Raw genomic sequence first — 72089 nt, forward strand, 5'->3', positions numbered from 1 at the left:
AAACATATTGAACAGGACCGCTGTAAGATTTATTATTCTTCTAACGACTGTCAAATGAATAATAAATCTCATGACTTCTATTTGCATGAACTCTTAATCCTGAGAGAATAATGGACTTAATCATGAAGTGTAGGTTGCTTTGATATATCAGGAGTGAGATCTGAAGTGGAATTGTTCGGCCTCCTATAAGGTTCTTAGGTTTGGGGGAAACTTATGAGGCTATCTCAGAAGAGGCTGAATCGGATCCTTACACTTATGATGAAGCAATGACAGATATAGATGCACATCATTGGGTCCAAGCTATGAAATCTGAATTGGATTCTATGGATTCCAATCATGTATGGGATCTTGTAAAGGCGCCTAACGGCATTAAACCTATTGGTTGCAAATGGGTTTACAAGAGAAAGAGAGGGATAGATGGAAAGGTTGAAACCTTTAAAGCAAGACTAGTGGCGAAAGGGTATACACAAAAAGAAGGTATTGATTATGATGAAACTTTTTCGCCAGTAGCCATGCTTAAATCTATCAGAATTCTCTTATCCATTGCTACTCATTATGATTATGAGATTTGGTAAATGGATGTCAAGACTGCATTTCTTAATGGCAATCTTGAAGAAGAAATATACATGTTGCAACCAGAAGGTTTCATAGCAAAGAACCAAGAGCATATTGTATGCAAGTTAAATAGGTCCATTTATGGACTTAAATAAGCATCTAGGTCATGGAACATCAGATTTGATCAAGTAATCAAGTCATTTGGTTTTGAACAAAATCTTGATGAACCATGTGTGTACAAAAGACATCGAGACAAAGTAGTAATGTTTCTAGTGCTTTATGTTGATGATATCCTACTCATTGGGAATGATGTAGAGGTAAAGTCATCGGTTAAAGTTTGGTTGTCAAGCCAATTTGATATGAAGGACTTGGGCGAGGCTAAATTTATTCTAGGGATCAAGCTTTGGTGAGATCGCAAGAATAAGATGTTAGGCTTATCACAAGCTGGATCTATAGATAAGGTTCTAGAACGGTTTAGCATGCAAAAGTCCAAGAAAGGATTGCTTCCTTTTAGACATGGAGTTCCTCTGTCTGATGACCAAAGACCTAAGACTCAAGAGGAAGAAAATATGATGAGACAAGTTCCTTATGCTTCTGCAGTGGGAAGTCTCATGTATGCCATGCTTTGTACTAGACCAGATATTTGTTATTCAGTTGGTATGGTCAGCCGATATCAATCAAATCCAGGACCAAAACATTGGCAAGCTGTAAAGCATATTCTTAAGTATCTTAGGAGAACGAGAGATTATATGCTTGTTTACCATAGTGAGGATTTGATTCCCATTGGCTATACAGATTCAGACTTTCAATCAGATCTAGATTTCAGAAAATCCACTTCAGGATGTGTTTTCACCTTGGGAGGTGGAGCCATAAGTTGGAGGAGTGTTAAGCAATCTTGTATTGCGGACTCCACCATGGAAGCCGAGTACGTTACTGCTTGTGAAGCAGCAAAGGAGGCTGTTTGGCTCAAGAAATTCATTTCTGATCTTGGTGTTGTAAGAATGGAGCAAGTTCCCATCACATTGTTTTGTGACAATAGTGGAGCGGTTGCACAATCCAAAGATCCAAGGAATCACAATAAAGGAAAGCACATTGAGAGGAAGTACCACATCATTCGAGACATTGTCGCTCTTGGAGATGTTGTGGTAGCAAAGATTGAAAGTGCAAATAATCTAGCAGATCCCTTTACCAAAGTCTTGCCTCAAAGGACTTTCAAATCACATTTGGAAACAATGGGAGTTAGATTTGTGCACAATAGTCTTTAGGGCAAGTGGGAGATTGTTAGGATTTGTGCCCTTAAATCCTATTGTATGATACTATGTATGATATTATGTATGACATTATGTATGACATTATATTGTGATTGATAAAATTATTTTATTATTATCTAAAATAATGGTAACATGAATATGGGACATTATCATATAGTCCATGAGATGCATTGTATGTGATTTATGTGAAAAGTCACAGAAGATGTAAATCACAAGTTCTTTGTAAACTCAGAATTTATAGTTCGTTGTCGGTGATGAAATTGGGCATTTCATCTACGAAGACTATAACATGTCAACTAAGATGATTTGTCTTGATCATGGAAGTGGAAACTTCTAGTTGATATGTTGATATGTTTTAAGAGTTAAAACATATTGAACAGGACCGCTGTGAGATTTATTATTCTTCTAACGACTGTCAAATGAATAATAAATTTCATGACTTCTATTTGCATGAAGTCTTAATCCTGAGAGAATAATGGACCTAATCATGAAGTGTAGGTTGCTTTGATATATCGGGAGTGAGATCTGAAGTGGAATTGTTCGGCCTCCTATAAGGTTCTTAGGTTTGGGAGAAACTTATGAGGCTATCTCAAAAGAGGCTGAATCGGATCCTTACACTTATAACGAAGCAATGAGTGATATAGATGCACATCATTGGGTCCAAGCTATGAAATCTGAATTGGATTCTATGGATTCCAATCATGTATGGGATCTTGTAAAGGCGCCTAACGGCATTAAACCTATTGGTTGCAAATGGGTTTACAAGAGAAAGAGAGGGGTAGATGGAAAGGATGAAACCTTTAAAGCAAGACTAGTGGCGAAAGGGTATACACAAAAAGAAGGTATTGATTATGATGAAACTTTTTCGCCAGTAGCCATGCTTAAATCTATCAGAATTCTCTTATCCATTGCTGCTCATTATGATTATGAGATTTGGCAAATAGATGTCAAAACTGCATTTCTTAATGGCAATCTTGAAGAAGAAATATACATGTTGCAACCAGAAGGTTTCATAGCAAAGAACCAAGAGCATATTGTATGCAAGTTAAATAGGTCCATTTATGGACTTAAACAAGCATCTAGGTCATGGAACATCAGATTTGATCAAGCAATCAAGTCATTTGGTTTTGAACAAAATCTTGATGAACCATGTGTGTACAAAAGACATCGAGACAAAGTAGTAATGTTTCTAGTGCTTTATGTTGATGATATCCTACTCATTGGGAATGATGTAGGGGTAATGTCATCGGTTAAAGTTTGGTTGTCAAGCCAATTTGATATGAAGGACTTGGGCGAGGCTAACTTTATTCTAGGGATCAAGCTTTGGCGAGATCGCAAGAATAAGATGTTAGGCTTATCACAAGCTGGATATATAGATAAGGTTCTAGAACGGTTTAGCATGCAAAAGTCCAAGAAAGGATTGCTTCCTTTTAGACATGGAGTTCCTCTGTCTGATGACCAAAGACCTAAGACTCAAGAGGAAGAAAATATGATGAGACAAGTTCCTTATGCTTCTGTAGTGAGAAGTCTCATGTATGCCATGCTTTGTACTAGACCAGATATTTGTTATTCAGTTGGCATGGTCAGCCGATATCAATCAAATCCAGGACCAAAACATTGGCAAGCTGTAAAGCATATTCTTAAGTATCTTAGGAGAACGAGAGATTATATGCTTGTTTACCATAGTGAGGATTTGATTCCCATTGGCTATACAGATTTAGACTTTCAATCAGATCTAGATTTCAGAAAATCCACTTCAGGATGTGTTTTCACCTTGGGAGGTGGAGCCATAAGTTGGAGGAGTGTTAAGCAATCTTGTATTGTGGACTCCACCATGGAAGCCGAGTACGTTGCTGCTTGTGAAGCAGCAAAGGAGGCTGTTTGGCTCAAGAAATTCATTTCTGATCTTGGTGTTATGAGAATGGAGCAAGTTCCCATCACATTGTTTTGTGACAATAGTGGAGCGGTTGCACAATCCAAAGATCCAAGGAATCACAAGAAAGGAAAGCACATTGAGAGGAAGTACCACATCATTCGAGACATTGTCGCTCCTGGAGATGTTGTGGTAGCAAAGATTGAAAGTGCAAATAATCTAGCAGATCCCTTTACCAAAGCCTTGTCTCAAAGGACTTTCGAGTCACATTTGGAAGCAATGGGAGTTAGATTAGTGCACAATAGTCTTTAGGACAAGTGGGAGATTGTTAGGATTTGTGCCCTTAAATCCTATTGTATGATATTATGTATGACATTATGTATGACATGATGTATGACTTTATATTGTGATTGATAAAATTATTTTATTATTATCTAAAATAATGGTAACATGAATATGAGACATTATCATATAGTCCATGAGATGCATTGTATGTGATTTATGTGAAAAGTCACAGAAGATGTAAATCACAAGTTCTTTATAAACTCAGAATTTATAGTTCGTTGTCGGTGATGAAATTGGGCATTTCATCTACGAAGACTATAACATGTCAACTAAGATGATTTGTCTTGATCATGGAAGTGGAAACTTCTAGTTGATATGTTGATATGTTTTAAGAGTTAAAACATATTGAACAGGACCACTGTGAGATTTATTATTCTTCTAACGACTGTCAAATGAATAATAAATCTCATGACTTCTATTTGCATAAACTCTTAATCCTGAGAGAATAATGTACCTAATCATGAAGTGTAGGTTGCTTTGATATATCAGGAGTGAGATCTGAAGTGACGGTCAAAACCTCAGTATGTTGGGCAGCCACATTTAGTGTTGATGGAACATATATTCTCAAGATGGAATTCATAGTCTCTTGATAGAGATATAAAATATTCCCTTGAGATAAGTTTAATGGTTTCAGTTATTCAGAGAGTTAGGCCTAACCACTTTAGTAAGAAATTACTAAAGTATATATTTATGAAATTGGATTTCATAAATATATAATTAATAACTTTAAAGAATTAAACCGGGTACTCAAGGATAAGATGTAGTAATTTACAGAGTGGCAGCCTACATTTATGATTTTGTGTTACTACGAATATTTTTTGAAGGGATTACGTGTATAATAAAGTCTTGGGATATAATTTATTAATAAGGCCTAGAGTGCAATTATATTTATATAGTGGTATTAAATATAATTAATGGCAACTTTGGACTTGTCAAGAGTTGACGGAAAAGCCCAAGGCCCATTGGAGCTAGTGTCTCATTGGTCCCTTTTGGTCCCACTCCAAGCCACACACTAAAGCCCAATTTGAAAGGCCCAATAGGCCAGCCCAATTAGATAATCAGTTAGTTATAAAGGGAGAAACATACAGAATTTTTTTTAAGAGATTAGAAAAGAAAAAGAAACGGTGTGTGAGAGAGTGTGAGACACACTTTCATTCTCCCTTTGAAAAACTGATTGAGAGACCACACATCTTGGGCGTAAAGTGGAATTGGAATGAAGATTAAAAGTGTTCCCAAGTGCTTCTAATCTTTGTTTTGAATTTCTCCACACCAAAGTACGCTATCTTGTTCTTAAATTCTGAAATTTACATTGTGCACGTTATCAATCATGAATGAAATAGATCCTAATTCGTTGCTTCCGCTGTGGGTTTTGTATGAAATACAAAACCAGAATTTTTCCTTCATTATCTTTATGGTCGTAAGGGTAAAAAGACTTCTTCTAGGGGCTTGGAAAAGGATGCTTTAAGTAGGGCATTGCACCAAATTTCCAAGTCACCTTTCACATGTAGGATTGAGAAGGGGAAGCTTCCACGACGGTTTGCCCAACCAACATTCACCATTTACAATGGCCGAACGGACCCTATGGAGCATGTGAGTCATTATAATCAAAGAATGGTAGTACACTCTAAGAATGAAACTTTGATGTGCAAAGTCTTCCCGTCCATCTTGGGACCTGTGGCGATGAGGTGGTTCAATGGCTTGAGGGCAAGTTCCATTGATTCCTTCTTGGAACTCACTAGGGCGTTTGGTTCACATTTCATTACTTGTGGTAGAGTTCCTCGGCCTTTGGATTTGTTACTATCCATGGCTATAAGAGACCCCCAGACTCTAAAAACATACTCTGACAAATACTGGGAGATGTTCAATGAGATTGAGGGTGATTTCAACGATGTGGCAAAAAGGACCTTCGTGGTGGGTCTCCCTAATGAGCATGATCTAAGGAAATCTTTGACCAAAAAGCCTGTTAGAAGTGTGCGTCGACTTATGGACCGCATAGATGAGTACAAACGGATGAGGAAGATCAACAACAGGGTAAGGGCAAGGCGAAGGTTATCCCTCAAGAGAGGAGGGATTTCAAGTCGGGCAGATACAACAGTAACAGGCCCCGAAGGGATTTTGCTGGGCAATCCGGTTCTAACAATCCTTAGGTAGTTAATACTGTCTTCCGAGAACTGGTGCATTAGGTGTTAGAGAAGGTCCAGGATGAGCCCTATTTCAAGTGGCCTAATAAGATGGCTGGGGATCCCATGAAGCGTAATCAGAACCATTTGGACTGAGGTCATACTACTGAGAATTACAAGACTCTTTGGAACCATTTGGAGCAGTTGGTTAAGGAGGGGAAGTTAAGGCACCTTTTGTGTCAGCCCAATGGGTAGGGAGGCCGTTCAATTTCGGTCAACCAAGGCAACAGTACGTTAAGGCCTCCTTTGGGGACGATTAATGTTATTTTTGCTGCTCTCGGAAGGATTGGTTCTTATCCCACCAAGGTGATGTCTATGTCGCGAACTCTTGCCGAGGGGTCTAACTCTGAACCAAAGAGGATCAAGGGTTATGCTTCACTTATTTTAGGCTTCTCGGAAGAAGACAAGATTGGGACTATCCAACCACATGACGATGCATTGGTTGTTAAGGTGAGGATAGGGGGCTATGATGTGAGAAGGATGATGGTCGATCAGGGCAATGGTGCAGATATTATGTATCCTAACTTGTTCAAGGGGCTCAATTTGAGGCTTGAGGATCTTATGGCTTATGAGTCGCCGTTGATAAGCTTTGAGGGAAATGCTGTCATGCCAAAAGGGCAAATTTGGTTACCTTTGCAATCAGGTTTAGAGATAGTAAATGTAGATTTCATTGTAGTAGACACTTATTCTCCTTATACGGCCATATTGACAAGGCCTTGGCTGCATGCTCTAGGTGCCGTCTCCTCAACTTTACATGTCAAGGTGAAATTCCCATTTGGGGAACTGATTGAAGAAATTGTGGGTAACCAGTCTATAGCTAGATAGTGTATGTCAGCGGCAATCATGCATCATCCTAGGCTAGAATCCTCGGCCTCAGCTACCTGGGGCTCATAGCAATTAAGGTCTCTGGCAGCACCAAGTGTGGCGGCCGTAGAAGAAGCTACATGTGAGGAATTGGAGAAACTGCTTATAGATGATGACCTTAAGAAATTCTTTCAGGTGGGAGTTTAATTGCCACTTTAGGAGAAGATGGAGTTGATCACATTTTTGAAGAACAATATAGATGTGTTTGCGTGGGATGCTTATGAAGCCCCTAGAGTTGATCCAAGCTGTCACCATTTGAATGTCAATCTAGCCATCGCTCCATAGAGGCAGCCACCTCGGCGTTCTTCTAAGGAACATTCTGAGGCTGTTAAGGAAGAGGTGCTCAAGCTCAAAAAGGCTGGTGCAATCAAGGAGGTGTTTTATCTAGAATGGTTGGCCCATACAGTAGTTGTGAAGAAAAAGAACGGGAATGGAGAGTGTGTGTGGACTTCACGGATTTAAACAGGGCCTGTCCTAAGGATTCATTCCCAATGCCTCATATAGATCAATTAGTGGATGCTATAGTTGGGCATCCTCGGATGAGTTTTTTAGATGCTTTCCAAGGTTATCATCAAATACCTTTGGCTTTAGGTGATCATGAGAAGACAACCTTCATTACTCCTACGGGAAATTATCATTATAAGGTAATGCCTTTTGGTTTGAAAAATACAGGGGCTACCTATCAAAGGATGATGACCAGGATGTTCGAGGTGCAACTAGACAGGACAATTGAAGTGTATGTGGATGACATGGTGGTAAAGAGCAAGATGGTGAACATGCATGTATAAGATCTAAATGACACCTTTTAGACCCTGAGGAAATACAAATTATGCTTTAATGCCACTAAATGCTCCTTCGATGTGGGATCTGGTAAATTCCTTGGCTACATGGTGACTTGTAGAGGGATTGAAGTCAATCATGCGCAAGTTAGGGCGATCAACAGTCTACAACCACCTCGGAATCCCAAGGAGGTTCAAAAGCTGACTAGGATGACTGCTGCCCTCAATAGATTTATCTCTCGGTCCGCAAATAGGTGTAGGCCTTTCTTCCAATTACTGAATAAGTGGAATGGATTTGAGTGGACCGAAGAGTAGCCAAATGGGGAACTATTTTAGGGGCTTTTGATATCAAATATATGTCTCGTACTTCTGTAAAAGGTCAGGTCCTCGTCGATTTGGTGACAGAGTTTGCTAAGCCTTCGTTAGAAGAAAGTGCTATGGGGATGCGCATGGATGGAAAATCAGTTGGCATGATCTCGGGTAAGGAACTCCCGATGTGGTAGTTGTATGTTGACGGAGCAGTGAATCACAGAGGATCTGGAGTGGGGCTAGTGCTGGTATCTCCTGAAGGAATTACTTTTGAAAAATCCTTGAGGTTGGGGTTCATTGCCACCAATAATGGAGCGGAATATGAAGTTGTGCTAGTTGGGATGGATATGGTTCAGAAGATGGATGGAAAGGGAGTGCAAATGTTCTCGGATTCGCAACTAGTGGTAAGCCAAGTTGAAGGAAAGTTAGAGGCCAGAGATCCGAGGATGCAAGAATATTTATCTCAAGTCAGGTGTTTACAATCTAAATTTGATTCTTTTACCTTGATGCATATAGCTAGGAATGGAAATACACACGCTGATTCATTAGCCACCCTTGCAACGTCCTCGTTGCAAAATCTACCTTGAGTCATTCTCGTTGAAGATTTATTTAAACCTACTGTAACGGGTGGCAATTTCATTCAGACTCATCAGATTAGGGTGGTCCCTAGTTGGATAGATCCTATAGTATCCTTCCTCAAGAGTGACCTCCTACCTGAGGATAAGTCGGAGGCGGATAAGATTCGCAGGAAGGCACCTCGTTTCTGGCTATTTGAGGATCAAAAGCTGTACAGACACTCTTTTTCAAGACCATATTTGCTATGTGTATATCCCGAAGCAACTGAACTACTTTTGGAGGAGTCGCATGAAGGGATCTGTGGAAGCCATACAAGTGGAAGGTCCTTAGCTCATAGAGCTCTTACGCAAGGGTATTGGTGGCCGAATATGCAGAGAGAAGCGCTGGAATATGCAAAGAAGTGTGATTAATGTCAGAGGTTTGCACCCAATATTCATCAACCAGGAGGTGTTCTGGAACTTCTCTCTAGTCCTTGGCCTTTTGCTCAATAGGGTTTAGACATTGTAAGACCTTTCCCAAGGGCGCCAGGTAATAGAAGATGGCTACTCGTGGGGATTGATTACTTTACAAAATGGGTTGCAGTTGAGCCATTGTCAAACATTCGAGATGTAGATGTGAAAAAGTTCATCTAGAAGAACATAATCACCAAGTTTGGAATCCCCCATATGCTTATTTCGGATAACGGGTTGCAGTTTGACAGTAAGGCCTTCAAAAGGTATTGTGGTTGAAGGAAAAATTCTGGTTTTGCATCTCATGCAAAACCCACAGCGGAAGCAACGAACTAGGGTCTATTTCATTCATGATTGATAACGTGCACAATGTAAATTTTAGAATTTAAGAACAAGATAACGTACCTTGGTATGGAGAAATTCCAAACAAAGATTAGAAGCACTTGGGAACACTTTTAATCTTCACTCCAATTCCACTTTACGCCCAAGATGTGTGGTCTCTCAATCAGTTTTTCAAAAGGAAGAATGAAAGTGTGTCTCACACTTTCTCACACACCGTTTCTTTTTCTTTTCTAACCTCTTCTTATAAAAATTCTGTATGTTTCTCCCTTTATAACTAACTGATTATCTAATCAGGCTGGCCTATTGGGCCTTTCCAATTGGGCTTTGGTGTGTGGCTTGGAGTGGGACCAAAAGGGACCAATAAGACACTAGCTCCAATGGGCTTTGGGCTTTTCCGTCAACTCTTGACAAGTCCAAAGTTACCATTAATTATATTTAATACCACTATATAAATAAAATTGCACTCTAGGCCTTATTAATAAATTATATCCCAAGACTTTATTATACACGTAACCCCTTCATAAAATATTCATAGTAACACAAAGTCATAAATGTAAACTGCCACTTTGTAAATTACTACATCTTATCCTTGAGTACCCGGTTTAATTCTTTAAAGTTATTCATTATATATTTATGAAATCCAATTTCATAAATATATACTTTAGTAATTTCTTACTAAAGTGGTTAGGCCTAACTCTCTGAATAACTGAAACCATTAAACTTATCTCAAGAGAATATTTTATATCTCCATCAAGAGACTATGAATTTCATATTGAGAATATATGTTCCATCAACACTAAATGTGGCTACCCAACATACTGAGGTTTTGACCGTCACTTCAGGTCTCACTCCTGATATATCAAAGTAACCTACACTTCATGATCAGGTCCATTATTCTCTCAGGATTAAGAGTTCATGCAAATAGAAGTCGTGAGATTTATTATTCATTTGTCAGTCATTAGGAGAATAATAAATCTCACAGCGGTCCTGTTCAATATGTTTTAACTCTTAAAACATATCAACATATCAACTAGAAGTCTCTACTTCCATGATCAAGACAAATCATCTTAGTTGACACGTTATAGTCTTCGCAGATAAAATGCCCAATTTCATCACCGACTATGAACTATAAATTCTTAGTTTACAAAGAACTTGTGATTTACATCTTCTGTGACTTTTCACATAAATCACATACAATGCATCTCATGATTATGTATGATAATGTCTCATATTCATGTTACCATTATTTTAGAAAATAATAAAATAACTTTATCAATCACAATATTAAGTCATACATCATGTCATACATAATGTCATACATAATATCATACATAGCATCATACAATAGGATTTAAGGGCACAAATCCTAACAATCTCCCACTTGCCCTAAAGACTATTGTGCACTAATCTAACTCCCATTCCCTCCAAATGTGACTCGAAAGTCCTTTGAGGCAAGGCTTTAGTAAAGGGATCTGCTAGATTATTTGCACTTTTAATCTTTGCTACCACAACATCTCCACGAGCAACAATGTCTCGAATGATGTGGTACTTCCTCTCAATGTGCTTTCCTTTCTTGTGATTCCTTGGATCTTTGGATTGTGCATCCGCTCCACTATTGTCACAAAACAATGTGATGGGAACTTGCTCCATTCTCACAACACCAAGATCATAAAGGAATTTCTTGAGCCAAACAGTCTCCTTTGCTGCTTCACAAGCAGCATCGTACTCGGCTTCCATGGTGGAGTCCGCAATACAAGATTGCTTGACGCTCCTCCAACTTATGGCTCCACCTCCCAAGGTGAAAACACATCCTGAAGTGGATTTTCTGAAATCTAGATCTGACTGAAAGTCTGAATCTGTATAGCCAATGGAAATCAAATCCTCACTATGGTAAACAAGCATATAATCTCTCGTTCTCCTAAGATACTTGAGAATATGCTTTACAGCTTGCCAATGTTTTGGTCCTAGATTTGATTGATATCGGCTGACCATGCCAACTGAATAATAAATATCTGGTCTAGTACAAAGCATGGCATACATGAGACTTCCCACTGCAGAAGCATAGGGAACTTGTCTCATCATATTTTCTTCCTCTTGAGTCTTAGGCCTTTGGTCATCAGACAAAGGAACTCCATGTCTAAAAAGAAGCATTACTACTTTGTCTCGATGTCTTTTGTACACACATGGTTCATCAAGATTTTGTTCGTAACCAAATGACTTGATTGCTTGATCAAATCTGATGTTCCATGACCTAGATGCTTGTTTAAGTCCATAAATGGACCTATTCAACTTGCATACCATATGCTCTTGGCTCTTTGCTATGAAACCTTCTGGTTGCAATATGTATATTTCTTTTTCAAGATTGCCATTAAGAATTGCAGTCTTGACATCCATTTGCCAAATCTCATAATCATAATGAGCAGCAATGGATAAGAGAATTCTGATAGATTTAAGCATGGCTACTGGCGAAAAAGTTTCATCATAATCAATACCTTCTTTTTGTGTATACCCTTTCGCCACTGGTCTTGCTTTAAAGGTTTCAACCTTTCCATCCATCCCTCTCTTCCTCTTGTAAACCCATTTGCAACCAACAGGTTTAATGCCATTAGGCGCCTTTACAAGATCCCATACATGATTGGAATCCATAGAATCCAATTCAGATTTCATAGCTTGGACCCAATGATGTACATCTATATCACTCATTGCTTCATCATAAGTGTAAGGATCCGATTCAGCCTCTTCTGAGATAGCCTCATAAGTTTCTCCCAAACCTATGAATCTTATAGGAGGCCGAACAATTCTCCCACTACGACGAGGCACTTGTGTACTAGACATCTTATGAGTAGTATCTTGTGGTGTATCTAATACAGCCACATCATCCCTAGTTTCATCCATTGGTTGTTCAACTACAGGTTCATTCATTTCAGCCAAGACAACTCTACTTCTAGGAGTAAAATTATTCGCATAGTCATTTTCCAAGAATTTGGCATTTGTGCTAATAAACACTTTATTATCCTTATGACTGTAGAATAAACCTTCAACTGTTCCTTTTGGATACCCTACAAAAAATACCACTTATGTTTTAGACTGTAACTTGTCAGACTTTCCTTTCAACACATGTGCTGGACAACCCCAAATGTGGAGATGTCTCATACTAGGCTTATGCCCATTCCACAACTCTACAGGTGTTTTAGGAATAGACTTCGAAGGTACTAAATTCAGAAGATACATTGCAGTATTTAAGGCATATCCCCAAAAAGAAATTGGTAGAGTCGAATAACTCAACATGGACCTAACCATATCTAAAAGAGTCCTATTCCTTCTTTCTGCTACACCATTTTGTTGTGAAGTTCCAGGTGCAGTCAATTGGGATATAATCCCATTTTCAGTCAAGTAATCCTTAAAATCACCAAGAAGGTATTCGTCACCTCGATCAGATCGAATGACCTTTATGTGTTTACCCAATTGATTCTCAACTTCAGCCCTAAACTCTTTGAACTTTTCAAAGGCTTCGGACTTCCATTTCATTAGGTACACATAACCAAATCTAGAGTAATCATCAGTGAAAGTAATGAAATACTCATAGCCACCTCTTGCTTGGATTGACATAGGACCACATACATCTGAATGTACTAGTTCTAGCAAATCTTGGGCTCTTCTACTCTTTGCATTAAAAGGTCGTTTGGTCATCTTACCTTCTAAACAAGATTCGCAAACTGGAAAACCATCAAAGTCCATGAGCTATAAAAGTCCATCTTTGATTAATCTTTGATTAGTCTTTGAATCCTACTTGAATTAATATGACCTAAACGCAAGTGCCATAGATATGCATCACTAGTAGAAGGAAACTTTCTCTTTAATGATTTCACATGAGACTTACTATCTAATTCAGAATTGTATAATTCATGCTTATCAGGAGTTAAAATATAAAGACCATCCACAATATTGCCAGAACAGATAAACACTTTATCATTCTTTATTACAACATTGTTTTTCAGGATAACACAATATCCATGTTTACCTAAGTAAGTTGTAGAAATTAAATTCCTACGAACATTAGGTACATACAAACAGTCTTCCAATATTAAAACTCTAGACTTAAAACGCAAATTAAACACTCCAACAGCTTCAACCGGAATCTTGCTCCCATCAGCCAAAGTAAGAAATAGTTCTCCCTCATTCAACTTTCTGGTCTCCTGGAACCCCTGCAAAGAATTGCAGATATGATTAGTACAACCTGAATCCACACACCAGAAATCTGTTGGATTCTGTACCAAACATATTTCAAGAATAAATGAACTTTTCATACCCTTATTCTTGGCAGCCTTGAATGTTGGACAATTCCTCTTCCAATGTCCTTTCTCACCACAATGGAAACACTTTCCTTTAGTTTTCTTTCCTTTGTTGGCAACCCCTAAGGCAATTTGTTTACCATCTTTCTTAGTGAAGTCCTTCTTCTTCTTCTTCTTCTTACCCTTACCTTTCGACTTAGGTTGAGAAGTAGAAGCTTCACCCACATTAGCTTCAACACTAGAAGTACCAAGGATGCCTTCCGCCGCCACTAACTCATTCATTAATTCAGAAAAAGAATAAATCTTTTTGTTCATATTATAATTGAGTTTGAATTCCTTGAATGATTCTGGTAATGACTGGAGTATCATATCCACTTGGGATTCTCCATCAATGTCGGCACCTAAAACTTCTAATGTGTTCAGATTAGCAATCATCCTAAGACAATGCTCCCTCACTGAACTTCCTGCAGCCATTTTGGTATTATAAATTTGCCTCATGGTTTCTTGCCTTGCAGAACGGCCTTGCTCACCAAACATCTCCTTCAGACTATGCATTATGTCCGAAGCAAGTTCTACATCCTGCATTTAATGCTGTAGAACATTTGAGATAGATGCTAGGATGTAGCACTTAGTGATCTCATTAGATTTCTGCCAACGATCATATCGCTGTTTTTCCTCAAGATGAGCATTTAATGAAGGAAAGTTAGGACATGGTTGAGTAAGCACATACTTGTGCTCTTCAGCAGTAAGAATAATGTCCAAATTTCTTTTCCAGTCAACATAGTTGGATCCAGTCAGTTTGTTTTGGTTAAGAATAGAAACAAGTGGGCTAAATGATGCCATGACAAAATCTGAAAATAATAAACATGAATATAATAAGTAAATTGGACATTATCAATTTAGCATAAAAGCATATAATATGGAAGCTTAATAAAACCATAAAATAATATATGTAACGACAACCCAATCTCATATTCAATATCCCTCAGCATAGAGTGAACATAAAATACTATAATTGATTGAGAACTATTCTCATTATTAGTGCTATCATGATAACTCTTATCAAACACTAATAATATGCCGTTTTAAATTTAGCCTCTAAGTAATAATAGTAAGAACTCAGCATAGAGGATACTATAATACTTAGTCTAGTGTATACCATTGTCTAGAATCATGTGTAACCGCATTTCATCCCTTTAACAGGCTTATTTTGTAGTACCATGATAAAACACCCTCCGCATGGAATGCAAAGCTCGAAACTAAGACAAGGTGTTTATCAAACCACTATAAACCAGGAAATTCAATCTTGTAAGGCCATAAAATAAATACTCTCCGCATGGAATGCTAAGCTCGAGGCAAAGACAGTATCTATTTCACACTACTATGAACTAACAATAGAGGCCGTGAGATCCAACCCTTATATCTCTCTCCCACTAGATATTTTAAAATAAAAGTTTTTAAGATGAAGAACCATAATAATGCTAGACACTTAAAAAAAATAATCCTAATCTCATTAGGAATAAATTTTATAATCCTATGCAACCGTAAAAAAAAAATGTTACACTTTTATCAACAATTAATTATTATAAAAGTATGCTTGTTACTTTTTTCCACATGCACTCAACCGTGGGTAAAAGGTACCTTGAGATAAATTTCAACGGTTTGTAAATGTTGAAATAATTCTTTTCTTTAATAAAAAAAATTTTGAATGCACTTTTTCTTATTGATCAAAATTTAATAACCTGATTCAAAACATAAATGTAAATGCAAATGTTCAATTCCAAATTGAATTACATCAGCCAATCAACTACCCTTTTAACACAATGAAACAAATTGTACAAATCTACATAACTCAACTACTCTGTCTATTGTCCTTTACATTTTTAAATTTGAAACATGAATCACTACTTGCTACACAAAACCTGTTTTGAATAGTACACTTAAAAAATATTTACAATAGCCAATCCTTGTACACTAAAAGGTATTTGGAGAGTTCTTGTTTGCTGCATAATTTGCTACATACCTTCATCAAGATCATCACCAACTTCATAACTTCTCAAGGTTCTACTAGCATCAACAACATCCTCTTTGTATTTGATGGAATATTGTACCTAGCATTATTTTCTTTTCACTTCAAACGCCAGGGAAAAGGAAATATAAGGATTAGGTGAAGAACACATACATCTCTCTAAGGAAATATGAGGATCTAGGTGAGCTTCAAAGTCAAATCTGCAAAATGAAGGCATTTGACATATCATCAAAGATGAATTCAAATCATACAGATTGAAATATTAATGTGCATTAAGAATTTGGTAGTGCCAAGCAAAACTTGTGCACGTGCACAAACACAAAAGGGAAGGTTAAGCACATAAATATTCTCAGCTCAACTAAACCGTAAGTCCAATAAAACAGGGGTAGGTTCAATTGCAAATAAATACTACAAAGAAGAAATAAAATTCAAGAGGAAGACTTTGACATTGTAAGATTACTGGCAGAAACAGATTAGACAACAACCTTTCAAGATCATATCCTCCCACTCCCAAAACAAAGTCCATGTCAACAAATCCAAATTTAGCTAGCTTAATTTGTGCAATCCCATTGATATGCTGGCACAAAGAACCAAAAGTGAAAAAGTTGTAAGATAAAAGTAACTCTTAGATAGAAAGGTAATGCACAGAACTCAATGAAACAAAGCAAAAAAAGCTGCAACTAAAAGATGGTACAGAAAGAAATGACATATTACCAATCCATGTAGCACCAATTATTAATTGTAACTTCATGACATCAGACCATACTATGAAGTTTATCATGTCCCACATAAAGGGCGTGTTTTTATGTGTGTACTTTTCTAATCTATAATGACCTTGCACTCCTTTTCTTGATTGATGAGCATGTGATCTTCAAAAATGTATGCATGATACATCAGTACATCACATGACTCTAATTTCTCCACAGGGGAGCCAACCTACATTTTTGCTTCCAGTGCATCCTCTTCCGACAACCACCCTACATCTTTTGAATTGGGGCGAGAAGGACCAACCCATCCCAAACAACCTACCACCTGTATCTCTTCTCTCCTACTTATCAGGCCCTCACTACTTAACAAACTAAACAGAGCATTCATATACAACAGAAAAACTTACCTTGATTTTCTTAGTCGGTACCTCCAACTCAGCCTTACTGACTAAATCTATCTGCCAATATGGGAAAAAATCTAATTAATTTGGGCGGCCAAAATAGATTAATAGTAGACATACATCTCTTCGCAACAGAAAACTTAGAACCATAGCATTTCAAGGCAAGAAATCAAAATTCACCTTGTTGAAAATAATACAGTTGGCATAGGCAACTTGTTCTACCGCCGCATTCACCACAAATCTTGGTTTGACTTCATTCAAATGTTGCATGGCATGCTTCGAGTCAACCAAAGTAACAACTCCATCTAGTTTCAAATAACGTGAAACCAGTTCATCGCTACAAAATGTTTCTATAACAGGAGCTGTCTTAGCAAGGCCTACAAAAAAGATTCCAAGAATTAAAAAGTAGCTTTCAGTACCTGCACTTGATGGAGTTAGTAAACTCCGAGGTTTCACCTCTCTTTTTTTCCCCTAAAATAACATCCATAAAAGACAAACCCAAGGGATAGCATAATCGGCTAGAGACCACGCCTCATAAGTGGAGTCAACAGTTCAAATCACTCCTTCCCCCTCCTGTTGGAGCCAAAATTTACTTTTAAAAAAAAAAATCCATAAATGGCATAACATCATACTAAAGGAATGACAAGAGCTATTCAGCAAATCTTCAAGATCAAGAACAAGAAGCCGTTGAACATGAGGTTTATAAATTCAACAAAGAAAACTGGTGAAGATTTTTTTTATATACATATCCTTTCATCTTCTTTTTTATAATAAGTTCTAATTTTCATCTTTTTTCTTATTTTGATGAAAGATCCACTTGGAATTCATACCAAATGAGATTCAACTTATGCTTCAAGATTGATACCTCTATACTAATCAGTCATTTTAGAATTTGAGTAAATACATAAAATAAAACCTCCACCCCCACTGCTTACATAAAAAATGATAATTGGCATTGCAAAGGTATTAATGTAAAATACCTGTTGTTTCTATAACAATATGATCAAATTTGTCCCATTTTTCCTTAACTAACTTCAAAAGCATTTTAACAAGATCTCCTCGCACAGTACAGCATAGGCAACCATTATTAACCATGATAATGTCTTCAAATACAGAGGAATGACTAGCAACCAATGATCCATCAATATCCATTTCACCAAACTGCATTGATAGTAATCAAATCACTAAGAAAGTACAAGAAAAACCTCAGCACTCTCAGCAAATAATTCTCAGCCCTTTAATAATAAAAAATTAAAAAATAAACTCTCTAGTAAGGAAGTAAAAGAACACTAGATATTTGCATGCTCACTTCCTTAACATGAGTCTTCTAACCAAATTACGCTATCTGAGTCTTCAAACATAGGAACTATATGTGACAGACCAGAAGGTCTCCATAATTAATGCAGGGAGCATAACCAAGATTATTTTGGAATTTATTATTTCAGATTTTCTTTATCTCATGGGACTGAATTATTTTAAATTTTTCATTTTTATTTTTCAGCTTCTTAACAGCATACACCCTTTGAGCATTCTAGTTAATTACAAATTACTGGTGTAGTAAACTGCCCATATCACTTTAGCATTCTACCAAGTCCAAGTCAAATAAAACCTTCCTATCAAATTCAAAAGATACACTAATAATGGGTTTTCCGATTCTTGCATAAGCAATGAAGCTTCCAAGGATTAATAAAGTGCCTAAAAAGGATTTAGCTTTCAAGGGAAGTATCACACCCGTGTTTTCTAAACAAAAACTTATCATAAACCTCTCATAGTTTGAACCATCTTCCAACTCAAGATACAAGTTTACATTCTACAACCATCATTGCCATTGGTAACATGAATTCGTGATTCAGCCAACAAAAAACAAAGTATCTAATAATAAAAAAAGGCAAGTCAGTATAAAAAAAAATGCAAGTCAGTTTCATTCTCAATGCTCAGTACCATATATTGCACATATGCTGATAATTAAATGGTAAGAATATCCTTCTACATATTCAATCTCAAGAATTATTTCATAAAAATTAACAAAATTCATTATTAAAGCACATTTGATGGGAACCAAAAAAGCAATAAAGCACACCCCAATATCAACCAATCACTATAAAGTAACAAAAAAAAAAAAAAAAACTACTATGATCACTAATCCGGCAGAAAATAAGTGAACGCTATAGAATTCCAATTAATAATAATAAGAATAATTGAAACTAAGGATTAGTTATGGAACAAAGAAAAAAAATTAGAAGAAACTTACATTATTAGCTTGACCATCCTTTGTAGTAGACTCTGAAACAAAACACAAAGCCAAAGATACAAAAACCTATATATAGGCATATACACAGGAAGAGGGAGAGAGAGAGAGAGAGGGAACCTTGGTGGTTTGGGGAGAGAGGAAGTGAGGGAGAATTTAAATATTCACCCTAAAATTTTCCCAAGAACCAAACATTACAATTTATAATCAAAACATGAAAACGCACCGAATTTGCCTCTATTGAAGCATCGAGACGAATCAAGCAAAATGATCTTTGTGTCGCAGTGGCGATTGAGCTTGGAACCCCAGAAATTGGGGGAGATTAGATGAGGTAGGCGAAGAGTAGAGGAGTTGACTGAATACTTCGCCTTCGATCTTGTGAGTGACGATGAGACAGAGCTCGATCTTGTGAGTGACGATGAGACAGAGCCATCGCGTTGAGAGACCAATAGCTATGCAATTGCCATGACCTAGAGCTTCGAAATTTCCATGATTGAGAGCTATGAAATTAGCTTTGAAATTTCTAAGTTTTGTGTGAGAGAGATTTGAGCTACTAGAGAGAAAATGAGAAACTGTGAGAGCTATCTATAAAACTTTGATTTGTTCTGTAGCTTTATTTAAGTTTCGTGTTTCTAATTTTCAACACTGACAACCGTAGATAAAAGATGTAGTTTATCTTCTACATTCATCAAGCCCATGGATAAAACTTCTATTTTTTTTATATTTTTTTTTACACTTGTTTCAACAGTTGTGCCAATTTGGAAATAAGTAGGTTAATTTCCTTATTTTGATCAACAGTTGAGTACAACCATAGAAACTTAAGGGTTTTATTAACATTTTTTAGTAACCGTAGATAAAAAAAAAATGTTGAAAAGACTCAAGTTTGTTGTAGTAATACTAGCTTTTTCCATCCAAGAAACAATGAAAGAGATTAAATTGACATGACACTAAAAAAGTTAAGTACCAAATTGACACAATTGAAAAGTTAAAAATTAAATTGAGATATGGTGTAGAGGATAAGAACTAACTTTGTAATTTACCCTAAATTGTAATATATCTAATCTTTATATAGAGTTGGCTCAAAATAAAATTGCAGTAAAGCAAGCACATCACATGGGGTTTGATTTAAACGTTGGCAAAGCCAAATCTGTCCATTTTTATGTGTGTGTATGTTTTAATAAGTTGTTCATTTCATTTCGTTTCAATGTACAATTATTTTTACACTAATAAAATGATAAATAAGTTCATTTAAACACGTGGATTGCATTATATTTTCTAAATCTATGTTTTGTTGTATTTTATTTTATTAAGTTTTAGGGTAAATTATAATTTTAACTAAATTGGTATATTTTGGTAATCCGTATAATTGATAGAAATAGGGCTAAAGACATAAATGTTTTTACAATATTTTTACAAACAATTAATATGATTTTAGCATTCTCCAAATGATAATTGATAAGCAAAAGTGTGATGTTAGTAAAAATATCACACTTTTGCTTACCAATAATTATTTAGAAAATACTAAAACTACATCAGATGTTTGTAAAAATATTGTAAAAGAGTTTGTAGAGTTTTTGGTTGTAATATTACTCATAAAAACTTGATAAGGTGGAAAAAAAAATCAAGGCAAGTAGTCCAATTAATCACAAAATGTAACTGTCATATATATCACAATGACAAGTTAGACATCCTACACAAATATTTTTGTCAAAAGTTTGCACAAAATTAACAGAAAAAAAAAAAATCCATTAAATTTCAACTTCCATTAAATGTTGTATTTAAGTGTTCAACATTTTCTCATTATTTATGATTTTTTAAAATTAAAAATACAATTAATTATTTAAAAAATTCCATTTTTTTTTAAAAAGGCATTAAATCAATGAAGACACTGAGAAATTTTCTTAACAACCAAAAAAGAAAGAAAGAAAGGAACAGCCCAATCAATCCAAACGCATGGCCAAAATCCAGTCATTCGCAATCCATTCAAACTGTTAAATTTTTTTCTTTACTTTATCTTCTTAAAAAAAAAATCATCTTTTTGATATTTTCTCAACTCTCTTATGATCTTTCTTGCATTTTCTTGGTAACCAAATGGAAATTTCATCTGCTGAAATTCAACTATAGATCCAAGAATCACACATCTCACAGATCTCATAAATAATTCAGGTCATTGACCAAAATTGAAATAAATAAATAAATTGGCCCAAACGGATTCTTCATGAACATACAGCCCAGCAACAATATGTTGATGCAAGGTGAAATAAGTTCAAGAAAAACAAAATGGTCTTCCATGGATTCAGGTCCTACTTCTCAGTAGCAAAGACAAAGTGAATCAACATCGAAGTGAATCTACCTGTATGCTTGGAGGACCGTCATGCCGTTCGGGATTTTCACTACCTGCCTGTCCACAAACACTTCGATTGTGTAGTCCAGGTTTGGGAAATGGATTTAGGCCCCGGCCACTGGTTGTGCATTCAAATGAAAATTCAAAGTTGTAAAAATAGAATTCATTCAAACTGTTAAGTTTTTTTTTTTTTTTTTTCAAAGAAAATATCTTAGTGTTCTTCATTAATTTAATGCTTTTTAAAAAAAAAGAAATTATGGAAAAATATATTTTAATGATTAATAGGATTTTTTAATCAAAAAAATTAGAAAAAAAAGGGAGAAAATTACGGACAATTAACAGCAACCTTAGATGAAAGTTGACAAAAAAACCTTCATTGAATAAAGTTGAAACTTATAAAAATCAATTGAACCACAGTAAAAGTAGTTGCCTAAAATGAATCTTGATGAAACTTTTTCTTTAGAAGAAAAATATTGGTGAAACTTGGTGGGTGTTAATTGCATTTTTACCAAAAATAATAATAAAGAATAAAGAATTCTCTTGTATGGGACATAAGAAATGGTCCATACTAAATTGAACAAACAAGATCAAGTTTCGGATATATAATAAAGACATGAAATGGTAAATTTATAACATGCTAAAAGCTTTGATCATCACTTCTTTTTTTTTCTCCGCAACGTAACAAAGGAGAGTTCATGTATGGTTTTCTTTTAAAGTTCAAATAATTTTTTTTTAAAATTTAATTTTGGAGGGAATTTTTTTTTAAAAATTGACATACTTAAGGTTTTTGTCAGAGGATTATGACATGGTATAATCTCAATAATTTATTTTAAAATGAAATATTAAGATTTAAAAAAAAAAAACTATATGGTAGAGTAGAGGATCTTGATTCGAAATACAAAGATACTATTACAAAAAGCTTAGCATTTGCTTTCTAAATTAAAATTTGTAACTAATTTAAAACAACATTGTTTTGTTACAAAAAGGGGGAAAAAAATTAAAACGAGACTCATTGGCTTTCGAAAAATTATCTTATAAACTTTTATGTACAAAATTACAATCCAATATTAAGTATATATATTTATACAATTTGTTTATCTGTAATATAGCTAATGTGACATAATCTCAACCATATATTTTAAAAAGAAAAGTCAATTAAGATTAAAAGAAACATATATCGTAGAATAACCTAGGAAATCTAAAGGATCTTGATCCAAAATAGAGAGAATTTTGTTATGAAAAGCTTAATATTTGCATTCTAAACTAAAATTTGTAACTATATTGTTGGGTTATAATATATTGACCCGGTTAATTAATTTAATTACCCAAGTTGATTAATTAGGTTAAATTAGATGCAAATTGTAGAGGCACCAACAAATCACCAAATAAACTAAATGCAGTGGAAATTAAAATGACACAGTGATTTATTAACGAATAGAAAAAAACTTCTCGAAAGGAAAAAACCCCCACTGGGTGAATTTACGGTCCCTACTCCAAAAAATCTACTAATCAATAATCAAGCGGTTACAAGTATGAGGAATCTTACCACTACCTTGACCTATCCCAAAATACCAACTTACAATTGAACCTTTGCTCCAATACTCAATTGGACTTGATCTTGTAGCACACTTCTTTCTTTTGTTGCACAAATCTCCAATTTGTGACTAACTCCTTTACATGGATCCTAGTACTTGAGTAACTCTAGTAACTTAAATGATCATTGTTGGCTGTAAAGTTCTTCACTTCATAAACAATGAAAATCAAGAAGCACTTGGTTACAAAACCCTAAGATGCAAAAATGCAGTCGCTTCTCACAAAGTGTATGAGTTCTGGGTCTCTATTTCCTTGTCTGGTGACTTCTAAAATAAGCCTTATATATGACTAGGGTTGTAAGAAGAGAAACCTTAATAATTCAAGTCATCGTGGGCCGAATTTTAAATCTGAGATTTCTAAAATCATAATTCTTAATAGATTGAGCTTGTGTTGAGCTTGTGTCGAGCTTCTCTATTAATCCTTGATAGCAGCATCTGTCGAGCTTATGTCGAGACTTAATGAAACAATTTTTCTTTACTTGTTTCTTGGATCAACCTTCATGTCTTTAATGATACTACTTGATATGTTTAAATAACATACTCCTTGATACACTAAACTCAATTTAGATCTACCCAATTACAAGTATAGTTATGTCAAAGGATCAGCCAATTATATAGAAAACATGACCCTAACATAAATTAAGAAAATGACATTATTTTGCCATAGAAAGGGAAAATTTAAAATTACCTTCCAAAAATTATCTTATAAACTTATTTAGAAACTTACACAATCTTAATTTCAAGTCTTTATAAGTATATGTTTATACATATGTACATATAAATTATATATACTAGTGTGTAGCATCGTGCATATGCACAAATCTAATTAAAAATAATTATAATATACAGTTTAAATTATACATTGTATTAGCTTACAGTTTTTTTAAACCATACATTTCTAAAATATGTAATGGTTTCTCATTGATATATATATATATATATATATATATATATATATATATATATATATATATATGATTTAGTATATAATTGGTTTTATATTATTATATAGATATAGACTAATCGCTAACCCGTGTGATGCGTGAGAATAGCTACTGCATGAGTTTCAAGGAAAACAAAACCGTTATTTTTTAGTTGTAGTAAGCAAAAATGCATGAAATTAAAGAAAAAATGATATTGAAAGAAGAAGCACAAAGTTTGATTAGTTATGCAGAAGAAAGCAATGTTGTTTTATTTATTAGTTTTTTATGGGAAATAGCAAGAGATGGAATGTTGTGTCTCTAGTTTAGCTTGTATCGTATATATAAGATAAGTTGTAATATATATATATGTGTGTGTGTGTGTGTGCGCGCGCGCGCGCGTGTCAAAAGGTGTCTATTGAAAATCTTATAACCCTTCAAATTCGGTATACCAAAAAGTGTTTATTGAAAGGTCATAATCTTTCATATTGATATACCAAAAGGTGCCTATTGATTGAAAAAGTGTTTATTGAATGAAAATGTGTCTATTGACTGAAAATGTTTTTACTGAATGAAAATGTGCTTATTGACCAAAAATGTGTATCTGTCTATGAACAAAAATGTGCGTATTGAATGAAAAGATGTCTATTGACCAAAAATGTGTCTACTGAATGAATAAGTGTCTATTGACCAAAAAGATGTATACTGAAAAATGAAGAAAAAAATGCACAATTGTTCAGTGTTTTTAAATGTATATATGGCATTAATTCTCCTGTATTCTGTTTTTCTTTTTCTTTTTGGTCGACCTATAAAAAAAAAAAAGTCCTCTCTCTCTCTTTCTCAAGTGTAATTATTTATTGTTGTTATGCATCCAACCATTGAGAACCCTTTTATCAACCCCAATCTTATTGGCCAAAGACTGGTTATTGTATGTGGGATCCTCCATTTGATTTCAGGGTACTGACTCTGAATTTTGAATTCTGATTCAACCATTTATTTCCTCACGCCACTATTCCTTGGTACTGTCTCCCTCATTTGCTTTACTAAATCAGGTACAACTTAATATAGGCGTGCTTCACACTTCTCTATATATAATCTTCTTCTCCTGTATTTTTTTGGTGAATTTTATTGTTTTATAAGTTTTGTATCGTAGATGTTTCATAATCGAAGTTAAAAGTTTCCTTCTAGAAGGGCTATCTATGACTTTTTTTTTTTTTTTTTCTGGTGCATACAATTGAATTTTGATCAATACCATTTTTTTTAATGTTAGGGTTTCTTGAATGAAAAGGTGTCTGCTAACCAAAAATGTGTCTATAGAATGAAAAGGTACCTATTGAACAAAAATGTACTTATTGAATGAAAATGTGCCTATTGAATGAAATCGTGCATATTGACCAAAAATATGCTTATTGAAAAATGAAAAGGTATAACTGTTTGATGTTTTTAAATATATACATGAATTTAATTTTATATAGCCGCGTGGCGTAATGATAAATGGTCAACAAATGTTTTGCTTTTATATTATACTAGAAGGTTGCCCGCGCGTTGCACTGATAATGTTATAAACGTTTATGTAAAATGGTTTTTCAAATTTTTGTACATAAATTATAACATAAATGGTGGATATTTTCATTGCTAAAATCACCTACAATTATAGTAGAAACTTCAAAGTATGTAGGCATATTTTGTTGTCTACCATCAGTTGATCGTAAACCAATTAAGTGCAAGCATACATTATGCATATCAAACTCCTTGAACCTGCCCCCTGTCATACGAAATGTCTAACAAAGGCGTTGACCCTATGAAGCATCTTCAGTTGATCGTAAACCAATTAATTGCAAGCATACATTATGCATATCAAACTCCTTAAACCTGTCCCTTGTTATACGAAATGTCTAACTAAGGCGTTGACCCTATGAAGTATCTTCAGTTGATCGTAAACCAATTAATTGCAAGCATACATTATGCATATCAAACTCTTTGAACCTATCCCTTGTCATACGAAATGTCTAACTAAGGCGTTGATCCTATAAAGCATCTTCAATAATATTATAACTATAGCAGTGCTAAGGTTGCATAGTGATTCATGTTTAGGCAAAGCAACAAACATACTATGATATTGTCAAGGCTCTTGCGGACAGCCGTACATGATACTTGACCAATAAATAAATAAATAAAGCAAGTAGTTTCAATGATGGTTGAGGTAGACATTATTCAACATATTTAACAATTTTTTAACCACCGCACACCCTTGGTGCGATAGTCACTCCACAAGTATAAGTGCTTGTGGGGTGTGGGGGGTAAAAGCCGGGGTTCAAGTCTCCAAGAGGGACCTTCACACACATATATACTTAAATTATGCTAAAGTAGAAGTTCTATCTTCTACTAAAAAAAAAAAACAATTTTTTAACAAAGGTGTACCAATATAATATATTTAACAATATTTTAATACCATTTTGAGTTTATATAGATTCTAGGCTATCCTTCAAATAATGGAGACACCACATAATTTTTTTCTACCCACTTAGTTCTTAATTTGTACATTTAGGGTTCTATTGTTTCTTTCTTTGTTCTTATTTTTAACAATTGAGTTTCTATCATTTAGTAGGACATAGAATATGTGTAGATTGTGGTGATTATTTTCAAACTTTGCTACCAAATAATACTTAACCCCTCAATAGGTAAAAGAAAATTATTCACCTAAAAATAATTTCTTTCTTACCCGTAGCTAATTTAATTTGTTTCACTCATGTCAATTATATAGGTTGCTACATCATACAACCAAATAAAAATTATAAATTTTCTGTCAAGCATTTTATCAAATACTATGGATTCAAAATAAAATATATGATTATTCTTGGGCTCTTTGCACTTTGAATCCCACAAAAGTTTTGCCTCCATTGGCGCTTTGAATGTGACCCAATCCATAGAGATACATGTGTTTGTGCTCCGACTACATGTGGCTTGGAGGAGCTTGATTTATTGATTAAGCTTCTTCCTCATTGATCTTTCTACCTGCCTAACAAAACCAGATTATTTGCTCAACTTGTCTTTGCCTTAGTGTCTAAATATTACCCAATTCAACTAATTTTCTTAATCATACTCTCATGTAACATATTTAAATCACTCACCAAAAGCCAAATCACAAATTACAAAAATAGTGTGGCTTAGTAAAAATCTCAACCAGTAAACAGTTCAAATGAAAAGAAACAAACCACCATCTAGTTCGATTATCAAAAACCCATTACCAAACAATAGCAAAGAATGAACAAATTGAGTATTAGTATTTTGTACATCTTAGATACTGAAGAAGGGTTTGATAAATTAGGGGTCGGTGGCTTTTTCTCCTTGGGTTTAGTGACTTTAGTCCCCAGCCAAAACATGGTAAAGTTGAAGCTTCAATCTACCAAAGTCTGTCTTCCCTTAAACATTGCAAACTGCAAACTCAGTATCCCAAATAAAATTTTGAAAAAAAAATTGAAAGAAAGAAACAAAGAGAGAGAGTTGGCAATATTTATTTATTTACATACACTAAGAAATGAGCTTTTGTCCACGAACTCAAAGAGAAATCGTTGATCCATCAATATATAATTTTCAAAAAAAACAGGTACAATAGTGTGCGTTCAATTGAAAGGGGAAGTGAAAGAGTTTTTTGTTTGTGTTTTTGCTAGAAGAAGTGAAGAGTTAAGACTTAAGAGACGTAGAAAGAACTGAAGAGTTAAGAAAGAGAATGAATGAAATTTAAAAAATTTATGATGGGTTGATCTCAACGGAAATTACTTGGAAAGTGTAATATTATTATAAAGGTGTAATAGTGCAAAGTTTGGTCTCACTTTGGCAGGTGCTTATCCATAGTGTGCATTTAAATTTGAACAGGGCAGTGAATTTTTTTTTTTTTTTTGTCCGGAAGAAGTGAAGAGTCTTTTTTTTTTTTTTTTATTTATTTTTTTTTTTTATGGAAAGAAGTGAAGAGTTAGGAGAGAGGAAGAAGTGAATTGATTTTTGATGAAGCAATAAGTGCAAAACATAAAAGCTGCATTGTTTAAATTTTTGAGGTTGGAAAACATCATTTCATAATAAAGATGATAGCAAAGAATTCATATAGAGTGCCACATGGCAGAACCTCATGCACTCTTGCATGAAGTCTCTGCTTATATATATATATATATATATATATTGATATTGATTATATTATATTATATTATATATATATATATATATATATTAGAGGGAAAAAATTAGTGAAAATCTGTAAATAATAAGCAAAAATATATTACTATCAGATATTTCATTCAATTAGAAAAACAATCCTACTAAAAAAAAAATAGAAAAACAAAAAAGGACACCCAAACATAAGTGAAAATTTTGATCCTCATTATCATTTTTCTTTTTTGATTAGAAACCATTTTTCTTTTTCATTCTATAGATGTATGTATGCTTTACGCTTTTACTGGTTCGTTGTTTAATTATGTGAACTATTCAAAAAAGAAAAACAAAAAATTGTTTTTTGGTTTTTTTTAATAAATTAATAATTGACGGTATGAGAATTTTTAAACCCTAAAAGAAGCAAGAGATGATAGTTGTTGAGCTACATGCCTACATGGTTCTTAGCTACATAACTCTTTTAGAAAACAAAATATTGATTGTTCCATAAAAACTCATGAGGGACAGTGTTTTTGGAACATGATATTTAAGATAGTTTTCAAAGTCATTTGCACATAAATGATAGATATATTTGTGTTTGTGCTATTGTTGAATTATTGGGCCTTGGTAATGCAATTTGTGACTTTAGGAAAATTTTTATGGGAATAAAGAAAAAAAAACACTAATGTTTTGACAAATTTTTCTATTTCTCATAAAAGTTGTATTAAAATATTCCTAAAATGATTCATTAATAGTTGTCATAAAAGCATCACAAGTTAATGATTCATTAATAATTTTCATAAGAGCATCACATGTTAACATGATCCATTTTAACAAATTGATATTTCAAATCATGTAAAATAGGAGGCAATGAAGATGAAGTCAAAGGTGAAGCCACCATCTTCTTCAATATTTGCTTATGGTTACTATCTCTTGTATTTCTTCCTCGTATCATTTGACATTTCAAATGCTGAAACTGCTACTGTAATACCCCATAATTTTGATACCAATTTAATTATTATATGTAAATTAGAAAAGAAGCCTACAATTAAATGGATTTAATTGAATTGGGCCTAAGATATTAAAAATAAGATAAATACTATGAAATATGAAGCCCAAGTGAGGTGGCATAAGTAAATATATGGGCCTTGATAAGCTTTTAAAAACCCTAGCCTTTTACCTCTTAAGATACACGTATATATATAAAAGATTTTCTTTTGTTTTAGCCGCAACGCACAGTTGAACAATTTATTTTGTTCTGCTTTGCAGCTGAATGTGAGACTGCAGCAGGTATGGTTTCCTTTGATTAGCTCTAAATTTAGGAAGTTGAACATTCAATGGCTAGACTTGTCCCACATTTGCAGGAAGAGCCGTGCTTGAAATTACTTCAGTAGGTAATAGGATATTAGGCATCACTTTATAAAACCTAACCTATCAATATATTAAAAGAAAGCTAACCTACAGCTACTCACACTTTTGGATAGTCTAACCATGTTGTTTGGCTAGTCTAGTTTATTTAATGCCTTTATAACTTTTGGATATTTACAGTGCTTTTGTTTAATGCTTTCAAGTAAACTCAGTTTTTTTTTTCTTTAGTACTATTTTGTATCTTCGTTTTTATAGCTGTTTATTGATGCTTACTGTTTTCTATTGCTTATAGCCGTAGTTTCTTTAATGCATCATGTGTTTGTTGGATATGCAATTGATTTTAGCATTGCTCTTAATTGCATTGCGTGTCGTGTCCAAATGATCATTTACTTGATAAATGTTCATTGTGGTTATTTTCTAATGACAGTTCATGTTTGATCAAGTTATAATTTATATCTTACATTTAAATTGGCAACGTGATTGCATTTTACTTGTTCTTTATACATGCCTTGTATTCTACTTGTCTTGTACTTAATGAAGTTTATTTGTTATGTGCAAGTGTTTCAGGATACAGATGTATATGGTTCAAGTTCTTCACAGCCTTTAGATTTAGGTGCAAGTGAGTTTTGTCTATGTTTCTAAACACACGTTTAAGTCTAGAGTCCGTTTAGGGGTTTTGTCACAGAATAGCCAAAGGGGGAGATTGTAAAGTTGTGATTTCCAACTATTTTGTGTTGGCTTTAATTCTGTTCCAAATTTGATTGTAATTTCTTCAATCATTTTTCCCTGTATGTATATGGGTTTAATTGTAAGGGATGAGTGTGAGAGATCGGTGAAAATCGAGCTTCAAAAGTTGATCAAGTGGAGCGATTGGCTCCCAACTGTCTCGCGAGAAGCAACCCACAAAAGAGTCATGTGTAGAACACGTGATTGGAAGATGAAGAGTCATGTCAGGCTATCTTTTTCGCAACTGTCTTGCAAGTAAGGCCAACTCGTGAAGAACCCGCGAAAGTCTCTGTTTGGCAATGATAGGCCAAAAACGTATTGACCCCTTGCGATAGATTAATTGATTAATTAGTCAAGTTTAATTAATTAATCAAATTAACATGCAAAATAGTGGCAACACTAAATTACCAAATAACTAAATATGCAGCGGAAATTAAATTGATACGATGATTTGTTTACGAATGGGGAAAATCTACAAAGCAAAAACCCCACCGGGTGATTTTAAGGTCACCATTCTAAAGAATCCACTATTATAAAAACAAGCGGTTACAAGTAAAGGAATTCCAGTACCTTATACCAACCTATAGTTGAACATTTATCCCAATACCCAATTAGACTTGTTTTGTATTGACAATCTCTCATTGCATTGTGCGGCTCCCAATACGTGACTAACCATAAGATGCGTGGATCCTAGTACACAACTTGATCACCAACTTGAGAAGGATATTGGCTGCAAAGTTCTTCAGTTCATCAACCGATGAAGATCATGAAGTTGCTTGGTCACAAAACCCTACGGTGTACAAACACAACAGCTTCTTCAAAAACTAGGGCAAACTAGGTTTCTGGTCACACCTTTCTTCACACTTATGGAATTATGCTCTTGTACAATTGTGCAACCTTTGAAGACCCTTACAATAATCCTTATATATATTTAGAGTTGTGAGAAAAGAAAGCCTAAATACATGCTCACGGATTGGATAAAAAACAACTCTGAAAAACTGAGTTTCATAAATCTTGATAGATAGCCATCTATCGAGATAACTGTCAAGCCACGAACTTCAGCAACTTTTAAACCTCGATAGATACTAGCTGTCGAAATTTAAAATCTAGCATTTTCTTACTTGATTTTTGGACAGACTTGCATGGCTTTAACACTTAAACTTGAAACCTTGTTCCTTGAAATATTAAACACATCCTAAATCTACCCAATTACAAGTAAAATGCGTTTTGTCAAAAGATTAGCCAATTACATAAAATATTGACATATGTTCCTAAAATGAATCACATATGTCCTAACAATCTCCGCCTTTGGCAGTCCGTGACAAAACCACAACAAATAAATGAACATATGAAAGAAGTCATAAATCACTCAACTCATACTCATTTGTTAAGTACAATAAAATCTATCTTAACACAAACTATTGAAAAACTTTGCAAGAAGAGAGTTCATGGCAATTAGACTTTGACAACCTATATTTCTGAAACACTTTAAACAAAACTCATCAAGGTATCTTAGTGTGAGATAGAAATAAAAGATTGCATACAATAAATAAGAAATATGTGTATAAAAAGAGAAAAAAAAAACAACACATGAAGAGATAGATGAAAGAACTGTAATAACAACCTCAAATATATATATATATATATATATATATATATATATATTAACAAGTACAAGGTTTTCTATCATAATATGATCACAAGATCTAAGGTACATGAACAATGTATCTAAAATAGAGAGAAAAGAAATAGATACATAGAAATCCTCATTACATCCCTCAAAATATAAACACTCCCCCTATCTCCTAAACTAACCCTCCCCTTATAAGTATGACCACTCTCATCTCAAAACTACTCCCCCTTTTTGTCACGAGTGACAAAGGGGTAAATAGATCAAGTAGACATCTCATCATCACTAGGTAAGCCAACATCATCAACATCATCACTGCCGGAGCCATCGTCACTCTCATCCTCGGACACCAATGGAGATGGAGAAGAAGCAACCATGAAACCACCCATGACAGCTTGTCATCATGCAATACGACCAATATGGGTGTTCACCTGACACAACTCATCACTGAGTGTGTCAAGGCGAGCATCCATGTCCACAAGCTGTGCCATGATGGCCTCAAGTGTCATGCCACCCGTTGAAGACAAAGGAGCGGAGGTGGATGGAGCGGTAGAAGCTAGAGGAGCAACTGTCGCGGTCCGAGTCTGCCTCGAGCGAAGCTGTGCAAAACTCTGATTAATGGTAGTGGCCTCAATGGCACATATTAACGTGAAGTGGGGAGACTGAAGATAGGAGACAAAAAAATGGCAAACAAGCCGCGTGATAACCGAAAGAAAAATGAGCTTATCACGGGTCGTCGTCTCCTTATAGACATCTATAAGGGAGAGTATAAAGTGAGAAGGGAAGTCAATTGAAAGATCCTCAATGAGGGATAACAAAAAGCGAGCACGAGGCTATGTGATAGTGTTATAGTGAGACAATGGATGGAGAACAAAGGTTATCATCATGTTAATGAACCTCGGACATTTAGCAAAGGCCAAGCAACAGGTGTACTGACGGTCACCCCAAGAAGAAGGTGTCTCACAGAATAGAGACAAGAGTTCGTCTTTGGACAAGGTCCTCAGATACTCACAGCCAAGGTAGTCAGGATGTACTATCCTAGGAACGTGTAGTACCTCATATACAATACCTCGAGTAACTACCATGCATATACCCCGAACGCCAGTGACAAACTGGGGTATAGAATAATCAAATCTGTGCATATTGGAGTAGAACTCCTGTATGATCACGGAAGAGCACGTGACCGGGATGCCATATAGTGGCTCCCAACCCCTATTGTAGATGACAGTGGGTAGGTCAGTGTCAAAAAAATCTGACAAAATGACTTGGCATTCCGAATGAATGCCTCGTCATGAAAGAGAAGTCTGATTTGGCCTTCTCATCATGAAACCGTACGTGAAAAGAAGTGAGGTCAGAAGGAGAAGAAGAAGAAGAAGAAGAAGAAGATGCCCCGGAACGAAGAGGATTCCGAGACGGAGTGTATTTACGTTTAGGTGCCGTGATGCAACTAACGTAAGAGAGAAAGAGAGGGAGACAATCAGAAAAGTACCAAACAACAAGTATATCAAAATATATAGAATTAAAGGTACATATGCATGAGAATGCATAAACATGTGACATGCCAACATAAATTCATCATGGGCTCAGCCCAATCCAAACCTACCAGCACACAACATAGAAAAAAGGTAAACACACATCTAAAATGCATGAAACATTGTTATAATGCACATGTAATGCAATGCACGAAGTTTAAAAATCATTTTAACAAAAACCCATCCCAAAAATTGGGCAAAAACTTCATTGATTTTGAAAAATCTCAAAACTTTCCAAAAATCCCAAAAGTTAGGTCAAACATATGAAATGCATGATGGAGAGAGGGATTAAGAACCATACCAGCGAAGAAAAGCAAGATTAAGGTTGAAGAAAGCTTGGGAATGAAGTTTGAAGTGTGAGAGAGGTGTTTGGGAGGTGAAAAGACTCAAAGCAGTCGAGAGAGATCGAGGAGAAAGGATCTGAAATCGCAAGGCGTGTATATATAGAAACTTCATAAACCTTGATCGATCGAGAGCCATCTATCGAGGTTTAAAACGCGCTTTTTAGCTATCGAACCAGCTTTCGAGGATCTAACAAGAGGTTTCCAAAGCAAATATGCTTAATGGATTTAAGTAGCTATCGAGAAGTTATCGAGGAGACAGAAAGTTTCTCGATGGATCGAACTAGCTATCGAGAGCTATCGAGAATGCGATAAAAAGCAACTGAAGGGTCTCGAGTCGAGAGCTACCGAGATTGCTTAAAAACAGTTTTTCAAAGAAGAGAAAAACACAGATATGAATGCAATCAAGCATACTACTCAATCAAAGATTCAACTAACATTTTAATCTCCTAAAATCTTCTCTCGACCAAGAAAAATGTCATGCATTTAGATCTAAAACACACACACACACACACACGCACACACTAAACAAGTCTAACTAATTTCATATTTCAAAAACAAGTTAAGAAAATTTATTGAGCATAAATTAGCGCATGTAAAATTTGTGATGGCCAAATCACATTGTACCTACACATGTATCAAAAGTAGCAAAGAATATTGTGTGTTGTGTGAAAATATCGCAAGATTGCATAAGTGTCTTTATGTTATGGCGATTTGAGATATAAGTAAATCAATTTAACTCACACACGATCATAGCTGCTTGACGGAGACTATCACCTTCGAGGTACATCCTATAACTCCCACATCTCCTAGAATACACGCTTACAATCATATATAAAGCATTTTGATCTTTTTTATTTTATTTTTCTTTACATATTTTTCTTTTATTGAGCATACATTCATGGACATATAAGAAAGAGAAAAGAAATACCGAGTTATGTTAAGCTTTTTGACATTGCACTTTTACTATGCTGAAGCATACAAATGTCATTTCATAATTGACTGGCAACAGTGGTGAGATGGTTATTTATGCCTTTCTCTTAGGATTTTCTAGTCCTTTCCATCAAAAAGAGCGATACGAGTATTAAATACAAGAGATCACTTAACCTTACTCATCACAAACACGAGCCACAAAGCTCACTTACTTAGTTGTGCATAGAGATGCTCATTTAAGCTACAAAAGATACAAAGTTTAGAAAACTCTGTTTCATTGGCTATTTAAGGTACACAAGTACCAATGTACATAAACACACACTGTTTTTATATTTTTTTGATTTTTCAAAAAAAATTATTTTTATGAATGAAAAACAAAAATAAAAATAAAACTAAAAAACAACCAAACAAAAACATGTCAAATAAAGTAATGCATAAAAACTAGACTGTCTCAAAATAAGAAAGCAAAACACACAAGTAATGCAAACATAACAAAAAGAGGGAGAGAGAGAAAAAGTGACTAAATCACTTGGAGCCTTTTTCCTTCCACACCTTGGAAGAACTTTTCCTTTTGGCGAACCCTTGAACTGGTGAAGAAGGGGAAGAATTGCAACCGTTCAAGTTCGAAAGGAATATAAGGGCCTTGAGGAGATCTTCAAAGAGGAGCAAGAGAGGATGAAAGCTGATTCTAGTTTCTCGACGAAATCATGTTGTTGCTTTGTTGAATGACTAGCCACTTATCGCAATTAGGTCAAGTATGTCCAGCTGCACCATAGTGATGACAGAGATGCTACTTCTTCTCTTTAGACTTTTGAGCATCACTTTTCTTAGCCCTAGGATTTTTGGTTTCTTTCTTAATAAGCTTAGGGGATGCTCTTAAGATAGATTTACCCTTATCTATGTTCTCACTAGCTATCACAGTTTTAGCACCATTATTCTCAGAATCAATATTGTTAACTGGAGAAACAAAACAGTAGTATTAGAAGAAAAAATATCAGGAGAAGAAAAATCATACCCTAAACCAGATCGATTGGAGGCAGATTTTTGCATGTTGAGCATCTCATCAAGCTTTGCACTCGAGGTTTTCTCCAACTGAGCTCTCACTCGGAACAGTTCCGCCTCAAGCTTCTTGGTCTTTTCAGCAAATAAATTGTTTTCAAACCTTAGTACTATAATAGTCTGATTTGCTTCATCAAATTTTATGGAGAGTTGTTCTCGTTCGAGCTCCACATCACTGAGCTTCTTGGTGCCCAACCTATACAGTTTCTTATGTATTTCGAGACCTTGTATAGCTTTACATAGGCTGTGTGGATGTCATCTTACTCATCCATCTTCTCAAATTTCGATTCCACCAAGTTTTCTTCTTCATCCATATCTTCTACAATCCCTTCAGTAGGATTGACAATGGCGGTGAAGGCATTTAGGATTTCGTCATCCTCATTTTTAGAATCATCCTCAGGTTCGGTGTTACTCAAAGTTGCAGCAAGAGCCTTGCTTTTCCCAATGGACTTGAGATAGGTAGAGCACTTTTGTTTTATATGACCGAAGCCTTGACACCTGAAACACTTGGGTCCTGAGAGAACAGTGTACTGAGTGCTATCCCTAGCATCCTTCTTCCCTTTGTCTTGGCTCTTAGACTGAGAAGAACTTGATTGCCTACAGTCCTTGTCTAAAGACCTTTGCATTTGCATTTTTCATGAATTTCTTGAACTATCAATTGATGTAGGACTTCATTGTAGAATCTTCATCGTTGAAAGACTCATTCGTGTCACTGTTCTTGGCCTTCAATGTCATGCTCTTGCCCTTACCCGACTTGCCAATCCTTGTCAAACCTAACTTATAGGTCTGCAGATTACCAATGAGTTCTGTCAAAGGAATCTTGTCAATATCCTTTAATTTCTTAATGACGATGATCTTAGCATGAAATCTCTCGAGCAGAGATCTGAACATCTTTCTCACAATCTTGGGTTTAGGAATAGTTTCCCTAAGATTGAAAGCTAAGTTCACTATGTCCTTGAGCCTAACATAGAACTCATCAAATGACTCATCCTCCTTCATCTTGATTTCTTCGAAGCTAGTAGTGAGCCTCTGAAGTTTCGAATCCTTGACAGCCTTGGTTCCTTTATAGGTTATCTGGAGAATGGTCCATGCTTCCTTTGCAGTTTCAGTAGAGGAGATCTTCTTGAACTCCTTATTTGTGACTGCACTGAATAGAGCATTCAATGCCCTGCTGTTGAAGTTTTCCACCTTGATCTTTGCATCATCCTAGTTGGCCGGCGCTTCCTTCGGCTTGGTCCAGCTTATCTCCACAGCTTGCCACACTTTCTCATCTAATGACTACAATCAAGCTCTCATGCATATTTTCCAGTATGTATAGTTAGTTCCATCAAATAAAGAAGGTACAATGAGTGACTGTCCTCTATCCATGACAAATAGGGGTCAATGGATCACACAGCAAAGATTAAACCCTAATCAGAGTATGCCTGCTCGAATACCACTTGATAGGCCAAAAACGTATTTACCCCTTATGATGGATTAATTGATTAATTAACTATGTTTAATTAATTAATCAAATTAACATGCAAAATAGTGGCAGCACAAATAAATCACCAAATAACTAAATATGCATTAAAAATTAAATTGACACAGTGATTTGTTTACGAATGGGGAAAACCTACATGACAAAAACCCCACCGGGTGATTTTAAGGTCACTATTCCCGAGAATCCACTATTATCAAAATAAGCAATTACAAGTAAAGGAATTTCAGTACCTTATACCAACCTACAATTGAAACTTTACTCCAATACCTAATTGGACTTGTTCTGTAGTGACAATCTCTCCTTGTATTGCACGGCTCCCAGTACGTGACTAACCAAAAGATGCATGGATCCTAGTACGTAACTTAATCACCAACTTGAGAAGGATGTTGGCTGCAAAGTTCTTCAGTTTATCAACCGATGAAGATCATGAAGTTGCTTGTTCACAAAACCCTACGGTGTACAAACACAGTAGCTTCTTTAAGAACTAAGGCAAACTAGATTTTCGGTCACACCTTTCTTTACACTTACGGAATTGTGCTCTTGTGCAACTGTGCAACCTTTGATGGCCCTTAAAATAATCATTATATATGTTTAAGATTGTGAGAAAAGAAAGTTTAAACACATACTCACAGATTGGATGAAAAATAGCTCTAAAAAATAGAGTTTCATAAACCTCGATAGATAGTCATCTATTGAGATAGCTATCGAGCCACAGGCTTTAGCAACTTTTAAACCTCGATAAATACTAGCTGTCAAGCTAGCTATAGAGATTTAAAATCTAGCACTTCCTTATTTGATTCTTGGAAAAACTGACATGGTTTTAACACTTGAACTTGAAACCTTGTTCGTTGAAGTATTAAACACATCCTAGATCTACCCAATTACAAGTAAAGTACGTTTTGTCAAAAAATTAGCCAATTACATAAAGTGTTGACATATGTTCCTAACATCAATCACATATGTCCTAATAGGCAAAAAGTTGAGTTTTGCTTTACCAAGTCTTTACCCACACTATATATGTTAGGATTAATATACACACTATATATGTAATCGGTGATAAAATTTGGCATTTCATCTGCGAAAACTATAACATATCAACTAAGATGATTTTTCTTGATCATGGAAGTGGAGACTTCTAGTTAATATGTTGATATGTTTTAAAAGTTAAGATATATTAAACTGGACCACTGTGAAATTTATTATCCTCCTAACGACTATCAAATGAATAATAAATCTCATGACTTCTATTTGCATGAACTCTAAATCCTGAGAGAATAATGAACCTGATCATGAGATATAAGTTGCTTTGATATATCAGGAGTGAGATCTAAAGTCACGATCAAAACCTCAATATGTTGGGCAACCACATTTAGAGTTGATGGAACATAAATTCTCAAGATGGAATTCATAATCTCTTAACGAAGATATAAAATATTCTCTTGAGATAAGTTTAATGGGTTTAGTTATTCAGAGTGTTAGGCCTAACCAATTTAGTAAGGAGTTACTAAAATATATATTTATGAAATTGAATTTCATAAACATATGATGAATAACTTAAAGGATTAAACCGGGTACTCAAAGATTAAGATGTAGTAATCTTCAAAGTGACAGTCTACATTCATGACTTTGTATTACTATGAATATTTTATGAAGGGGTTGCATGTATAATAAAGTCTTGAGATATAATTTATTAATAAGGCCAAGAGTGCAATTATATTTATATAGTGGTATTAAATATAATTAATGGTAACTTTGGACTTGTCAAGAGTTGACTAGAAAAGCCCAAGACCCATTGGAGCTAAAGTTTTATTTGTTTACTTTTGGTCCCACTCCAAGCCACACACTAAAACTCAATTGAAAAGACCTAATAGGCTAGCCCAGTTAGATAATTAGTTAACTATAATGGAAGAAACATATAGAATTTTATATATGATACATCATTGTAAAATGGTGTGTATGTGTGAGTAATGCCACTCGATTATTCTCCCTTGGAAACTGATTGAGAGACCACACTTCTTGAGTGTAAAGTGGAATTGGAGTGAAGATTAAAAGTGTTCCTAAGTACTTATAATCTTTTGTTTTGAATTTCACCACACCAAGGTACACTCTTTTGTTCTTAAATTCTAAAATTTACATAGCGCATGTTATCAATCATGAATGAAGTAGATCTGTGTTTGTTGCTTCTGCTGTGTGTTTTGTATGAGATACAAAACAAGATTTTCCAACAATATATACCCTCATTACCCACAAAATGTAAGTAGTGCTTTGTATAGAGAAAACCCTAGAAAATACACTTGAGAGTTAGAGATTGTTATACCCCCAATCATTTACACATTTCCTTGTGGTTTTCCTCAAGTCTTACCTCTCCATCTCTAGATCTTTGAGAGGTTGCTAGCCCAAACACTTAACACACTCATATTGAGTGTAAAGTGAGATTTTGGTGCTACTAGAAAGCATTGGAAGGTGCCATTCATTGGTGGATGCAATTAGGCTGAATTGCAGGATCCAGAAAGCTAGAGAAGACAAGGCTCTAAGAAATCAGTTGGTAGCAGGAGCTTAGAGAGCTCAAGTACATGGGGTAGATTAGGTTTAGAGAGTCTTTTGTTATTTTTGTACAACAACTTTATTCTCTAGTGAATCGATTTTGACTTGGAGAGTCGTGAAGAGGTTTTTCGTCGAATTCTTCGGTTTCCTCTTCGATAAGACGTCTTGGTGTTGTCTTGTGTTTGCATCTCTCTTCCCTACTTTTTAAGCTTTCATTTTATTGTGGATAATGGATGAATATGACTTAGGGTAGTGTTATCAATTTATTGTGCTCATTTACTCTTGTTCCGTACTTAGTCTAAGTTAGAGTAAAAACAATCTAACCGTTATTTTTAATTGGGAGTCTGAACAAGCTCTTGTGTTTTAGCACAAATCCGAGCTTTCAATGTTACTCCATCATATCATTTAATTTAAAAAATTATTCATTGGTTCTTCTCACATCTTTAATATCCTCGGAAAAGCACCAATTTTAACCTGACATATTCATATCATCTGCTCCCTACATGATATAACAAATACCTACAATATAGGAACATAAAACTTTTAGTTATTTTTTTCTTATGATCCATGAAATTAAGTTATATAAGATTCAATTGGCACAATTAACTTATTTTGACATTTCCATGATCTAAAAGTGTAATACTCAAGATTTTTTTTCGTAGTCAAATTGTGATTTTTGAATGTAAAACGGGGCTGATAAGATACAATATTGACAATATTGATCATAAAAATTGTGTTTTCAAAATGCACATTCTAAAATAACTATTTTTAAATAAAATAAACTTTTTAAAGTAGTTATTCCAAATAGACCCATTGTCATATCAGTTTGTAAGATTTAACTAATAAAATTTACAGTACCTTTAGAATTTATTTTATCAAAAAACATATGTCAACAATTAGGACAAGAATGCATATATGTAGTAAAAATATTTGCACTCTAAATTAAAATTTTAATATAAATAACAATTATTGGCTCATAGGATTTTTGGGATATATTACGGTTAAGGAGTGGGTAGGGAGTAAAATAGTCTAGCAAAGACCTAGAGACCACTTCTTTATATATACTAGTGAATAACATGTATAAACGAGATAACTTGTTTTCTATTAAACTCAAGGTCTTTGAAACAAGGGAGTCAATTTCATTATGGAAGGTCATTTCAATTTGGCTAGAAAAATGAATTGTTTCCATATTGATTGATATCGATGTACCATTTTGGTTTTACCACTATTTGTATATTTACATGCATAATATATGTTTATGTATGTATATATGTTTAAGAAAATGATATTCACAAATGAACTGATTGCTACCATAACCATATAATAATTAATAACTAAATTCTTTCTAAAATTATATTTATTGAGTTAATTAGATATAATGATTACTTTTATGATCTTAAAAAATAATATCAGATTCACCAATCTTGTACTGTTAAAACTTACGTGCCTTGATTTAAGTCTATATAATTATATGTGTATACATATACATATGTGAACATTTTTATTATTAAAGCTTACTTGCTTAAGATTTGATTATATTATAAACATAAACTTACATAGACTTGAGATAGATTATATTATATACTTATAGGTAAATAAGACTTGGAGGTTACTTAGTGCCTGGTTGGATTTCAATCTTGGTTGAATAAGGCCAATTATGTATACAAAATTTTATCGTCATCATTGGATGTCACACCCCAAACCCAAAAGGGTCCAAAACATGAAAAATTGAGCCTTCAAGAGAACTTGTATGAGATTTTTTATTTTTTTTTTCCATTGACGAAGTAAATAAATATATTGATCTCTCAACAATACAAGTTAGAGCTCTATGACTCATTTACAAGCAATACAAACTACAAATCATGTTTCTCCAAATACACTTAACAATCCAATGCTCCAAATAAAATAAACACAAATTCACGATCTTCCCTAAGGTATGCAACCTCAACAAAAAATCTTGGCCTACCAGACCCAAGGCTAACAACCTCAAGTATCCAACCTCCAATAGAATTGATTTTGATCTCGTTGAACTTTGCATGATTGAGTCATCAACCATTTATGGCCCAAGTCTCCCAATTAATATAGCACTCCAATCACCACCACTAAATTAAGCTCCATTACTGACATGTAGCTAATTTATCTGTAAAACTATTGGAGATTGGGATGAGCTAAAGCCCAGTAAGTAGCATAATTAATGGGAGTGGGGAAAATGCAAGTTTTATGATAATGGGCATTTTACAAAACGTGTTATACTTTGGGAATTTCCATTTGGATCATGCAAAACCATTTTCTTAATAAAATGACAAGAATGTTTAAAAGAATGTAGTACCAAGCTTTTCTCAAAATATTTTAACATGAAACTCCATACTATTTACTATGAGCTATCAAAACATCGTTTTAAAGCCTAAAAATCCAACCCAAGGCCATGTGACAACGCCGTCACAAAGACGGAATTCATTTGCCGTCACAAAGATGGAACTCATTGCCGACACACAGCCAGAACTAATCTGCCTTCACAAAGATGGAACTCATATGCCGTCACAAAGATGGGTACTAAGATACCAATGTCACACAGACTATAGTATCTAGCTAGGTAATCACTGGGTAATCCCACGTCATGGCACAAGGGTAAAACATAAAGAGCTCACAAATTACATGAATTCAAAACACGGTTCAATTTCAAGTAGTTTCACCAAAAACCTTTGAAATACCCAATATGTTCACAAGGTTCCCAAATTTTCCAAAATCATTTCTTGTCAATAACATTTTCTATCAATTTCTCAAATATCACAAGTCAAGATAAAACATCTTTAGAATTTGCAAATAATGCATCAAATCCATAAAATCCATTCCCAAGAATTATATCAAAGATGTTTATCTCTTCCATACTAACAAATCATGCATTTCCCCATATTCAATATTAAACATGATGCGCTTTTCACATACAATCATATATAATAGGGTCACAACACAATACTTTTTAAGAAAACATAGTTTCACAAATAATTTTTCAAAATGTGTCTAACCCAAAAACAAAGTTTATGCAACGTGGTTATTTTCCAAAAATCCCATTAAAAGCTACTTACCTCAGGAGGCCAACCAATTTTACCTCAACCGGGCACCACCACCTAAGCAAGCAATCCAATTACTAGGTCCATCACCAAGAATCTCGAAACCTAGAAACACAATGATCAAGCCTATCAATAACAAGGCCTATCACAAAGTACCTTCAAACTTGACTCCATAAATAGAAAATGGTCCCCCCTAAAATCAAATCGAGGGCTTAAAGCCTAACTTGACTATCCCAAGGCACCTATTCCCAAGAGACATCAAACAAGAATACAAGTGATCCAAAGGACCATAACACAACCAAAACATTTTAATACACTGTTGCAAGAGATTAAACCAAACCATTATTATAGTTAACTAAGTAAAACACATGTAGAAGAAAATGTAAGAATTTACAAGCCAACCCACTCAACAAGGGTTTCAAGTAAATTCACAAAATCCCAACATACTCATCATACTTTTAGATTCACTACACAGCAGGTCAGCCCTTTTGTAAAAACCATTTGGTCCATGAAAAGTTATCCGATCAACTTGAAATTTAATAGGGATAATATCCTATATGTATAGAATGTACAACTGAAAATTCAGCTCAAAATTATTTTTCTATAATTTATTAAAAATCATGTAATGCAGCTTACTCAAATCTGTCAAGGACATATTTACAGTCCCAAAAGAAAATTCTTATAATTTTAATACTATTCCAAAAGCTTTGAGACTTGATTAACCTTAAAGCTACATGTGTTAACACACATAAAAAAATAGGATTTCAACCCATAACCTAATATAACAACCATCACAACACAAGTCAAGAAATTCAATCCCATAACTCATATAGGCAATTTATCAAATACTTGGCATGCGACAAGCAAATGGCCACATTCACATATGTCAAAATCACTCAAATGCAAAGGAAACACACTTTAAAATCAACTCACATCAACATATGCAACAATAAGACCCATATAGTTGATCTAGAAAACCAACCCTTAAATGCCCATTAGAAAACTAATCAACCAAAACCTTTTATCAAAGCAAAAACTCTTAAATGATATGAAATTTTCGGATTTTAACAAAAACATTGCTACCCAAATCATCTTAACCCTCTAATCTTCCATTATTCACCAAAACCCCTTAAGTATTCACCATAATAATCAATAAATAGCAAAACCTAAAGGATTTCATAGAAGAAATTGAGATAAAAGCTTAGATTTTTACCTTGGGTTTAATCCACTTCAAAATCTCATGGAGTTTTAGCTACTAGGAAAACCAACGGAGACATAATCCTCCCTAACAAGGAGGTCTCGACTAGAGAGAGAGAAAGAAATGAGGAAAGAGATGTGGGAGCTTGAGTTTCTTTGTGTGTGTGAGATAGAAGGATAGAGAAATAGAGAGAAGGGGCAGCCGGTCAAGAGGGAGAGAGATATCAACGTGAAATGAGGAAGAAAACTGGGGAGGGGGGGGGGACTTAAGTTGAAAAGCTTAATTACCAATTTGCCCCAAAAATATCTTGAGTAAATTACCAAATTGTCCCTCAAGCTTCTTTCAAAATACACTTATGGCCTGTTTGGAAGTTTAGAGATGGAGGAGAGTAGAGGAGAGGAGAGTAGTGGAAAGGAGAGTAGAGTGAAATAATTACCCTCCACCTTGTTTGGATGTTTTTAAAATTAGTAAGGGGGAAGAGAGTAATTAGCCCTTCCCCTTATTTGGATGTTTTTAAAATTGAAATGGAGAGGAGAGGAAATGATTAAATAGACAAATTTACCCATATTTGAAAATAAATTGCAATATTGGTCTATGATTAATTGGTTTGTAATTTTGTTAATTTAAAAAGGGTAAATTGGAGAATTCATTTGGTCAATAATTTATCTATTCTACTCTCCCTCCAAATCTCTTCAATTTGAGGGAATTAAAAATGAGGGGTTAGAGGTAGTTGAAACCCCCCCAAACCCCTCAAAATCCCTCCCCCTCCTTCCTTAAAAAACTTCCAAACAAGAGATTTAAATTACTCTCTCTCCCTCTACTCTACTCTCCCTCTTTTTTTAAACATCCAAACAGGCCATTAATAACTGGGGTGTTACATTGGATACATCTTACATGGTAGTTTGACGGCTCCTTAAGTGTTGGTCTCTAATCAGGAGATCGTGGGATTAACTGTTGGAAATAAAGGAGAGATAATACCTGAATTTTCCTTGGAAATTACACAATTTGATTTACCAAAAAAAGAGGTGGCGGAGATGAGGCGTGAACCAAGTCACTGTCTTGAGACAAATCGTGCCGTCTACGGTATATCCGATGTAGTTAGACAAATAGTTTCTGCACGTTGTCCCCAGGATACAACAGCCCAGCCACCTTTGCTGATTATCCTTGCGAGCCTACACTACTCGTAGGATATAAGCTCTCTATAGTACTTTCTTTTCCTAGAAAAATTTTGTAAAAGAAAAAATGTTTTTTGTGAGTAATAAGAAGCAAAAGATGGTAAGTGTTTAAAAAATATTGTTTCTGAAAAGTTTGCAGCTTTGTAATTCAAAATAAAAGTGTATGTCTCACTTTTATTTCCTTCCATGTATATATATAACCAGATATGTTGCTTGTCATTAGCCAAAAAAGTAAAAACGTTTTCTATATTTAAAACTTTAAATGATCATAAATAAGTAAATAAATAAATATATATATATATATATATATATATATATTTATATATATATTATATAAACCGGTCAAGCTTTTGTACGTTGAGAACAAAAAGGAAAGCATCATAATCCCAAGCATTTAATGGCCCATAATAGCTTTTCAAAAGTCTTCTTGCTGAATTTATGTTACAAAAATTGCTAGCTCTAATTCTGCCGTTTACTCTCAAAAAGATTGCTAGCTGTTTGACTACTTTCCATTAAACCAAATAGTAAACATTTTTGTATATATGGTAACTTATTATAACATAAAATAATTTAGTAATAACTGTACATTTAAATGCTGAAGATTCTTGCAAATATAACGTTATTATGCCATATTTAAATAAGAACGTTTGAATACAAAACGTTTAGAATGGAAAGTACACTAAAAGCTCACAATATATGGTATTAAAATTCACATTAATTTTCAGAGATTTTCTAATTAAAACCATTGACAATAGCTATTCAAATTTTGAATTTTCAAAATTTAGCAATTAACGCATCTGACATTAAGGAATAATTGCTTTTCTCAATTCACATAAAATTAATATATTTTTTTATAAAAATATCCAACAATCCCCCACTTATTTTTATAAAAAATAAATAGATGGTAAGAATAATTTTTTTTTCTTTTTTTCTAGGTTAAGTAGAATATTATGCATAATGAGAGTGCCAATGGCTTGAACCCTCATTTAGTGTTTCAGCAACATTGTTAATAGTGATCTAAGTCTTGAACTATAACTTTTTCTATGGATACAAAACATTACATCACACACATAATATTCCAGTACTCTACTACGAGCTTTTAAGCCAGCACATTACGGCCTTGTGCTTTATCCCAGCATTCATGAGCTATTTAGAGAACTAGCCCCATTCTCAAAGGAAGCGGCCTCACTTCCATGCTCACTTAGGTGTGGCTATCAAGGATGTTCTTGTAACTCTAACATCCCACTCATAAGAGCTATAGTCCATATTAAGAGTTTTTAATAAATAAAAATAAAAACTCATCCTATATAACGTTACAAGATACATGCACGCACACCATAGGGAGGGACATGAGTATTATTACTCATACATATATTTAGTGCATGTTAATCAAACTATTCTATGATTAGTTTTTCCCTTTAAACCTAGTTCTTGGGATCTCCAGTCCCTAGGTAGAGTATCCTCATAGGTAGTTTATTCTTCTTTGGGCTTAAGTCCCATCCCCCTCGATGCTATCCAAATCTTTTCTCTAGCTAGAGCTTTAGTTAATGGATCCGCAATATTATCATTTGTACTAATATAATCAACATTTATGGTACCATTGTTTATGTATGATCTCACAGTACTGTGTTTTCTTCTAATAGATCTGGATTTACCATTATAGTATTTGTTGCGCACTCTACCAATAGTGGCGGTACTATCACAATGAATTAAGACAGGTGAAATAGGTTTCTCCCACATGGGAATTTCAGATAATAAATCTCGTAACCAACCTGCTTCTTCACTAGTTGAAGATAAGGCAATTAATTCTGCCTCCATGGTGGATTTAGCAATAATCTGTTGTTTTTTAGATTTCCAACTTATTGCTCCACCACCTATAGTAAATACATAGCCAGTGGTAGACAAAGAATCACCTGATAAGGTGTTCCAATTGGCATCACTATATCCTTCAAGAACAGCAGGATATCTTTGATATAGCAAACCATAGTGCACAGTTCTTTTTAAATATCTCATTAATTGAGTCATAGCATTCCAATGCTCAAAATTAGGTTTGCTAGTAAAGCTTGCTAGAACTTCTACAGCATAAGCAATATCAGGTCTAGTACAATCAGTAGCATATCTAAAACTTCCAATAATACTAGCATATTCCTTTTGATTGTAAATATCATTTTCATCTTCAGTAGGAAAAAGATGCACACTAGAGTCAAAAGGAATACTTGCAGGTTTACAATCAAAGTAATTATATTTTTTCAAAATTTTTTCTATATAATGAGATTGATCTATAAATATGCCATTTGAAGTTCTAGAAATTTTCATGCCAAGAATCACGTTAGCTTCTCCAAAATCTTTCATATCAAAGTTATTTTTAAGAAGCATTTTGGTAGCATTTATAATATCCATATTAGGACCGAAAATTAGAAGATCATCAACATATAAACAAATTATAACATGAGTATCATCAAAAGTTTTATAATATATACATTTGTCACTTTCATTTGTTTTAAAACCATTAGAAAGCAAACATTGATCAAATTTCTCATGCCACTGTCTAGGTGCTTGTTTTAAACCATATAGAGATTTTAATAATTTACATACCTTATGTTCATTACCTGGCATTGTAAAACCTTCTGGTTGGTCCATATAAATTTCTTCTTCTAAATCTCCATTTAGAAATGCCGTCTTTACATCCATTTGATGTATCATCAAATTATGAATAGCTGCTATAGCAATCAATAATCTAATAGACGTAACTTTAGTAACAGGAGAAAAAGTGTCGAAAAAATCAATATCTTCTTTTTGTTTAAAACCTTTAGCTACAAGCCTTGCTTTGAATTTTTCAATAGATCCATCAGGTTTTAATTTTCTTCTAAGTACCCATTTACATCCAATTGTTTTACAACCTGGAGGTAAATCTACAAGTTTCCAAGTATTATTAGAGATAATAGAATCCATCTCATCATTGATGGCTTCTTTCCAAAAACTTGAATCAGGAGAAGATAAAGCTTCCACTAAGGAAGTAGGGTCACCTTGTAAATTATACACATAATATTCAGGACCAAAAATCTTTTCAATTCTAGGTCTTTTACTCCTCCTAGGTTCAAACTCATATTCATTAACATCTTTTGACTTAGATGTTGAACATTCAAAATTCTCTTGTTGTTCAAAACCCCCACTATTTTTATATTTAAATGGAAATTTATTTTCATGAAAAATTGCATCTCTAGATTCAATTATTGTATTATTATCAATATAGAAAAATCTATAAGTTGTGCTATTTAAAGAATAACCTAAAAATACACATGTAGAAGCCTTTACCCCAAGTTCAGGTCTTTTAGGGTCAGGTAGCCTCACATATGCTAAGCAACCACAAATTTTGAAAAAATTCAGATTTGGTTTATATTATTTCCATAATTCAAAAGGAGTTAAAAAAGTCTTTTTATGAGGTACTCTATTCAAAACAAAATTTGCAATTAAAACAGCTTCATCCCAAAAATATTTAGGAAGCCCAAAACTAACAAGCATAGCATTAGTTAAATTTATAAGAGTCCTATTTTTACGTTCAGCTACTCCATTTGAAGATGGAGAATAAGGGATAGTAGTCTCATGAACAACACCAAGAGATTGAATATAATTATTAAGACTAAGAGCATCATATTCTTTTCCTCTATCAGTTCTAAACCTTTTAACCTTTTTATCAAAAGTATTCTCAACTTCTTTTAAAAGAATTGATAATTTTTCAAAGGCATCACTTTTATTTTTCATAAGATAAACATATGAATATTTTGAAAAATCATCTATAAAGGTTATAAAATACCAATTACCCCCACGTGTCAAGTGTCCTTCAAATTCACAAATATCACTATGGATAAGCTCTAGTAATTCAGTATTTCTTTCAATTGATTTATAAGGCTTTTGAGTAATTTTAGTCATGCTACAAATTTCACATTTTTCAAGTTCATTTTCAAGTTTAGGAATTAAACCTAAACCACTCATATTTTTAATATATTTATTATTGATATGACATAATTTACCATGCCAAACATTCACACAAGAAACAATATAAGCAAAAGTTGAATTTTCATTCATCTCAACATTAAGTTTAAACATGTCATCACAAGCATAGCCTTTGCCAACAAACATTCCCTTTTTAGAGAGTACATATTGATCAGCCTCAAAGACTTGTTTGAAACCAGCTTTATTCAACAAAAAACTAGAAACTAGATTCTTTCTAATGTTAGGAACATGAAAGACATCTTTGAGAGTGACTTCTCTCCCAGAATTAAATTTGAGAAGCACCTCTCCAATACCCACAACATCAATGGTATGAGAATCACCAAGCATAATTTTCTTTTTCTCATCCAAGATGGTGTAGGTCTTGAACCAGTTTTTATCATAACAAACATGTCTAGTTGCCCCGGAATCAATCCACCACCCTCCTAAGCCTTCGAGAATATTAATCTTGATAACCATAGCCACAAGAGGCTCTTCAATGACATTGGCTTGAGCCATAGGCCCATGTTTTCAAAAACGACAATTTCTAGTTGAATGTCCAGGCTTTCCACATACAAAACATGCATAATTGCTATTCTTAGTGTGGTTGCCATTATTTGGAGCATGCTTAGGATGGTGTGCTTGGTTCTTTCTTTGATTAGAGTGGGTCTTATGTTGAGGCTGATTTCCATTTAGCCTACATTTGAAATTCATTTTCTTAGGCCTTACATAGTCATTATTTTTTGCATTGGCTTTTGGTATGTTTTCATTTAAAGAGATAAAATTTATCTTAGGACCATTCGCTCCATGAAGTTCAACAGTTTTGTCTTGGTTTCTTGTCTCTTCCTCCACTCTCAAATGGGTGATAAGGGATTCAATGGAGAGTTCCTTTTGCTTGTGTCTTAGAACTTTGGAAAACTCCTTCCAAGATTCAGGCAGCTTGTCAATAATGGCTGAAACTTGCATTTGTTCATCTACACGAATGCCTTCAGATCGAACATCTTGTGCAATCATTTGGAGTTCATAGGATTGTTCCACCACAGACTTGCCTTCAACCATCTGAAATTTGAAAAATCGGCTACATGCATATTTCTTGGATCCAGGTTCCTCCGTATCATATTTTTGATTCAATGCCTTCCATATCTTTTTGGCTGATTTGTAAGCTTGATCATAATAATCATACAAATCATCAGAAATACAATTAAGTAAATAATTTATACAGTAAAGATGATCCTTATCCCATTTCTTAACATCTTTTTCATGTTGAGAAAGATCTTCTTCAGTCAATTGTTCAGATTTCTTTTTCTTTGGTTTTTTCTCAGTTAACACATAAGCCACATTCAAGAGAGTAAGATAAAATAAAGTCTTTTGTCTCCACCTCTTAAAGTTAACACCACGGAAGCGGAATGGCTTATTAAGATCACCCGCTCCAGAGGAATTAGACATAACATTACCATTTTCCAAGGATGATTTTGTGTTCTCCATATCGATTTGTCTCAAATTGTTGGAAGTAAATGAGAGATAATACCTGAATTTTCCTTGGAAATTACACAATTTGATTTACCAAAAAAAGAGGTGGCGGAGATGAGGCGTGGACCAAGTCACTGTCTTGAGACAAATCGTGTCGTCTACGGTATATCCGATGTAGTTAGACAAATAGTTTCTGCACGTTGTCCCCAGGATACAACAGCCCAGCCACCTTTGCTGATTATCCTTGCGAGCCTACACTATTCGTAGGATATAAGCTCTCTATAGTACTTTCTTTTCCCAGAAAAATTTTGTAAAAGAAAAAATGTTTTTTGTGAGTAATAAGAAGCAAAAGATGGTAAGTGTTTAAAAAATATTGTTTCTGAAAAGTTTGCAGTTTTGTAATTCAAAATAAAAGTGTATATCTCACTTTTATTTCCTTCCATGTATATATATAACCAGATATGTTGCTTGTCATTAGCCAAAAAAGTAAAAACGTTTTCTATATTTAAAACTTTAAAAGATCATAAATAAGTAAATAAATAAATAAATAAATATATATTTATATATATATTATATAAACCGGTCAAGCTTTTGTACGTTGAGAACAAAAAGGAAAGCATCATAATTCCAAGCATTTAATGGCCCATAATAGCTTTTCAAAAGTCTTTTTGCTGAATTTATGTTACAAAAATTGCTAGCTCTAATTCTGCCGTTTACTCTCAAAAAGATTGCTAGCTGTTTGACCACTTTTCATTAAACCAAATAGTAAACATTTTTGTATATATGGTAACTTATTATAACATAAAATAATTTAGTAATAACTGTACATTTAAGTGCTGAAGATTCTTGCAAATATAACGTTATTATGCCATATTTAAATAAGAACGTTTGAATACAAAACGTTTAGAATGGAAAGTACACTAAAAGCTCACAATATATGGTATTAAAATTCACATTAATTTTCAGAGATTTTCTAATTAAAACCATTGACAATAGCTATTCAAATTTTGAATTTTCAAAATTTAGCAATTAACGCATCTGACATTAAGGGATAATTGATTTCCTCAATTCACATAAAATTAATATATTTTTTATAAAAATATCCAACAATAACTGCTGGCATTTTTATAATAATAGTGTCAATGAGGTGATTTTGAAATTAGTAGCTAGTATTTCTATGGCGTTTCTATAATAATAAAACCGGTGATACTGGCCGATATCTCTCCTCAATCAGTTAGAGGTTTGACTATGGGCCTCTTAGGAGTACTATTTTGTATTGCCTTTCTACTGCCTGTGCAAACAGCTCCTGCAATTGTAAATAATCTCAAAATTCAAAATTTTATCAGATTTAAATATCCTTTGTTATATACTTGATACTTTGTCAATTCTCATGCAGGCCTTTTCTTGGAGGGCTATGCCACTTCCTTGGATAATTTTAAATCTTCATCAATTGCAGTTTCTTCGAGCGTAAGTTGTTGTTTCTTTTTTTAGGCCTTCTTTAATTTTTCTGAAATGCTATGTTTTTAGGTAAAATCATTGCACAAAATACATATATGTGTATTTATGTATGTATGTAGTATGACCCACTCATCATTGTACCAATGATTAAAGAGCACATTACATCTATTAGTTGTAGATCAATAGCAATAGGCAATTGTATACGATACAAGGTTTTAATTATGTGGGTAGAAGGAGATTTTAGTGTTTTTCTTTGTGTAGAGGGGCTACGTATATGCTAAATATGAACTAGAATTCTAAAAAATATTTTTAATGATAAGGAGCACGGCAAAAACAGAGTATTGCTCTTTAATTCAATTTAGTTTCATTATCTTTTTCTCTTACATTGTTATGATATATGAATGGCTAGAAGAAATTTTTTTTCTATTCCAGTTGATATTGGTGCACCATTTCAAACTTACCACCATTCATATATTTACATACACATGTTTATAAACATGTAAATAAAAAATAACATATATACATTAACATATATTATGTATGTTTGAATATGATGTTACTTGTAAAAGTTTAAATTTTGTGAGTATAAGTTCATCACTTGTTATATTTGCGAAATTTTCTAAAATGGGTAGATTGAGAAAGTTGCTTAACTTAATTGGCATTTAATGACCTCTTTTCCTTACTTGTTGAGAGCTATTGGGCTAATTCACTATCTCCCATATTCTATGGATCTTGTGCATTTTTTGGTGGTTTAAAGAATTGAGAAACTTCCTCCAACCTAAACCCACAAGATTTCATCATACGGCCGAAACATGTGAAATGTAAAAGTGATTCCATATCTAAGTTATAAATGTTTTATAAGTGATTTCATATCTAAGTTGAAAATGTTTTATAAGTGATTCTATATACACTCACAATTATAAAATTTATTCTATAACAGAGTAATGAAATCACTAAGAAAACATTTATGAAATTTCAACTCAATTATAAAAAATAAAAAATAATAATAATTTCTAATGTCAACAGGATTTACTAGAGGAGACGTTTGACATGTGTAAAGTTGGGTTGACTTGAAGAACTTATTCAATGCCCTATGCACATTGCTTATTTACATTCCAATTCACAATTGATAATAACTTCTCAAATTCAGCAAAAATGAACGTATCTCAGGATAAAAATTTTGGTAAATAGAAGTATACAACCTTTGGCTTTAAAATCAAGTAATGATAGATTGGGCATCTCCTAAGTTGCGAGTGTTCATTAAAATGCTTTAGATGGAATTATACTTTTATGTGTGTGTTCTCCCATAAACATTAAAATCTCACGAAGAAAGGAAAAAATAGAAATTGAAAAAAAAAAAAAAAAAGAACCTTGAGATTAAGATGTGTGGGCACGGACATGACATAAGACACAACGACATGACAATTCTTAATAAATTAAAATAAGACAATATTAATTTTTGACAATTAAATATTAACATTTTTAGGTATAAAATATTAAATATCAACTATCAAAATCTTTAAAATTATATCTTATAATAATTTTTTTTAAGCTGTCCAGCACACATCTTGGCCCAGTATGCCAGGAATGTTGTTAGTTATGTAACTTGAATAGAGGAAAATCCTAGTATAATTGAGTTAGCTTGGCTCAAGATGTATTGTTTTATCTTCTTCTTAATAAAAGTTGCGGTTTTTTTATCAAAAAAAAAAAAAAAAAAAGACAAATGTGTTGCATACATGCATGGGATTTGAAGTCTATATGTATCTTATGCATGAGATACTACAGAGTTCGTACACCTATATCTTTTTTAATTCATTTTATAGAGCCTTAACATTGTGACAAGGGAATACAAACCTTCTGTCCAACATTTTGTATTTCACTATGTTATATTCATTGCAAATTTCTTTGTATTCGTTTGACTTTCATTATAAAATAACAATAGTTTAAAATGGAAAAAAAAATAAAAATGACATGCTATGAATGGTGGAGGATAAAGTAGAATATAAAAAGTGGGAAAAGTTCTTGGAATGAATAATTTTGTGCTGGGGCGCAAATGCCACAACAATTTGGGTAATAAGTAAATTCTCAATGGGCCTCGCTTATCAAGTCACTGGACTACATAAACAGACCTACCATAACCAGTGCTTGATTGGTGTTTAAGACCAGCGATGTTAATAAATTTTTGTTGATGTTGAAGTTCAATAACATATAATACTGATTTAAAATCCATTTATGGACGATTCCATAACATATAAATAAAACGCACTCTGTAGCCTTTTGGCTAAGTGGTTTAGTAACTTGAAGTATCTGTATTGGATAAGAACGAGAATTAATGACACAAAGAAAGAAAGAAGAAAGATATAAATCTGTAGTGGGCATCTAAGCTTGGCTACACGCACAAGTAGTGGCCATTGGGACACTCCCTCTATTGCAGATAGTGTGGACTTTGGAGGCAATATTCACGCTTATAACCCAAGTTGTGATTGGAACTTGGGAGACGCACACATTGGTCCCCTAGGATTAGATAATTTGAGCAAGAGTACTATGAACCATCCAATGGTTTTAGCCATCAAAATAGTACTGGCATTGGGTCTTCAAACTTCAAAGTTGGTGGTAGGTAGGGACTAGCTATCTAGTCAAAGTTTTGTGGCTTGTGGGTTCCCTGATTTGACCATCTTAATTTCTTGGAACAAGCCTTTTTAGCAAGTTGATCTAGTAAAAGTTCTTTCTTCAATTGAAAATATGAAAAATCAATAATTAAACAGTTTATTAATTGAAAAAGAGAAAGGTTCTAAATTCCTGTTACTAATTTTTTCTGTCTCATTTCTTTTGTTATCAAAGGTTATATATATATATATATATATATATATATATATATATATATATATATATATATATGATTAAACAGTCAAATATATGGTCTGCGTTTACTTGTATTGGAGTATGAGCCAAAACTTTTCATGAAGCCAAAACGTTGAAAAGGGTTAAAACTTAAAAGTCTCTAATTTTTCACGAACTTCGAATTTTCATTTTCAATTGTAGGAAAAGCTATTTAATTAAAAAATTGTATTATTTTCTTCACCTAAGAAACATTGAGCTTAAATCCCATAGAGCTAAAAAGAGAGTTTTAACTTATAATGTCCACTTCTGATGATTGCTCTTTTCAAATGGTTTTTAGTGTAGAAAAAAATTGAACTCCAAATTTATTATTTAATCATTAGAAACTTTCTTAGTTAAGCTAACTAAATCCTATAAAGTCATCGTGTAAAACAACTTACTTATATTCTGCAATATAACATATTTTTTCATCAACTTTTTTCAAATTCAAATTGTCAAAATAGGGATAATGATAATCACACAAATGTAAGGTTTTAATTAGAGAATTCATTTCATATTAAAAAAAGGAAAAAGGAAAAAGTTTGGTGTAGAAGAACTGTCGGATTTCTTTTATTTTTTTTAAATATATTATTAATGTGTAATATATAAAATATAGTATTATTTAATTTTAAATGTGTACTATGTGAAACCGGTGGCATGGTTCAACGCATAATTAAAGCACCGTGCTCAAAAGAAAAATTGCTATAAATTTAATTTGATTATTCGACTAGTCATTTTATTTTCTTGTTTTTTTGGGGTAAAAATTGACCATTCATTTTCATCATCGAAATTATATGTAAATTTTTTTTATTGTAAATTTACCCATTCGTGTCAAAATGGTACTCTGATAGGAAAAGAACAAGAAAATCGAGTTGCATTGCCACACCTCTAAAATCTTGAGATTTTTTTTTCCTTAAGAAAAATATTTTTAAAATATATATATTCTTAACTTGGCCCTCCTAAAATTTTTTCGTTCATTTCTCTTGAAAGAAAAAAATGTGTCAGAATATTTATATTCTAATATTCAAGAGAGGTTCCTACTTTTATGAAAATAAATGTGATACTATTAAAAATGAGAATAAAACCATAAGAATTAATTTTATTCGATTTTTTTAGTAAAAAGTTAAATCTTTAAAATTCTTAGGATTTTATCATTTTATGACAATTTTCTATCACCCCTTCTACCACAACACAATTTGTCATAATTTGATAAAATAATTGATTGTAATGGATGTACCATCAATTTCAAAAAATAAAATAAATTATTAATTTCTAATTTTTCTCTGGATGAAATTATTTTATCATTGACGTGAAATGCATAAAAGTATTCAACAAATTAATGGTGTTCTTTTAGAAATATTCACCAACAGCATTGTCATTATTAAAAAAAAAAAAAGAAAAAAAAGTAAATAGTATGTATTTGGGACAAGATTTTCAAGATAGTTTTCAATCTCATCTGCACAGTATATTATGTTTTCACGTTTGAAAAACAGTAACAAAAAGAAGCTTCGATCTCTCTCTCTCTCTTGCTCTCTCACCTAATGGCGGCTGCCGTATGTGGTACGAAGTCAATAATAGATATTTAGATGTGTGGCTCTGCGTTTCTGCAGTTATTCAAATCTTATTAGGTGAAACACAGCATCTCAGCACCATTTGGTGGGCCCCTTGGTGACGCAGCTTGTAGATCGTAATTATTACAAAAGACTAGAAAGCGTACATATTTATATACCTCAATTATTGTTGCAAACGTACAACCATATATATATGTACACCTCAATTATTGTTGCATACGTACAACTTTTTTTTTTTTTTAAGAAAGGCATACGTACAACTAGTTGTACACTAAGATGCATATAAAGTTTATTTAGGGTGACGTGTCTGTGTTATACCTATGTCATATTGAAGTTGTACTTGTACTTACTATTTTATGTTATAATTTTTTAAAAATCACTTATGTTATTGTGTCATATTCATACATGTGTTCGTGTCTCTACAGGCCATTTGATTATGTTGTTTTAGTAAAATTGTTATATTTTTTGAAAATAGGTGTGAGTAAAAAAATGTGTAAAAAAAATCATATAATATTGTTTAAAAATTAAAAACATATATTTAAACTCCTATAGCAAGAAGGCCTAAAGTTTTCAAAATACAATTTTAATTATAACTTAGAATGATGAAAACACAACACCATAGGTATGTAATCCGTACACACAATAGCTATCACTATTCATTGGTTTTGTTTTGGGTTCACTGCTTAACACGTGGCCAAATACTTTCAAGTTGAACAATATATTTTAAGGGTCCGTTTGGATAGAACTTATTTCTTTGGAACCGAAAACTGAAAACACTGTACAAAAATAATTTTTAAATATATGAATAGTTTTGTGAGGCCATTTTTAATGAAAAAATTGTTAAAAAGTGAAATTTGTGAGACCTATGAACAGTGTATTTATGCACGGTACATGGCTGAAAAGTCAAAATAAGCTGCTGGGTATTAATAAAAAAAAAAAAAAAAAGCAAAAATATAGACGCACAAAACGGCGGATCCAAACGCCCTCCTAATTTGTCATGTCACATGTCCCTATAAAGTGCTTAAGCTCCACTGGCCATTGCTACTACTCCTCTAAGGTATATGTGAGTGAAAGCGTTTTATATATCTACTTCATTTTTTTCATGTAAAATAGGAAGCACTGAAGATGAATATGAAAGTGAAGCCACAGTCTTCTTCAATATTTGCTTATGGTTACCGTCTCTTGTTCTTCTTCCTAGTATCGTTTGACATCTCAGACGCCCAAACTGCAACCACAGACCCTTCTGAAGGTACTACTCTCTCTCTCTCTCTCTCTCTCTCTCTCTCTCTCTCTCTCTCTCTCTCTGTATATTTTGTATTAAATTCTTCATTTCATTTTATTTCAACATGCTGACATGAACCTCTCAAATCTGTATAAATTGTAATAAACCAAATCTGTATAGAGTTGGCTTAATATGAAATTGCAGTAAAGCAAGCACATCACATGGGGTTTTAATTTAAACATTGGCAAAGCCAAATCTGTCCATTTTTATTCCTAGCTTTGCATGAGATATTAAGAGATTTTAGCGAGGACTCACTCATACAGAAAAGCTCGTAGTACATGTTTACCTGCACCGACATAAATTAACACACTTTAGTTCTCTCTTTTTCTCGCCTCTATTAGTGTTTCTACTTTCTAGCATGAAGTTTTGTTAATTAGGATATGGGCCATTGGGCCTCGCTAAGGAAGGCCGACCTACTCTTGGGTTTAGGGCTTGTTGATACTCTAGGTCGGCCCATACGCCGAGGATCCGAGGACCAAGCCGAGGATGCTTTTCCCCTCGGACTGACACCAAAGAACCCGGGACTTCATGGTACAGGTTAGGGAATGACACGGTCAAGACCAATGGTTAAAGGGGGTGAACCTCAGAATGCCCCGGAAGCACCGGTGTTGAAGAAATGTCAAAAATAAAGGCTGCTACTTCCACATTAAAGACCCTGCACCTACCACCCTGGCTGCATTAATGGGGAGGTGACACTTGAACAGTGGAAGGGAAACTTCTAGTTACTGTTCAAAGGCACTAAGAAAAGAAATATCTAGGCTAAGGGAGGAATTGGGGCAACACGTGGATAACGTATTAAAAAGAGGAGTATTTAAGGAGGGACTGCAACGAAACGGGACGGAACTTTTTGTAACCTAAAAAGACAAAAGACAAAGGGAGAGATATAATATAATAACAGCTCTCGGCTTACTTCCGAGTAGGCCCAGTTACAATATTACTTGTTGTTTTCAAGTACTTGCAATCTTTAGTTTGTCATTTAATCCTCATATACTTCTAACATGGGTTTCAAGCCCACACTCTACAAATTCTTTTTGTTTAAGGCTCATTGGGACTAAGCACATAACAATTCTTGGGTCCAGTGCAATTGTGCACTTACAATTGGCGCCGTTTGTGGGAAATCTAGTCTAGAAGTAGTAGGGATATTATGGCGAGGCTTAGGCTCTCACCATGCGAGTCACAAGGATCACAACCGGAAGATCATTTCGAACGTCTTGAACATCGTAGGGATCGTGAGGGAAGCGTCCATACAGAATATCCAGGGGCTAGCCATACTCATGGAGGGGGTAGCACTACCCACGATGAGGGCTCTAAATCCATGCGGAAGGAAATCAATTGTTTGAAGAGGAAGTTACGCCGTGCTAAACGTAAGGTTTCCCCGTCCTCATCTAGTTCTTCCTCAGAGAAGGATGGGGGACATGGCTACGGTTCAAGGTCATATTCCCCCACCAGTGCAACATCCTCTGGTGAGGAGAACGACCAGCCAATCCGCAGACATAAGAAGCTTCGTCCTAGGGGTTTAGGCAACGATACCATGAGTAGGGCGTTGCACCAACTCTCTAAATCTCCGTTTTCACGTAGGATTGAGAGGGGGAGGCTCCCCAGGAGGTTCACCCAGCCCACATTTACCATCTATAATGGCCGGACTGATCCGGTGGAGCACGTGAGTCACTTCAACCAAAGGATGGCAGTGCACTCACACAACGAGACTTTGATGTGTAAAGTCTTCCCCTCCAGCTTGGGACCTGTGGCTATGAGATGGTTCAACGGTCTCAAGTCGGGATCTGTAGGCTCGTTTGGGGAACTAACTAGGGCATTTGCTTCTCGGTTCATTACTTGTAGCGAGTCCCTCGGCCTTTGGACTCATTGCTATCCATGGTCATGAAGGAAGGGGAGACAACGAAAGCATACTCCGACGGATATTGGGAGATGTTTAATGAAATAGACGGCGACTTTGATGAGGTGGCGCTAAATACCTTTAAGGTAGGCCTCCCTGCGATCACGACCTAAGAAAGTCTTTGACGAAAAAGCCCGTCCGCGGCGTACGTCGTCTTATGGATCGTATTGATGAATATAAAAGGGTAGAGGAAGACCGGCAACGGGGAAAAGGAAAGGAGAAGGTTATCCCGCAGGAGAGAAGGGATTTCGGGTCGGACGGATATCACAACAACAAGCCGAGGAGGGATTATTTCGGACAATCCGGCTCGGCGGCACCCCAAGTTGTAAATGCGTGTTCGAGAACCGGTACATCGATTATTAGAAAAAGTTCGTAAAGAGCCATTCTTTAGATAGCCGGCAAGATGGCGGGGGACCTGCGAGAAGAAATCAAAACCTTTTACGTCGGTACCATCGGGATGTGGGCCACACTGCCGAGAACCGCCGGTCCTGTGGAACCATCTAGAGCGGCTCGTCGAAGAGGGAAAGTTGAAGCGGCATTTGTGTCGGCCCAGCGGGCGAGGTCGGTCAAGTTGGTTCAAACAACCAAAGGAACAGTTCATCTCGGCCGGCATTGGGAACAATTAATGTTATCTTCGCCGCATCTGGTAGGACCGGCTCGGGTCCCACTAGGGTCATGGCGGTTTCCCATCCGCGGGCCGAGGATGTGGGTGGTAGGCCGAAGAGATTAAAGAGCACTTTACTGTCTTGGGTTTCTCCGAGGAGGATAAAATAGGAACTATCCGGCCCCGTGACGATGCTCTTGTGGTTACCCTCGAGAATAGGGAATTATGACGTGAAGAGGGTGATGATAGATCGGGCGGCGGTGCGGATATCATGTACCACGATCTATTTAAGGGGTTAAGGTTGGAGTTGGAAGATTTAACTCCTTATGACTCACCTCTTATTAGCTTTGAAGGGAGAGCCGTTGTGCCAAAAGGACGGATCCGTTTACTGTTCAATCCGGCACGAAACGGTTGAAGTAGATTTCATTGTGGTTGACGCGTACTCTCCATATACGGCCATCCTCGCCGGGCCATGGCTGCACGCCTGGGAGCCGTCTCCTCTACCTTGCACGTTAAGGTTAAATTCCCCTCGGGGGAACATGTTGAGGAAATCCTCGGCGGTCGGGTAGTGGCCGGACAATGCATCTCCGCTGCGGTACTTCGTCGGTCGAAGTCGAGTTATCAACCTTGCCCATCCGGGAGTCATAGCAATTAACGGCTCGGAGGCACTGGAGCGATGACGGAAGATGAGGCTGTTTGCGAGGAGTTAGAGAAGTTTGTAATAGCAGATGATCCGGAGAGGTTCTTCCAAGTTGGCATACTTTTGCCATACCAAGAGAAGATGGAGTTGTTGCAATTTACGAAGGACAATATAGATGTCTTTGCGTGGGACCCTTATGAGGCTCCGGGCGTAGATCCGAGCTTTATTTGTCATCGTTTAAACGTCAATCCGGCCATCGTTCCGAGGAGGCAGCCACCTCGGCGATCTTCCGAGAACATTCGAGGTTTGTGAAGGAAGAGGTTCTTAAACTCAAAAGGGCGGGGGCTATCAAAGAAGTTTTCTACCACGAATGGTTGGCTCATCTTGTTGTCGTTAAGAAGAAAAACGGCGGTGGAGAGTATGTGTGGACTTTGCTTGATGCGAACAAGGCTGTCCTAAAGATTCTTTCCCAATGCCACGGATTGATCAGGCGGTAGATGCTCTTGTCGGACATCCTCGGATGAGTTTCTGGACGCCTTTCGGGGTTACCACCAAATTCCCTTGGCGTTAGAGGATCGGGGAAAAGGCGCTTTCATTACTCCAACGGGGAACTATCATTATAAGGTCATGCCATTTGGGTTAAAAAATGCGGGGCTACTTATCAAAGAATGATGACTCGAATGTTTGAACGGCAAGCGGGAAAAACCATAGAAGTATACGTGGATGATATGGTGGTAAAGAGTAAGACGGTACCTTCGCACATGACGATTTGGCCGACACCTTCCAAATGCGAGGAAGTATAAGTTGCGCCTTAACGCCTCCAAGTGTTCTTTTGGCGTGGGATGCGGAAAGTTCTTAGGATATATGATCACTCATAGGGGCATAGAGGTGAACCCGGTGCGGGTTAGGGCTATTCAAAATTTGCGGCCGCCTCGGAACCCAAAGGAGATTCGAAAATTGACCGGAATGATTCTTTGCGTTGAACGATTTATTTCTCGGTCGGTGACCGGTGCCGCCCTTTCTTTCGGTTGTTGAACAAGTGGAAAGGGTTTCGGTGGACCGAGGATTGTGAGTCGGCTTTCCAACGGCTTAAGCAATATCTATCTCGGCCACCCATTTTATCTCGCCACGAGGTGGACGAGGTTTTATTCGCTTATCGGCCGTGGCTATTCATGCGGTGAGTCTAGTCCTTATAAGGAATGAAGATGGAGTGCGAGAGGCCGATCTACTATGTTAGTAAGTCCTTGAATGAAGCCGAGGTGCGCTATTTGCCCTTGGAAAAAGCACTTCGGCTGTAGTCCACGCCACGCGCAAACTTCCTCATTATTTCCAATCTCATACTTGTGGTTGTTTTGACCCGATTGCCGCTCAAGGCTGTGTTGCGTAGTGCTGATTATTCGGCGAGTGGCAAAATGGGGAACCATTTTGGGAGCCTTTGATGTTAAGTACAAGCCTCGCACCTCGGTGAAAGGTCGGGTCCTCGCTGATTTGGTGGCGAGTTTGCTGAACCATTGTTAGAAGAAACTTCAAAGGGAGCGCACATGGGTGAAAAATCGGTTGGTGTGATCACGGCCGTATCGCCCTCGGCTTGGAAAGTTTATGTGGATGGGGCTGCTAATCATAAAGGGTACGGCGTTGGACTTGTTCTAATGTCCCCTGAAGGAATTGTCTTTGAAAAATCTTTGAGATTGGCTTTCTCGGCTACTAATAATGAGGCCGAGTATGAAGCGATCTTGGTAGGCATGCGAATGGTACATAAGATGGGTGGCAAGGAAATCCATGTGTTCTCGGACTCTCGATTAGTGGTCGGCCAAGTCATGGGGACCATGGAGGCTAGAGACCCCGGAATGCAAGAATATTTGGCCCGGGTTAAACGTCGGCGGCCGAATTCGACTCATTTGCCTTAGCTCATGTCTCTAGGAGAGGAAACACTCATGCGGATTCTTTGGCTACATTGGCCACATCCTCGACACAAGGTCTACCAAGGGTGATTCTCGTTGAGGATGCGGTAGAACCTTCTCTTATAGGCTGGCGACGCACCTCGCATCCATCTAATAAGGCTGGTCCTAGTTGGATGGATTCGATCATATCTTTTCTCAAAAATGACATCCTTCCCGAAGACAAAGTTGAAGCGAGAAAAGGTACGTCGAAAGGCGCCGCGTTTACGGTTGTCCGAGGACCGAAGCTATACAAACGATCCTTTTCGGGACCGTATTTGTTGTGTGTACACCCTGAATCAACGGAATCATTCTTGGAGGAATTGCATGAGGGAATTTGTGGAAGCCACCTTTGGAGGAAGGTCCTTAGCCCATAGAGCCACGACTCGGGGTTATTGGTGGCCCAATATGCGAGAGGGAGGCTCGGGACTATGCCAGAAAATGTGATCAGTGTCAGAGGTTCGCCCCTAATATCCACCAACCTGGAGGGGTTCTTAACCCTCTCTCCAGCCCTTGGCCTTTCGCGCAATGGGGCTTGGACATTGTAGGGCCCTTTCCGAGAGCTGCTGGAAACAAAAGATGGTTGCTCGTGGGAACAGACTACTTTACTAAGTGGGTCGAGTGAGCCTTTGGCCAATATCCGAGATGTTGATTCCAAGAAATTTATACGGGAAAAATATTGTTACTAGATTCGGTATACCACATACACTCGTCTCGGACAATGGCGTTCAATTTGACGGCAAGGCCTTTAGGCAATGCGTGGTGAGATGGGTATCATAAATAGATACTCTACTCCAGCTTATCCTAGAGGAAATGGGCAGGCCGATGCCGTTAACAAGTTCATAGTCAACGTGATTAAGAAGAGTTTAGACGATGCGAAAGGCGAGGTGGGTAGAAGAGCTCCCTCATGTCCTGTGGACGTATCGGACCACACCGCGTAGGTCCTTTGGAGAAACTCCATTCTCTATGACTTATGGAGCCGAGGCGGTGATACCCTTTGGAATCCGGTTTTCCTACTCTAAAGACAAGTTCTTTTAGTCCGAGAGAAAAACGAGGGACTTCTAGAGAAAGATCTTGATTTACTTGAGGAACGGCGTGAGGCGGCTATGGTCCAATTGGCGTATTATCGGCGAAGCTAAAACGAGGGTATGATGCCCACGTGAAGCTAAGGCCACTTGCACTGGTGATCTTGTATTAAGGAAAGTTGTAGGAACTTCTAAGAACCCGGCATGGGGTAAGCTAGGACCTAGCGGGAAGGCCCCTACCGCATTGTTTCAATAGCGAGGCATAGGGTCATATAGGCTAGGCGACCTAGATGAACGAGTTGTACCACGTCCATGGAATGTAAATAATCTTAGAAGGTATTATTATTAATCAAATAAGCTTTTGTCAATTAATATTTCAAAGTTATGGCTAGCTCTCACGTTTGAAGTTACAATTTTTGAGAATCAAACGAAACTTGGTTAAGTGTAGTCCTCGGACCACAAACCTTGTGGAAATTGATGTCTTATCATTTGTTAAAACAGAACCTTAGTTATGCGGGTCTTCGGACCTCCTACTTTGGGAAAATTAACATTTGAAGTTACAATTTTTGAGAATCAAACGAAAACTTGGTTGAGTGTAGTCCTCGGACCACAAACCTTGTGGAAATTGATGTCTTATCATTTGTTAAACGAACCTTAGTTATGCGGGTCTTCGGACCTCCTACTTTGGGAAAATTAACATTTGAAGTTACAATTTTTGAGAATCAAACGAAACTTGGTTAAGTGTAGTCCTCGGACCACAAACCTTGTGGAAATTGATGTCTTATCATTTGTTAAACGAACCTTAGTTATGCGGGTCTTCGGACCTCCTACTTTGGGAAAATTAACATTTGAAGTTACAATTTTTGAGAATCAAACGAAACTTGGTTGAGTGTAGTCCTCGGACCACAAACCTTGTGGAAATTGATGTCTTATCATTTGTTAAACAGAACCTTAGTTATGCCGGGTCTTCGGACCTCCTACTTTGGGAAAATTAACATTTGAAGTTACAATTTTTGAGAATCAAACAAAAACTTGGTTGAGTGTAGTCCTCGGACCACAAACCTTGTGGAAATTGATGTCTTATCATTTGTTAAACAGAACCTTAGTTATGCGGGTCTTCGGACCTCCTACTTTGGGAAAATTAACATTTGAAGTTACAATTTTTGAGAATCAAACGAAACTTGGTTGAGTGTAGTCCTCGGACCACAAACCTTGTGGAAATTGATGTCTTATCATTTGTTAAACAGAACCTTAGTTATGCGGGTCTTCGGACCTCCTACTTTGGGAAAATTAACATTTGAAGTTACAATTTTTGAGAATCAAACGAGAAACTTGGTTAAGTGTAGTCCTCGGACCACAAACCGTGTGGAAATTGATGTCTTATCATTTGTTAAACAGAACCTTAGTTATGTCGGGTCTTCGGACCTCCTACTTTGGGAAAATTAACATTTGAAGTTATTGTTTTAAAGAATCAAACGAAACATGGTTAAGTGTAGTCCTCGGACCACAAACCTTGTGGAAATTGATGTCTTATCATTTACGATTCTGAGTTTTGAAGAATTAAACGAAAGATTGCTTAAGATTTATCTTCGGACTATGACTTTGATTAAACTTAACTTCGATTGTGTACGGATGTTAATACCTTACTTGTTTATTAACTCGGATCTTAAGTTTTATATCTCTAAGTATTGAGGAAATTTGTGTAAGGAATGGTCCTCGGATCTTACAACTTACTAAAAACGAGTGTTATGCATTATAAGGGCTTAATTGTTATATGAAGTCCTCTTTCCTTTTTTAATCGAGGTATTATTCAAATGAATTAACCATGTCACCTTGTATTAAATCTTTAATAATATACGCATGATTATGTGAAAGTTATGACTATGCAATCCTTGGAGTTAGATTTTGAGGCTGCGAGAAACTTCGATATGACTTAATGGGAAAACTTTTGTAATAAGTACATAAAGAATAAAGAAAAAGCGAGACACAATCCAAGTGAAAAGCAAACGAAATTGTTCTTCATTAATCAAGGTGAATATACATTACAATATATAATTCAAAAACAAAAAAAAGAATGGAAAAAGAGAAGCCCTAAGCTAAGTCCTAAGTTGTTGGAGGAGGATCTTCTTTGAGAGGTACTAGTGCCCTCGGTCTTTCTCAACTCCGGCTCAAAAGGAGTCATAACATGCTTTCCTTTATCCATTGTCTTTGTTGGAAGGACGTTGGGTTCCACTATCTGGTTCAAGTCCTTCTCTGCATCCACTCCTCCTTCCTTTTCTTTATTGGAACCGAGAAGGTTACGTAGGATCGAGGAATTTCTTTGTGGGACCATCGGAGGTAGGACGGGAAGAGTTGTCTCGGGGGTAGGAGTAGCGGCGGGAGCCTCTTCAATCTCCTGTATTTCTAGGGGAAGCCAAACGTTCTCGGACTTCCTCAAATCCGAAGGCGAGGAACTCTGCTACGTTTAAAGCTTCCCCATACTTTTGACGGTATTCGCGGCATAAAGCCGCGAATTCCTCTGTCATTTGTTCCTCGGTGGTCGCTACCCCTTCGTCAAAACTTGCTGCTTGGCGGCTTGAAGAGAGAGTTGGAAGGAGCTGGCTTCTTCCTTCATCGAGCCGATTGTTTCTTCGGATCCGAGCACTCCCTTTGAGCTTGGGAGAGCTCTTCATTTCTTTCCTTAAGGAGTTTGCGCTGTCCTTCTATACGGGTCTTCATGGTCTTCAAGTTTGACTCGACCCCATTCTTCTCTCTCCTCGGCTACTGCTACCTCCGAGGTCGGCTTCTCGTTCTCGGCAAGGGCTGTACCTAAGGTCTTCTCGGTCTCCACCCTAGTTTCGAGCTCGGCCACGGCTACTTTCCGAGCGTCTTCAATAAACTTTTCAGCTACAAAGACCTCTGAATAGCACTGTAAAAAAGCATGATGGAGTTAGGAATAACAAAAACTAATTTACTTATAAATATTGTTAAAAGGAGAAACACTTACCGGTGCTAAGTCTCTTTTTAGAGAGAGGAATAGTTGTGGTTGGCCCATCTTTTCCAAGGTCTCCATGTCCTTGGGCGGCGAAGAGGGCGTTCTAGGACCTCGGCCGGGTGGTGGGCGTGGCCTTGTTGAGCCGCCCTTATGCGGGTGGCGGGAGATAGGAGCGCCGTCCGGCCTTAGATCGGGGGACCGGGTGGCCGGTGCTCGGTGCACTACGGCCTCGTCACGATTTCCCCAAGTTCGGTGAACGTGCTCTACCCTTGCACTTGTCCGGCCTGGCTGGCTGGGCCGGTGGGAGTTGTTGGCGTGGTTTCTTGGGGTCTTTAGTGATCGCCCCGTCATTATCCCCCTTTCTCTTCTTCTTGGGATCCTCGAGTGGCGAGTTTTGGCTCAGCTAGAGGAGGAGGAGGAGGTAAGGCTGGGAGAACTTGGGACGTCCCCGTTTACTTCTTCACTGCAACTTTGGCAGCCCGATTAGTGAGAAGACCCTCCATTCGTCCCATGTCTTCTACGGATTCGTTCTCGGGAAGGGCAACTACAAACCTGCGATTCCGGAGGCCTCGGTGGCTTCTTCCTCCTCGTCGGAAAGTACCACGGGCGGTTTCCGCGAGGTCTCTCGGTGTCTTCGAGATGGAATTGGTCTATCTCGTCGTCAAGAGTGTGTGAAGAAGACACCTCCTCTTCTGGAACGACAGTTGTTTGTGAGTGTATGGCGAGGGGGACTGCTGCTATCGGCCGGTTGTACAAAATAGTGTCAGGAGCGTCGGGAGGTCACGGTCGTCCAAAAAATGGGGCCGAGCTACGTTTATCCTCTTTCGTCTTCGGTCGCCGGCAATAATGGCGTCCTCATCTCTGAAAGTCTTTGGAGAGGGGGTGTATCCTAGAATAAGATGAGCAGCCCGGAGTTGTAGGTACGCACTAACGAATACCTCGGAGCGAAGTACTCGGTTTAGATCGGCAACGTTACGGTGACTCGGACGAGGACGCACGTCCTGCTTATCTGCAAAAAAGACGTCAAAAAAAACGAACAAGGTCAGATACACAAAAATATTTAACGAATTTAAGTAAATCCAAATACGCATATATGTGTGTGTGTTAGGAGAAGTTGTGTTGTGGGGAGATTAATACTATGGTGTCGCACTTGGATCCCCCCGGGCGGGGCGATGGAGGCCGTCGTGCCGGTTCCCGGACACGATCGGGTAGTCGTCCTTCATGCCTTTGTTTGATTTGGGCAGACATGAGATTAGCCTATCGTTGCTAGACCGAGATTTCATATAATAGCCTACCTTAGAGAGTTTGTGGGACTCATATAGGAACACGACATCGTGCCATGTGAGGTTTAAACTCATCTGCTCGTTTAGAGCATCTACACTACCTAAAACTCTAAAAACATTTGGAAGGCATTGGTCGGGGCACAACCGGTGGTTGCGAAGATACTCCCTCATTACGGGTTTCATTGGTAGGGTCATCCCACCCTCTATGAAGGCTATCATAGGAATGATAACCTCTCCCTCTTTCCTAGAACCGGCCACGGGCATTGCGGCAGCGATATTCTAACCCTACGTCGGCGGGAATATGGTATTTGGCTCTAAAGCCTTCCATCCCGGCGGCGGTATCAACTAGACACTTGAATCTTCCCATTACGGAGAGACGATAGACTAAACTTTAAAAGGGAGAGTGATTATATTGGTAGCCGAGGAGCGTATCCGAGGAGAAAAGGTCAAGACTAGAGAGAGCAAGAACTTACAAAGTTGAAGGTACGGGTTTCCACGGTTTTCTTTGGTGAAGAATGATTGTTGTTGTTTTGATGGGATTGATCCACGATGACTTAAATGAAGGCGCGAGGTTCCCGAAGCGTCACGACGTGCGAAAAGGCGGCCTCGAAAATTATGTACGTCCCGCCTAAAATTTCGTGGAGTGAGGAGAACCGTTGGATGCCCATCTCACCGTTGTGCGTGGGAGACAAAGAGTAACTTACAGTAATAAATGCGCGCGTTTTCGAAAATGAAACCGCCAAGTGTCATCTTCTGGGACGCGAAACGATTTCCACACGTGCCGTCACTTATAAAGTGTGTAGAGCAGGTTCTCTTCGGATCAAAACCCTATTTTTCTCCTCGGACGTTGAAAATTAGAGTTTTGAGGGGCTATTGTGGGGAGTAAAAATATCTTAATAGGGATATGGGCCATTGGGCCTCGCTAAGGAAGGCCGACCTACTCTTGGGTTTAGGGCTTGTTGATACTCTAGGTCGGCCCATACGTTGAGGATCCGAGGACCGAGCCGAGGATGCTTTTCCCCTCGGACTGACACCAAAGAACCCGGGACTTCATGGTACAGGTTAGGGAATGGCACGGTCAAGACCAATGGTTAAAGGGGGTGAACCTCAGAATGCCCGGAAGCACGGTGTTGAAGAAATGTCAAAAATAAAGGCTGCTACTTCCACATTAAAGACCCTGCACCTACCACCCTGGCTGCATTAATGGGGAGGTGACACTTGAACAGTGGAAGGGAAACTTCTAGTTACTGTTCAAAGGCACTAAGAAAAGAAATATCTAGGCTAAGGGAGGAATTGGGGCAACACGTGGATAACGTATTAAAAAGAGGAGTATTTAAGGAGGGACCTGCAACAGAAACAGGACGGAACTTTTTGTAACCTAAAAAGACAAAAGACAAAGGGAGAGATATAATATAAGAACATTTCTCGGCTTACGTCCGAGGAGGCCCGATTACAATATTCCTTGTTGTTTTCAATTACTTGCAATCTTTAGTTTGTCATTTAATCCTCATATACTTCTAACGCGGGTTTGGCCACACTCTACAAATTCTTATTGTTTAAGGCTCATTGGGCCTGAGCCCATAACTATTCTTGGGTCCAGGTGCAATTGTGCACTTACAATATATATATATATATATATATATATATATATATATATATATATGATTAAACAGTCAAATATATGGTCTGCGTTTACTTGTATTGGAGTATGAGCCAAAACTTTTCATGAAGCCAAAACGTTGAAAAGGGTTAAAACTTAAAAGTCTCTAATTTTTCACGAACTTCGAATTTTCATTTTCAATTGTAGGAAAAGCTATTTAATTAAAAAATTGTATTATTTTCTTCACCTAAGAAACATTGAGCTTAAATCCCATAGAGCTAAAAAGAGAGTTTTAACTTATAAAGTCCACTACTGATGATTGATCTTTTCAAAAGGATTTTATTGTAGAAAAAAATTGAACTCCAAATTTATTATTTAATCATTAGAGGCTTTCTTAGTTAAAATTAACTAAATCCTATAAAGTCATCGTGTAAAACAACTTACTTATATTCTGCAATATAACATATTTTTTCATCAACTTTTTTCAAATTCAAATTGTCAAAATAGGGATAATGATAATCACACAAATGTAAGGTTTTAATTAGAGAATTCATTTCATATTAAAAAAAGGAAAAAGGAAAAAGTTTGGTGTAGAAGAACTGTCGGATTTCTTTTATTTTTTTTAAATATATTATTAATGTGTAATATATAAAATATAGTATTATTTAATTTTAAATGTGTACTATGTGAAACCGGTGGCATGGTTCAACGCATAATTAAAGCACCGTGCTCAAAAGAAAAATTGCTATAAATTTAATTTGATTATTCGACTAGTCATTTTATTTTCTTGTTTTTTTGGGGTAAAAATTGACCATTCATTTTCATCATCGAAATTATATGTAAATTTTTTTTATTGTAAATTTACCCATTCGTGTCAAAATGGTACTCTGATAGGAAAAGAACAAGAAAATCGAGTTGCATTGCCACACCTCTAAAATCTTGAGATTTTTTTTCCTTAAGAAAAATATTTTTAAAATATATATATTCTTAACTTGGCCCTCCTAAAATTTTTTCGTTCATTTCTCTTGAAAGAAAAAAATGTGTCAGAATATTCATATTCTAATATTCAAGAGAGGTTCCTACTTTTATGAAAATAAATGTGATACTATTAAAAATGAGAATAAAACCATAAGAATTAATTTTATTCGATTTTTTTAGTAAAAAGTTAAATCTTTAAAATTCTTAGGATTTTATCATTTTATGACAATTTTCTATCACCCCTTCTACCACAACACAATTTGTCATAATTTGATAAAATAATTGATTGTAATGGATGTACCATCAATTTCAAAAAATAAAATAAATTATTAATTTCTAATTTTTCTCTGGATGAAATTATTTTATCATTGACGTGAAATGCATAAAAGTATTCAACAAATTAATGGTGTTCTTTTAGAAATATTCACCAACAGCATTGTCATTATTTAAAAAAAAAAAAGAAAAAAAAGTAAATAGTATGTATTTGGGACAAGATTTTCAAGATAGTTTTCAATCTCATCTGCACAGTATATTATGTTTTCACGTTTGAAAAACAGTAACAAAAAGAAGCTTCGATCTCTCTCTCTCTCTTGCTCTCTCACCTAATGGCGGCTGCCGTATGTGGTACGAAGTCAATAATAGATATTTAGATGTGTGGCTCTGCGTTTCTGCAGTTATTCAAATCTTATTAGGTGAAACACAGCATCTCAGCACCATTTGGTGGGCCCCTTGGTGACGCAGCTTGTAGATCGTAATTATTACAAAAGACTAGAAAGCGTACATATTTATATACCTCAATTATTGTTGCAAACGTACAACCATATATATATGTACACCTCAATTATTGTTGCATACGTACAACTTTTTTTTTTTTTTAAGAAAGGCATACGTACAACTAGTTGTACACTAAGATGCATATAAAGTTTATTTAGGGTGACGTGTCTGTGTTATACCTATGTCATATTGAAGTTGTACTTGTACTTACTATTTTATGTTATAATTTTTTAAAAATCACTTATGTTATTGTGTCATATTCATACATGTGTTCGTGTCTCTACAGGCCATTTGATTATGTTGTTTTAGTAAAATTGTTATATTTTTTGAAAATAGGTGTGAGTAAAAAAATGTGTAAAAAAAATCATATAATATTGTTTAAAAATTAAAAACATATATTTAAACTCCTATAGCAAGAAGGCCTAAAGTTTTCAAAATACAATTTTAATTATA

The 72089-nt window shown here is 35.7% G+C and overlaps 1 protein-coding gene across 24 annotated transcripts; it reads right to left on the minus strand.

The window, feature by feature from the left end:
* Nucleotides 1-13458: 13458 nt before the first annotated feature.
* Nucleotides 13459-19888, minus strand: LOC142636419 (uncharacterized). Of its 24 annotated transcripts, none has more exons than XR_012844308.1 (8): nucleotides 17953-19204; nucleotides 17153-17349; nucleotides 16979-17029; nucleotides 16350-16441; nucleotides 16018-16064; nucleotides 15859-15921; nucleotides 13853-14686; nucleotides 13459-13748 (listed from the first exon to the last, which is right to left on the minus strand). XR_012844308.1 is itself a non-coding variant. In XM_075810650.1 (8 exons), exons 7-8 carry the CDS (start codon nucleotides 14418-14420, stop codon nucleotides 13720-13722), a joined length of 597 nt encoding a protein of 198 aa, XP_075666765.1. In that variant the 5' UTR covers nucleotides 14421-14686; nucleotides 15859-16064; nucleotides 16979-17029; nucleotides 17153-17349; nucleotides 17471-17545; nucleotides 17953-18133; nucleotides 19224-19884; the 3' UTR covers nucleotides 13459-13719. The 24 variants fall into 24 exon arrangements, 18 of the variants coding, with proteins under 18 accessions (XP_075666765.1, XP_075666764.1, XP_075666761.1 ...); XR_012844307.1 differs by having other exon boundaries at nucleotides 15859-15946; XR_012844306.1 differs by having other exon boundaries at nucleotides 13853-14426; nucleotides 14566-14686; nucleotides 15859-16064; nucleotides 17953-19202.
* Nucleotides 19889-72089: the final 52201 nt, after the last annotated feature.

This window comes from Castanea sativa, chromosome 5, assembly GCF_040712315.1.
Source record: "Castanea sativa cultivar Marrone di Chiusa Pesio chromosome 5, ASM4071231v1".
Lineage (NCBI taxonomy): Eukaryota > Viridiplantae > Streptophyta > Magnoliopsida > Fagales > Fagaceae > Castanea > Castanea sativa.

Bases quoted from the DNA above. Each gene is read 5' to 3' on its own strand.
- LOC142636419 (XM_075810637.1), bottom strand. From the start codon at position 18,139: ATGCAGTTTGGTGAAATGGATATTGATGGATCATTGGTTGCTAGTCAT. The intron at 17,350-17,952 runs GTATTTTACATT...TCTTTTTTGTAG, and splicing joins TATTGTTATAGAAACAACAG to GCCTTGCTAAGACAGCTCCT. The intron at 16,442-16,978 runs GTAAGTTTTTCT...TCTTTGTGCCAG, and splicing joins TACCGACTAAGAAAATCAAG to CATATCAATGGGATTGCACA.